Raw genomic sequence first — 72,089 nt, 5'->3', positions numbered from 1 at the left:
AGGCTGAGAGTGCGGTCTGTACGATATATAGGAGGCTGAGAGTGCGGTCTGTACGATATATGGGAGGCTGAGAGTGCGGTCTGTACGATATATGGGAGGCTGAGAGTGTGATCTGTATGACATATAGGAGGCTGAGAGTGCGGTCTGTATGATATAAAGGAGGCTGAGAGTGCGGTCTGTAAGATATATAGGAGGCTGAGAGTGCAGTCTGTAAGATATATAGGAGGCTGAGAGTGCGGTCTGTATGATATATAGGAGGCTGAGAGTGTGGTCTGTACGATATATAGGAGGCCGAGAGTGCAGTCTGTACGATATATAGGAGGCTGAGAGAGCGGTCTGTACGATATGTATGATATATAGGAGGCTGAGAGTGCGGTCTGTATGATATATAGGAGGCTGAGAGTGCGGTCTGTATGATATATAGGAGGCTGAGAGTGTGGTCTGTACGATATATAGGTGGCTGAGAGTGCAGTCTGTACGATATATAGGAGGCTGAGAGAGCGGTCTGTACGATATGTATGATATATAGGAGGCTGAGAGTGCGGTCTGTATGATATATAGGAGGCTGAGAGTGCGGTCTGTACGATATATAGGAGGCTGAGAGTGTGGTCTGTACGATATATAGGAGGCTGAGAGTGCAGTCTGTACGATATATAGGAGGCTGAGAGTGTGGTCTGTACGATATATAGGAGGCTGAGAGTGCGGTCTTTACGATATATAGGAGGCTGAGAGTGCGGTCTGTATGATATATAGGAGGCTGAGAGTGTGATCTGTACGATATATAGGAGGCTGATAGTGCCGTCTGTACGATATATAGGAGGCTGAGAGTGCGGTCTGTACACTATATAGGAGGCTGAGAGTGCGGTCTGTATGATATATAGGAGGCTGAGAGTGCGGTCTGTACGATATATAGGAGGCTGAGAGTGCGGTCTGTATGATATATAGGAGGCTGAGAGTGTGATCTGTACGATATATAGGAGGCTGATAGTGCCGTCTGTACGATATTGTTAAATATTAATAATCCGTTAATTTCTTATAAGACCCAGTTCTGTAGAATGCTTTAGCTTACATGACATAGGCTATTTTTAAGCTTGGCTCATGGTAGAAAGACAGCTCCATATATGTAGAGACCACGTGCTTTAGGAGACGTATATAATTCATGGCTAACTGTAGAGGTCGCTCCTCTTCTTCCCTCACCATCATGAGAGACAGACGCAAGATGACATGACATAACAGCTGGTATATTACTTGACGGCGATGTGAGAAGCCGAACTGAGACACAGCAGCCATTTGCTATTCAGGATCTCGGAGAGAAGAAGAATACATGTTGCTTTTGCCATGTGGGATCTCAGAGCATGATCTAATGGACAATATCTCTTTCACTTATTTTTATTCACCTGTTTTTCTGTAATAACCTTTCTTTGATGGAAGAAACCAAATAAACCACTATATTTTTATCTGGTAACTAGTCCTGAGTATTTTACAGGATATGCATTATTTTACATTGGAGAGCCAGCCAGATCTGAATTTTTGTACTTTTTTGCGGATTTCCCTCAACTTGCCCACACGGGGGATTGGACTTTGCTAACGTCAAATCATATGTGCAAGTTATCGGGAATTCCACTACTTACAAGAATCACATAGAACCTAGAAGTAAGAAGTACCAGATAGATTGAGAAGTACTACAAGTGCCAAAAGTACCAGACCTAAGCCAGACGTGTGAAGACAGGAACCCAGCGTTGTCCATCAAAGGAGCTGAGACATTTCAAGGTAAGATAAAATGTATGTCATTAATTGTCTTGCTAAGCAGAGTAAATTGAAATTTAAGTCTGTAGACAATTCTAATTCAGAAGTTTTATGGTTAAGTTTATATGCCGAGTGTGAACTCGAGAATCAGAGGTTAGATTCTAAGTTTTTCAATAGAGAAAGAGAGAGATTAAAAAATATTCTACAGATGGTAGATATATTTCATAGATCTGTGTCAGAGAAATCCAAAAATGATTGTTGTGATGTTCTCGAGATTGGCTGTAAAGTTAGGGAGATTGACTGTAATCAAGTGTCTGTAGCAGCCATTGAAGGTGACCTTGCAGACGTGGAACAAGATGGAGAAGTAGGAGGAGACTTCAGAACTGACGTAGAGGACGTACAAAGGAAAGACGTACCACTAAAAATAGAAGACTCACAGGCCCAAATCCGAAGTAGCGTGAGGAAGGATTTGATAAAGATATGCCAAATAATTCCTGCTTATGACAACAAAATAGATGTTTGTAGGAACTCTGAGATCTTTGAAAGTTGTTCTGATAACTTTGATTTATCTAACGAGGAGAAGAATCAGTTGTTCAAAATGTGGATCCCTGTAAATTTTGCTAGGAGATTGTCTTTAAAGTTATCTGGTGAAACACATGAGAATTTAACTGATAAAGACAGATTAAAAATTCTCATTTTTTGTTCATCAAATGAAAATCATCCAGATATTGATATTCTTCAAAAATTAAGGATTGGTCGGAAGGAATGTATTTTTACGTTCATGTCCATATATGAACGTTTGTATAAAATGCTGAGTGAGAATGTCAAAACACCGTCCCTCATAAGGAGTTTTGTAAGCAAATTTTGGTTTCTAAATCCTGCATCTCGTGTTATTGCGTCACAAAAAGATTCATTGTTTGAATGTGCGCAATCCCTTGATTTTGCCAGAAAACACGAGAATCGTGAGAGGAAAGTAAATTGTGCTAATTTTGTAAAGACAGGCAGAGTAAAATCTTATCAGAAGCCGGTATTAGCAAAACCTTCTAAAATGAGATTTCCCCAAAATCAAATCTACGAAGAAAGAAAAAGAAAATCACATGTTTGTTATAAGCCATATGGAATGATGCAAAGGAACACCGAAAAGACACAAATGGAATTAAGAAAAATGATGAGTTCTGATTTTCTTTCTGTAACAAAGATGGCCGAATTTAACAGACAGAAACAGGTGGTGAGTGACATCATGGCCTGTAAACTGAATACTCTGCTCCAAGAATCTATCAGCTTTAAAATGGCAAGAACCTTTCAGGATATTTTTTGCAGAGAAATAAGTATGGGTGTAGGAATTGGCTAGGAAAAAAGTAATATATATTGTGTAACAGTGTTATACAATTAGTGAGTTATAGAGTATAATCCTGTAGTTTTATGGTTTGTGGGTATATACATAGTCATACAGTATATATATAGAGTGTTTGTAGAAGTAGAAATAGTAGAACTGTATTTTTTAATGAAAATTAAAATCTACATCAGTAATAATATTTAGAATATGAATATGATATTAACCTTATTTTTTTATGTTTCCTTAGAATTTTCATTTCAAAGCAGGACTTAATCGAGAAAAATTCTCTTCCAAGGATTTATGCCTTTATTTACACAGGAAGTTGCAATATTGCATGATTTTATATATCTAACCCTTAAAAGGAAATAACTAATTGCTTTTTAAAATGTTCTGGGTGTGTGCTTTACTGCATGGTTTGAATGACAACCACAGCAGGGGAATTTGAACCTTGTTCTAATAATACAAGTATACCAGTATGCTATGTCCCTGTTCCTTAGGGAAAGAATTTTAAAGGGGGTCTCAACTTTTGCAAAGCAATGGAATTTTTTTTTCCAGGCCTAAATGTCAAGTATAGCTATACATATATTTATGTCATGTGTATTTGGGGAATATTCAAAGAAATATTAAGAGACTAAATTGAAATAGTTTACAATGCATTGATAATTAGGATAATTTGGGTTAAAATACGTGTATTCATCACACCTTCATATGTGAGGTATTTGGTTTAAAGTTAATATGTGACACAGTCTGAGTGACAGTGACTGAGTGTATGAGCAGCTGCTGAGCGAGTAATGTGATATGTTTGTGAGACCTCAGGATTCTATAAGAGAGAAAAAAAAAAAAACCCCAAAAGCTTTTATCTTTAGGAGGAAATATGCAGATCAGTTAAATTTTTAGAATATTAGGATATATAATGAAATATTATCTATACAACATATATTTCTGTATTTCTATAGTAATTATTTCTTGATTTAGTTAATTGTGGATAAGTGCAATCGCACAACAAAATAGAAAATAGTTTAGGAAGAAAATCTATTCTTTCCTTATCAGCTTTAGCTCTTTTAAACAGGCACCAGCACAGAGCCTGGTATTCACCAGCTGCATCTGGGAATAGTGGACCTTCCTTCTCTGTCCAAGTGTGTTAATCTTAAACTACATTTAAATTAATTTTTCCAAAGGATAATTTTATGATATTCAAATTAATTTTGATGGTTACACATCTTCAGACAAATAATGGTATAAGCAAGTATAAATTCACATAATTTATACATTAATTATTTTTAATTTTGGTTTTGATAAATGAATTATTTCATGAAACAATATTTTTTGGTATTAAGGGGGAAATATGTTTTTTATCCTGACTACATAATCACATTTGATTAATACCTCTTCTTCACACATTTTAATAGGAAAAAATATTAATAAGGTACAATGGTATAAGTATTGGGTATAATAACAAGTATTATAAAGAGTCATTTCTTTACACTAAGAGGAATTACATGCAAAGTTGCATAATTTGAATATTTTGGTAACACAAGTTTATGACAATTATGAAATAATCCAGATCATGGAAATATTAAGGGTATATGTTACTGAAGACATAACTACTCTGCATCAACATAAAGGCCTTATTCTTATTTTTATTTTTATTCTTATTTTTCATTATTTTTAATTCTTTCACCAATATTTAGTAAAGTAATATCTACTGAGAATATTGCTTCATTAAATATAGCAATTATATGGTTCTATTACTAAGAAAATGTTTCACTTCTGAGTTATATGCAACAATTCTTTTATTCATTCATTCGCTCACTCATATATTCTTATTTTGGTTCATGGCTATACATTCCTACATATTATTAGTATAATAAATATATTCCTTATTAATAAAGATGAAAACACTGGTTACATAAAACACAGTGACACCTATGGGTTGAAAAAGGTAATTACACCTATGACATAAAAATGTTCTATCACATGAAAAAAATGGATAATAATGTATTATCACTTATTATTGGTTTATTATTTCAAATATTGAAATCCATATACAGTACAAATTCTGATAATAATTATATGGATATTACTGATTGCTATGGTACGCTGTGATATTATGGGATAGGGAAATTACCAGATTTGGTATAGAATAGGGAATGAAGACTTCAAGCAAGATACTGAAATTATGTTAATAAAGACTTTTCACATTTCTAAACTTCATTGATTTTTATCAGTTGCAAGAAGAAGAATGCCGCGATCCAGAAATCCCAGAAGGTAACAAAGCTATGATTACTGAGTAATAGACTGTGTTAATTACAAATGCAGTATCCACCACTGACAGTCACAAGTGCAGTATCCACCACTCCACCACTGACAGTCACAAGTGCAGTATCCACCACCGACAGTCACAATTAAAGTGTCTAACCTGACAACCAGAGGACGATGATCCTATGATGCTGAGAAGAACTGTGTTATCACGTTCTTATCAAGTTCCAGAGGTTTTCAATCACCTGAAAAGCTTGGATGAAAGCTGGTGAACAATGAAGGTAATTATCAGGAAGCTACAACCCTGACATATGTCCTGTGCATTAGGACAAGGACTGGTTATGGTGCTATGTTTAGCAAGGAAGAGTCATTTTAACCCTTGCTTTGCTGACCAAAGACGTCACACCTGTTCAAAGACCAGTACCGATGGAGGATTCCAGAATATCCAAGGCGAGCCAATGTAAGCCCAGGTTTTTAAAGATGACACTGCACAGATATTAAAGCTGCATTTCATCTATAGACTTTGTTTCTTATCAACATTTGAATTTATGGACTTTGATTTGATACACCACACAATTCCTACAACATCTATATGCTATAAGAAAACTGTATTTTTAAAAGAACCAAGAAGAAGACAGAAGACATCAAAATGAAGACCAGATGACATCAGATGATGATGACTGGACCTGAGATGCTTCAATTTAGACTTAGGGAAGTATAATTATACATATTTTATATGAATATTGTTCACGGCTTACCATAACATGAATTCACATCAATTATGTCATTGAGTACTTATAACGGTAATCTGATATTATTATTATTATTATTATTATTGATATTAAATTATTTTGTCAAAGAAGAAGAAAAGAAGAAAAAAGATCGTTATATTTGAGGGTTCCAATTAATGTCTGTCTCCCTCAAAAGGGGGAATTGTTAAATATTAATAATCCGTTAATTTCTTATAAGACCCAGTTCTGTAGAATGCTTTAGCTTACATGACATAGGCTATTTTTAAGCTTGGCTCATGGTAGAAAGACAGCTCCATATATGTAGAGACCACGTGCTTTAGGAGACGTATATAATTCATGGCTAACTGTAGAGGTCGCTCCTCTTCTTCCCTCACCATCATGAGAGACAGACGCAAGATGACATGACATAACAGCTGGTATATTACTTGACGGCGATGTGAGAAGCCGAACTGAGACACAGCAGCCATTTGCTATTCAGGATCTCGGAGAGAAGAAGAATACATGTTGCTTTTGCCATGTGGGATCTCAGAGCATGATCTAATGGACAATATCTCTTTCACTTATTTTTATTCACCTGTTTTTCTGTAATAACCTTTCTTTGATGGAAGAAACCAAATAAACCACTATATTTTTATCTGGTAACTAGTCCTGAGTATTTTACAGGATATGCATTATTTTACAGATATATAGGAGGCTGAGAGTGCGGTCTGTACACTATATAGGAGGCTGAGCGTGCGGTCTGTATGATATATAGGAGGCTGAGAGTGCGGTCAGTGCGATATATAGGAGGCTGAGAGTGTGGTCTGTAGGATATATAGGAGGCTGAGAGTGCGGTCTGTACGATATATAGGAGGCTGAGAGTGCGGTCTGTATGATATATAGGAGGCCGAGAGTGTGATCTGTACGATATATAGGAGGCTGATAGTGCCGTCTGTACGATATATAGGAGGCTGAGAGTGCGGTCTGTACGATATATAGGAGGCTGAGAGTGCGGTCTGTACGATATATAGGAGGCTGAGAGTGTGATCTGTATGACATAGAGGAGGCTGAGAATGCGGTCTGTATGACATATAGGAGGCTGAGAGTGCGGTCTGTATGATATATAGGAGGCTGAGAGTGCGGTCTGTAAGATATATAGGAGGCTGAGAGTGCGGTCTGTACGATATATAGGAGGCTGAGAGTGCGGTCTGTACGATATATAGGAGGCTGAGAGTGCGGTCTGTACGATATATAGGAGGCTGAGAGTGCGGTCTGTACGATATATAGGAGGCTGAGAGTGCAGTCTGTAAGATATATAGGAGGCTGAGAGTGCGGTCTGTACGATATATAGGAGGCTGAGCGTGCGGTCTGTACGATATATAGGAGGCTGAGAGTGTGGTCTGTACGATATATAGGAGGCTGAGAGTGCAGTCTGTAAGATATATAGGAGGCTGAGAATGCGGTCTGTACGATATATAGGAGGCTGAGAGTGTGGTCTGTACGATATATAGGAGGCTGAGAGTGCGGTCTGTATGATATATAGTAGGCTGGGAGTGCGGTCTGTACGATATATAGGAGGCTGAGAGTGTGGTCTGTACGATATATAGGAGGCTGAGAGTGTGATCTGTACGATATATAGGAGGCTGAGTGTGCGGTCTGTACGATATATAGGAGGCTGAGAGTGCAGTCTGTACGATATATAGGAGGCTGAGAGTGCGACTTGTACGGTCTGTACGATATATAGGAGGCTGAGAGTGCGGTCTGTACGGTCTGTACGATATATAGGAGGCTGAGAGTGCGGTGAGTATGATATATAGGAGGCTGAGAGTGCCGTCTGTATGATATATAGGAGGCTGAGAGTGTGATCTGTACGATATATAGGAGGCTGATAGTGCGGCTTGTACGGTCTGTACGATATATAGGAGGCTGAGAGTGCGGTCAGTATGATATATAGGAGGCTGAGAGTGTGATCTGTACGATATATGGGAGGCTGAGAGTGCGGTCTGTACGATATATAGGAGGCTGAGAGTGCGGTCTGTTCGATATATAGGAGGCTGAGAGTGCGGTCTGTATGATATATAGGAGGCTGAGAGTGCAGTCTGTACAATATATAGGAGGCTGAGAGTGCGGTCTGTATGATATATATGAGGCTGAGAGTGCGGTCTGTACGATATATAGGAGGCTGAGAGTGTGATCTGTACGATATATAGGAGGCTGAGAGTGTGGTCTGTATGATATATAGGAGGCTGAGAGTGCGGTCTGTACGATATATAGGAGGCTGAGAGTGCGGTCTGTACGATATATAGGAGGCTGAGAGTGCGATCTGTACGATATATAGGAGGCTGAGAGTGCGGTCTGTAAGATATATAGGAGGCTGAGAGTGCGATCTGTATGATATATAGGAGGCTGAGAGTGTAGTTTGTATGATATATAGGAGGCTGAGAGTGCGGTCTGTACGATATATAGGAGGCTGAGAGTGCGGTCTGTACGATATATAGGAGGCTGAGAGTGCGGTCTGTACGATATATAGGAGGCTGAGAGTGCGATCTGTATGATATATAGGAGGCTGAGAGTGCCGTCTGTACGATATATAGGAGGCTGAGAGTGCGGTCTGTACAATATATAGGAGGCTGAGAGTGCGGTCTGTATGATATATAGGAGGCTGAGAGTGCGGTCTGTACAATATATAGGAGGCTGAGAGTGCGGTCTGTACGATATATAGGAGGCTGAGAGTGCGGTCTGTACGTTATATAGGAGGCTGAGAGTGCGGTCTGTACGATATATAGGAGGCTGAGAGTGCGGTCTGTACGATATATAGGAGGCTGAGAGTGCGATCTGTATGATATATAGGAGGCTGAGAGTGAGGTCTGTAAGATATATAGGAGGCTGAGAGTGCGATCTGTATGATATATAGGAGGCTGAGAGTGCGGTCTGTACGATATATAGGAGGCTGAGAGTGCGGTCTGTACGATATATAGGAGGCTGAGAGTGCGGTCTGTACGATATATAGGAGGCTGAGAGTGCGACTTGTACGGTCTGTACGATATATAGGAGGCTGAGAGTGCGGTCTGTACGATATAGGAGGCTGAGAGTGCGGTCTGTACGATATATAGGAGGCTGAGAGTGCGGTCTGTAAGATATATAGGAGGCTGAGAGTGTGGTCTGTATGATATATAGGAGGCTGAGAGTGTGGTCTGTATGATATATAGGAGGCTGAGAGTGCGGTCTGTATGATATATAGGAGGCTGAGAGTGAGATCTGTACGATATATAGGAGGCTGAGAGTGCGGTCTGTATGATATATAGGAGGCTGAGAGTGCGGTCTGTACGATATATAGGAGGCTGTGAGTGCGGTCTGTATGATATATAGGAGGCTGAGAGTGAGATCTGTACGATATATAGGAGGTTGAGAGTGCGGTCTGTACGATATATAGGAGGCTGAGAGTGTGGTCTGTATGATATATAGGAGGCTGAGAGTGTGGTCTGTATGATATATAGGAGGCTGAGAGTGCGGTCTGTATGATATATAGGAGGCTGAGAGTGAGATCTGTACGATATATAGGAGGCTGAGAGTGCGGTCTGTATGATATATAGGAGGCTGAGAGTGCGGTCTGTACGATATATAGGAGGCTGTGAGTGCGGTCTGTATGATATATAGGAGGCTGAGAGTGAGATCTGTACGATATATAGGAGGCTGAGAGTGCGGTCTGTACGATATATAGGAGGCTGTGAGTGCGGTCTGTATGATATATAGGAGGCTGAGAGTGCGGTCTGTACGATATATAGGAGGCTGAGAGTGCGGTCTGTAAGATATATAGGAGGCTGAGAGTGCGGTCTGTACGATATATAGGAGGCTGAGAGTGCGGTCTGTACGATATATAGGAGGCTGAGAGTGCGGTCTGTACGATATATAGGAGGCTGAGAGTGCGACTTGTACGGTCTGTACGATATATAGGAGGCTGAGAGTGCGGTCTGTACGATATAGGAGGCTGAGAGTGCGGTCTGTACGATATATAGGAGGCTGAGAGTGCCGTCTGTAAGATATATAGGAGGCTGAGAGTGTGGTCTGTATGATATATAGGAGGCTGAGAGTGTGGTCTGTATGATATATAGGAGGCTGAGAGTGCGGTCTGTATGATATATAGGAGGCTGAGAGTGCGGTCTGTAAGATATATAGGAGGCTGAGCGTGCGGTCTGTACGATATATAGGAGGCTGAGAGTGCGGTCTGTACGATATATAGGAGGCTGAGAGTGCGGTCTGTACGATATATAGGAGGCTGAGAGTGCGGTCTGTACGATATATAGGAGGCTGAGAGTGCGGTCTGTACGATATATAGGAGGCTGAGAGTGCGGTCTGTATGATATATAGGAGGCTGAGAGTGAGATCTGTACGATATATAGGAGGCTGAGAGTGCGGTCTGTACGATATATAGGAGGCTGAGAGTGTGGTCTGTACGATATATAGGAGGCTGAGAGTGTGGTCTGTATGATATATAGGAGGCTGAGAGTGTGGTCTGTATGATATATAGGAGGCTGAGAGTGCGGTCTGTATGATATATAGGAGGCTGAGAGTGCGGTCTGTAAGATATATAGGAGGCTGAGAGTGTGGTCTGCACGATATATAGGAGGCTGAGAGTGTGGTCTGTACGATATATAGGAGGCTGAGAGTGCGGTCTGTAAGATATATAGGAGGCTGAGAGTGCGGTCTGTACGATATATAGGAGGCTGAGAGTGCGGTCTGTACGATATATAGGAGGCTGAGAGTGCGGTCTGTACGATATATAGGAGGCTGAGAGTGCGGTCTGTATGATATATAGGAGGCTGAGAGTGCGGTCTGTATGATATATAGGAGGCTGAGAGTGTGCTGTCTGTACGATATATAGGAGGCTGTGAGTGCGGTCTGTATGATATATAGGAGGCTGAGAGTGCGGTCTGTAAGATATATAGGAGGCTGAGAGTGCGGTCTGTACGATATATAGGAGGCTGAGAGTGCGGTCTGTACGATATATAGGAGGCTGAGAGTGCGGTCTGTACGATATATAGGAGGCTGAGAGTGCGACTTGTACGGTCTGTACGATATATAGGAGGCTGAGAGTGCGGTCTGTACGATATAGGAGGCTGAGAGTGCGGTCTGTACGATATATAGGAGGCTGATAGTGCCGTCTGTACGATATATAGGAGGCTGAGAGTGCGGTCTGTATGATATATAGGAGGCTGAGAGTGTGATCTGTATGACATATAGGAGGCTGAGAGTGCGGTCTGTATGACATATAGGAGGCTGAGAGAGCGCAGTCTGTATGATATATAGGAGGCTGAGAATGCGGTCTGTAAGATATATAGGAGGCTGAGAGTGTGATCTGTATGACATATAGGAGGCTGAGAGTGTGATCTGTATGACATATAGGAGGCTGAGAGTGCGGTCTGTATGATATATAGGAGGCTGAGAGTGCGGTCTGTATGATATATAGGAGGCTGAGAGTGCGGTCTGTATGATATATAGGAGGCTGAGAGTGCGGTCTGTACGATATATAGGAGGCTGAGAGTGCGGTCTGTATGATATATAGGAGGCTGAGAGTGCGGTCTGTATGACATATAGGAGGCTGAGAGAGCGCAGTCTGTATGATATATAGGAGGCTGAGAATGCGGTCTGTAAGATATATAGGAGGCTGAGAGTGTGATCTGTATGACATATAGGAGGCTGAGAGTGTGATCTGTATGACATATAGGAGGCTGAGAGTGCGGTCTGTATGATATATAGGAGGCTGAGAGTGCGGTCTGTATGATATATAGGAGGCTGAGAGTGCGGTCTGTATGATATATAGGAGGCTGAGAGTGCGGTCTGTACGATATATAGGAGGCTGAGAGTGCGGTCTGTATGATATATAGGAGGCTGAGAGTGCGGTCTGTATGATATATAGGAGGCTGAGAGTGCGGTCTGTATGATATATAGGAGGCTGAGAGTGCGGTCTGTACGATATATAGGAGGCTGAGAGTGCGGTCTGTACGATATATAGGAGGCTTAGAGTGCGGTCTGTATGATATATAGGAGGCTGAGAGTGTGGTCTGTACGATATATAGGAGGCTGAGAGTGCGGTCTGTATGATATATAGGAGGCTGAGAGTGTGGTCTGTATGATATATAGGAGGCTGAGAGTGCGGTCTGTATGATATATAGGAGGCTGAGAGTGCGGTCTGTACGATATATAGGAGGCTGAGAGTGCGGTCTGTACGATATATAGGAGGCTGAGAGTGCGGTCTGTATGATATATAGGAGGCTGAGAGTGCGGTCTGTACGATATATAGGAGGCTGAGAGTGCGGTCTGTATGATATATAGGAGGCTGAGAGTGCGGTCTGTACGATATATAGGAGGCTGAGAGTGCGGTCTGTATGATATATAGGAGGCTGAGAGTGCGGTCTGTATGATATATAGGAGGCTGAGAGTGCGGTCTGTATGATATATAGGAGGCTGAGAGTGCGGTCTGTACGATATATAGGAGGCTGAGAGTGCGGTCTGTACGATATATAGGAGGCTGAGAGTGCGGTCTGTACGATATATAGGAGGCTGAGAGTGCGGTCTGTACAATATATAGGAGGCTGAGAGTGCGGTCTGTACGATATATAGGAGGCTGAGAGTGCGGTCTGTATGATATATAGGAGGCTGAGAGTGCGGTCTGTATGATATATAGGAGGCTGAGAGTGCGGTCTGTACGATATATAGGAGGCTGAGAGTGCGGTCTGTATGATATATAGGAGGCTGAGAGTGCGGTCTGTATGACATATAGGAGGCTGAGAGAGCGCAGTCTGTATGATATATAGGAGGCTGAGAGTGCGGTCTGTATGATATATAGGAGGCTGAGAGTGCGGTCTGTACGATATATAGGAGGCTGAGAGTGCGGTCTGTATGATATATAGGAGGCTGAGAGTGCGGTCTGTATGACATATAGGAGGCTGAGAGAGCGCAGTCTGTATGATATATAGGAGGCTGAGAATGCGGTCTGTAAGATATATAGGAGGCTGAGAGTGTGATCTGTATGACATATAGGAGGCTGAGAGTGTGATCTGTATGACATATAGGAGGCTGAGAGTGCGGTCTGTATGATATATAGGAGGCTGAGAGTGCGGTCTGTATGATATATAGGAGGCTGAGAGTGCGGTCTGTATGATATATAGGAGGCTGAGAGTGCGGTCTGTACGATATATAGGAGGCTGAGAGTGCGGTCTGTATGATATATAGGAGGCTGAGAGTGCGGTCTGTATGATATATAGGAGGCTGAGAGTGCGGTCTGTATGATATATAGGAGGCTGAGAGTGCGGTCTGTACGATATATAGGAGGCTGAGAGTGCGGTCTGTACGATATATAGGAGGCTGAGAGTGCGGTCTGTATGATATATAGGAGGCTGAGAGTGTGGTCTGTACGATATATAGGAGGCTGAGAGTGCGGTCTGTATGATATATAGGAGGCTGAGAGTGTGGTCTGTATGATATATAGGAGGCTGAGAGTGCGGTCTGTATGATATATAGGAGGCTGAGAGTGCGGTCTGTACGATATATAGGAGGCTGAGAGTGCGGTCTGTACGATATATAGGAGGCTGAGAGTGCGGTCTGTATGATATATAGGAGGCTGAGAGTGCGGTCTGTACGATATATAGGAGGCTGAGAGTGCGGTCTGTATGATATATAGGAGGCTGAGAGTGCGGTCTGTACGATATATAGGAGGCTGAGAGTGCGGTCTGTATGATATATAGGAGGCTGAGAGTGCGGTCTGTATGATATATAGGAGGCTGAGAGTGCGGTCTGTATGATATATAGGAGGCTGAGAGTGCGGTCTGTACGATATATAGGAGGCTGAGAGTGCGGTCTGTACGATATATAGGAGGCTGAGAGTGCGGTCTGTACGATATATAGGAGGCTGAGAGTGCGGTCTGTACAATATATAGGAGGCTGAGAGTGCGGTCTGTACGATATATAGGAGGCTGAGAGTGCGGTCTGTATGATATATAGGAGGCTGAGAGTGCGGTCTGTATGATATATAGGAGGCTGAGAGTGCGGTCTGTATGATATATAGGAGGCTGAGAGTGCGGTCTGTACGATATATAGGAGGCTGAGAGTGCGGTCTGTATGATATATAGGAGGCTGAGAGTGCGGTCTGTACGATATATAGGAGGCTGAGAGTGCGGTCTGTATGATATATAGGAGGCTGAGAGTGCGGTCTGTATGATATATAGGAGGCTGAGAGTGTGGTCTGTACGATATATAGGAGGCTGAGAGTGCGGTCTGTATGATATATAGGAGGCTGAGAGTGCGGTCTGTACGATATATAGGAGGCTGAGAGTGCGGTCTGTACAATATATAGGAGGCTGAGAGTGCGGTCTGTACGATATATAGGAGGCTGAGAGTGCGGTCTGTACAATATATAGGAGGCTGAGAGTGTTCTCCTTTGCTACTGTACAGCATGCTAAAAGACACACATTTTAGTGGGAGCGGCCAAAAAATGAACATGTAATAAAACCGTTTATGGTAGCCATAGGGTGGGCCCCTAGAGTCAATTTAGCTATAAGGCTGTGTTCACACACACAGCGTTTTTTTAGCGGTATTTTTAGCGGATTTTCCAATAAAACCGCTATAAAATCGCTAAAAATAAGCTTCCCATTCATTTCTATGCATTTTGCACTTTTTGTGCACACTGATGCATTTTTTACCGCGAAAAAAACGCTTCGCGGTAAAAAACGCAGCATGCACATAATTTAGCAGATTTTTCCGCGTTTTTTGCTATTTCTATGCATCTTGAAAATGCGCAGAAAAAAAACGTGCAGTTTCTGGGAAAGGAGTCAGGTTTTTCAGCAGAAATTTTCTGCTACGTGTGCACATAGCCTAATGTCGCAGCATTCAGTCAGCGCTTCCCCCAGAGCTGCGCTCCGACCCCTTCACAGCTGCCCACGCTCGGCCCCGCCTCCAGGGGGCGTGTCTGCACGGAAGTTCCTGCTCTGAGTCTGTGAGTGAGTGCGGCTGCTTCCCGGACAGTGGACACCGCTGGTACCGAGAACACGGTGTGTATGACTGTGCGCTTTCTTTCCCGCGTCCTGTCAGTGCTGTAGAGGAGGGCAGCCATTACCACCTACCTGTATGGAGTCCCCTGCAGCGCCCACCCCAGGATACCAGGAGCTGCAGGTGGAGGCGACTGTTGTGCAATGGAGCAGAAACGGCAGCACAGCTTTGTATTGGGTTCTGGGGGAAAGGGTCAGCTGTGTGCTGTACAGAGGCCAGGCAAGTGAGGGGGCCGATACATTACAGGGAGAAGATGGCTGTCTTCACTGACATTGCAAGGCAGTAGTGTCAGACTCCAAAGGAAACGTCTATTACTTCACACCCTTGTGTTTCTTCTGCTCCGTGGCTTGTGGGCGACTTCTGCTCCGTGGCGTCTGCTCTGTGGCTTGTGCGCGGCTTCTGCTCCGTGGTTTGTGGGCGACTTCTGCTCCGTGGCTTGTGCGTGGTGTCTGCTCCCTGGCTTGTGCGTGGCTTCTGCTCCGTGGCTTGTGCTCAGCGTTTGCTCCGTGGCTTGTGGGCGACTTCTGCTCCGTGGCTTGTGAGCGGCGTCTGCTCCGTGGCTTGTGCGCGGCTTCTGCTCCGTGGCTTGTGCGCGGCGTCTGCTCCGTGGCTTGTGCGCGGCGTCTGCTCCGTGGCTTGTGCGCGGCGTCTGCTCCGTGGCTTGTGCGCGGCGTCTGCTCCGTGGCTTGTGCGCGGCGTCTGCTCCGTGGCTTGTGCGCGGCGTCTGCTCCGTGGCTTGTGCGCGGCGTCTGCTCCGTGGCTTGTGCGCGGCTTCTGCTCCGTGGCTTGTGCGCGGCTTCTGCTCCGTGGCTTGTGCTCGGCGTCTGCTCCGTGGCTTGTGCGCGGCTTCTGCTCCGTGGCTTGTGCGCGGCTTCTGCTCCGTGGCTTGTGCGCGGCATCTGCTCCGTGGCTTGTGCGCGGCTTCTGCTCCGTGGCTTGTGCGCGGCGTCTGCTCCGTGGCTTGTGCTCGGCGTCTGCTCCGTGGCTTGTGCGCGGCGTCTGCTCCGTGGCTTGTGCTCGGCGTCTGCTCCGTGGCTTGTGCTCGGCTTCTGCTCCGTGGCTTGTGCTCGGCTTCTGCTCCGTGGCTTGTGCTCGGCGTCTGCTCCGTGGCTTGTGCGCGGCGTCTGCTCCGTGGCTTGTGCGCGGCGTCTGCTCCGTGGCTTGTGCGCGGCGTCTGCTCCGTGGCTTGTGCGCGGCGTCTGCTCCGTGGCTTGTGGGCGGCTTCTGCTCCGTGGCGTCTGCTCCGTGGCTTGTGCGCGGCTTCTGCTCCGTGGCTTGTGCTCAGCGTCTGCTCCGTGGCTTGTGGGCGACTTCTGCTCCGTGGCTTGTGCTCGGCGTCTGCTCCGTGGCTTGTGCTCGGCGTCTGCTCCGTGGCTTGTGGGCGACTTCTGCTCCGTGGCTTGTGGGCGGCGTCTGCTCCGTGGCTTGTGGGCGGCGTCTGCTCCGTGGCTTGTGGGCGGCGTCTGCTCCGTGGCTTGTGGGCGGCGTCTGCTCCGTGGCTTGTGGGCGGCGTCTGCTCCGTGGCTTGTGGGCGGCGTCTGCTCCGTGGCTTGTGGGCGGCGTCTGCTCCGTGGCTTGTGGGCGGCGTCTGCTCCGTGGCTTGTGGGCGGCGTCTGCTCCGTGGCTTGTGGGCGGCGTCTTCTCCGTGGCTTGTGCGCGGCGTCTGCTCCGTGGCTTGTGCGCGGCGTCTGCTCCGTGGCTTGTGCGCGGCGTCTGCTCCGTGGCTTGTGCGCGGCGTCTGCTCCGTGGCTTGTGGGCGGCGTCTGCTCCGTGGCTTGTGGGCGGCGTCTGCTCCGTGGCTTGTGCGCGGCTTCTGCTCCGTGGCTTGTGCGCGGCTTCTGCTCCGTGGCTTGTGCTCGGCGTCTGCTCCGTGGCTTGTGGGCGGCGTCTGCTCCGTGGCTTGTGCGCGGACGGGGCGTCTGCTCCGTGGCCGTAGTATTATGAAAACCCGTACATACACTATGTCCGCACACTGAGATGCTATTCATTATGGGCTATAGTAACTACACTATTGCTACACATAAAAAAATGACATGAGGCTCATGATTAAAGCTGTTGTCCGGCCTTAAACTACAAGTTTGCACTCCGTGACTGTAGACTTCTGAATCCTCACATTCCGCACTGTGCCGGTCGTCGGTGCCAGAAGCGGGCCATCGTACTACTGCAGGCGATTGCGTACTACCCGGCCACATGCCGACTGGACTGTTTCTGGCCTTGCTCAGTACATTTGCATTTAGTGAGGCTGCGCACGTCTAGTTGTAATTTGACCGCCTGCTCCCGTCACCAGAGAACTCTCAGGCTACGTTCTCATGATGAACTTTTAAGGGCCTGTCACACTAAGCGATATCGCTGTAACATCACTGGTTTTTGTGACGCAGCAGCGCTATCTGTCTGATACTTACCTCCGACCACTCCCCCGCTGATTATAGCTGATCGCGCGAGAACGTCCTGGGCCGTTTCTCGTCGTCGGCTTCCTGCTGTGACGACGAGCGACGCGTGGACGCGGGCAGGAGGACGTCTTCATCGCCTTGTCTGACAGGTAAGTAGCGACCCCTGCGATGTCGCTGGCGAGATCTGCCTGTGTGGCAGCTCACTAGCGACCACTTAGCGATGTACCAGCGATCCTGACCGCGTCATATCACTGGTCGGGATCGCTGGTACATCGCTAAGTGTGACAGTAGCTTTAGTGCGTTTTTGACACTGCTGGAATTGTAAGAAAAAATGCACAAAGTGGATGGAATTTATAGAAATCTTGTGCCCACTGTTTTTTTCTTTTGTTGTTTTACACTCACTGTAAACTGACCTGTGGTGCAAATTTCAAATCCACAACATGTAATTTTCTCTTGCAGTACACAGAGTTTTATGTGTAGCTTTTCCCCTTAGACTTGCATTAGATGCGGAAAATCAGCATGTTCAAAACACGCATATAGTGCGTTCCCACAGTGGAAACACATCAAAAAATAGTTGTCAAAGCCAAATACCATTAAGTAACACAAACACAGCAGCTTTATTTACAGCATAAAATAGCACCAAGAATAGACAAAAAACCGCATGTTAAAGAAATGCTCACAAAATTGAAAGTAACCCAAGTATTCAAAAGCTCATCGTGGGAACTCAACCTTACAATTCACAGCTCACAGTGACTGCAGACTGATAAAGGGGTTGTCCGGTCCAAAACTAACTTTTTAATTTATCAAAAAGTATTAACTCCGTCGCCATCCAACCTGGATCTTGGTTTTGAATCTGTAATTTCCATTGTACTCTATTTAAAAAAAAAAAAAAATCGGGCAGCACTTGGATGTGTCAGAGATATGAGTGCAGTCTTAAGGGCATGTCACACTAAGAGATATCGCTAGCAATATCGCTATAACTAGTGATGTTATAGCGATATTGCTAGCGATATCGCTGTGTCTGATACTTACCAACGACCCGCTCCCCCGCTGGTTATCGCTGATCGCGCGAGAACAGGCTGGACTGTTTCTCGTCGTCAGCTTCCTGCGGCGCTTCCTGCTGTGAGGACGAGCGACGCGTGGAGCCGGGCGGGAGGACGCAGGATCGCCTAGTGTGACAGGTAAGTAGCGACCCCCGACCCCAGCGATGTCGCTGGTGAGATCTGCCTGTGTGGCAGCTCACTAGCGACCACTTAGCGATGCACCAGCGATCCTGACCGCGTCATATCGCTGGTCGGGATCGCTGGTACATCGCTAAGTGTGACAGTAACTTTATAATCATGAGGCTGTGGCCGGACATCCCTCAGGCTGTGAATGTCAGAGGTGCAATTCACATGTCCATGTTTTTTTCACAGACCGGGTGTCCAGGCAAAACTCAAGAGATTTGTCAATTTTTTTATGTATCACGGATGAAAAGTTCCAATAAAGGTCTGTGACGTACACGTACAGCACACGGAAGGCATCAGTGTACAATCTGTGGTGTACTTGCTTAATATCGCAAAGTATAGGAGAAGCTTTGTTCCTTATTTCTCCATATCGTGAAACCACACACTTTGTTTAATTCCAGATGTGTGTCTGTGGCCTAATAGTAAGGAAATCCAGACACCTAAGCAGGTAGTATTGGAGTAGAGGTCAGGCACTGTGATGGGGCTCCACAGCAGCACTGCCCCTGGATTACAGTAAGATGCCAGCACTACTACACCTTGCCCATAGGCAACAAAAATCCCAGCAAGGTTGCAGGTGTGAGGCAATGCTGTGATTTTACCATGACGCATGCTTTTCCCTGTGGAGCTCTAGCTTTTGTGGCCGCCAAGCAACAATTAAAAATGTTGCTTTTGTCCAAGATTTCTTATCACTCATCTTGCTATTTTGTGGCTTCTCTTCTTGGACTCTGAGCTGTCATGTGCAGTCCTGTGACACACGAACGTTTGCATGTCCCTGTATAGACCCTGTAGATCTAAAATCTCTGCTTTGCAGACCAACTGTGTATTTCTTCATTCTTCTCTGGGGACATATGTTTTCTCCCTTCCCTCCCGGACATTGCCAACCACAGCTCAGCAGCGTCTTAAGGCGTCCTTCACCCGTCCGTGTAACACGTACAAGTGTCATCAGTGGTTTTCATCAGTATATCGTCCATGTGTCCGTTTTTGTCATCAGTGTTTTTCCTGGATGGATAAAGAAATAAATTACAAAGCTTCTCCTAAACTTTGCAGTGTTAACCCCTTCATGACGGAGCCCGTTTTTGTTTTTTCGTTTGTTTTATCGCTCCCCTTCTTCCCGGAGCCATAACTTTTTTTTTTTTCCATCAATTTGGCCATGTGAGGGCTTTTGCGGGACTAGTTGTACTTTTGAATGACACCATTGAGTTTATAATATCGTGTACTCAAAAACAGGAAAAAAAATTCCAAGTGAAGTGAAATTGCAAAAAAGTACAATTCCTTAACTTTTTGGGGGATTTTCTTTTCTTTACCATGTTCACTAAATGATAAAACTGACCTGCCATTATTATTCTCCAGGTCATTACGAGTAAAAAGGTTCTTTCTTATCTAAGTGGTGAAAAAAAAAAAATAAAAAAAAGTTTGCATCGCTTTCTCGGGTTGGGTGAGGGCTTATTTTTTGCATGCCGAGCTGACGTTTTTAACAATTCCATTTTGGTACGGACACAGTGTTTTGATGGCCCGTTATTGCATTTTAATGCACTAATGGGGCGACCAAAAAAACGTAATTCTGGTGGTTTAACTTTTTTCTCGTTACACCGTTTAGCGATGGGGTTAATACTTGGCGATACCAAATACCGTATGTTTGTTTGATTTTTTTTTTTTTTACGGTTTTATTTTGAATGGGATGAAAGGGGGGTGATGATCTCAATTCCAGCCAGTTTTGCGTTGAAAGTCAAACGGCGCTCCTTCCCTTTTGAGTTCTGTAATGCGCAGAAGCAGTGGTTTCCCCCCACATATCACGTATCAGCGTACTCAGGAGAAATTGCACAATAACTTTTGCAGTCCAATTTCTCTTGTTACCCTTGGTAAAATAAAAAAAAAATGGACCTGAAGTAGTTTTTTTGTGAAAAAAAGTTAAATGTTCATTTTTTTTTTATTAAAAAAAGTTCAAAAAATTTGAGGGGTGCAGTTTTTAGAATGGTGTCACTTTTGGGTATTTTCTCATATATATAGACCCCTCAAAGTGACTTCAAATGTGAGGTGGTCCCTAAAAAAAAAAAAAGAAATTGCTGGTCAACTTTTAACCCTTATAACTTCCTAACAAAAATTTTTGGTTCTGAAATTGTGCTGATGTAAATTAAACATGTGGGAAATGTTACTTATTAAGTTTTTTGCGTGCCATGTGATTTAAGGGCATAAAAATTCAAAGTTGGAAAATTGCAAAATTTTCGCCAAATTTCCGTTTTGTTTTTTTTATAAATAAACGCAAGTTATATGAATGAAGTTTTACCACTAACATGAAGTACAATATGTCACGAGAAAACAATGTCAGAATCACCGGGATCCATGGAAGCGTTCCAGAGTTATTACCTCATAAAGGGACAGTGGTCAGAATTGTAAAAATTGGTCCGGACGTTAACGTGCAAACCACCCTTGGGAGAAAACAGCTGATATGTGCCGAAAAGATGTGGGCTCACCACCTGTGCCCATATCTAAAGGGGAGACATGTCATGCATACTACTAGTACGGAGCATGTCGTGAAGTGGGTTAAACATAGACAACATATGGACTGCACACTGATGCCATCCGTGTGCTGTACGTGGTTTCACCGACCCATAGTCTTGTGTTGGCTCTTGTCATCTGGGAAAAAAAATGGATATGTCTGTGTGAAATTTTTTTTTTAACTTTTTTTGCACGGATACACGGTCCGTGTAAAAACACATGTGCGTAGCACCACCGGTTATAACGGGTAGGTGTGCTATCCGTGACATAAACTAATACCACACATACTGGAAACACGGACGTGTGGATGCGGGGAAGGGTATGTGTCCACGGTCCGGATATGCAGCGCTTTGGACGCAGCGGAAACCCGACTCCGCCCAAATCGCTGCCCCCTTTTGTACACACGGTGACTCAGCATGTGTTCAATGAACACATGCAGAATCACTGCATCCTATTCACAGACTGGGTTATTTATCTTGCAGAGACGGAGTGTCTCTGCAAGATAAATAGACATGCTGCGGTCTATAAAGACACGCTGCATGTCCGGTTATGCAGGGCCACCGGATGCGGCCATGCACGCATAGTAGAGACGGGATTTCATGAAATCCCCTCCACTATGCTGTAACATCTGGACGCTGCGGCTGTACTCGGCGTTCAATCCGCAGCAAATCATCAAGGAATCCTGAACGTGGAATCGTACCCTTAGACTTTTAGGCCAGAGATACACTGGCATATGACATCCATTGCAAGAGCGTGGGGTGTGATATGATGACACTCAGGCCCCAGCTCTGCTGCGAGCGTGAGACGAGTGTCAGTGCTCTGTGGTCCGATGCTCCCACATCAGAGTTGGAGCACAGCTGCCAAGGAGACAGAGAAAGTAATTTTTCCATCTTCTACATTGCTGGCGTCCACTGAAATCGCACTGCACTTAGGTGATATTCGATTGCTATGTTTCACACGCACCCATAGACTTAGTCTCAGATGCTATAGCAGCATGTTGTAAATGTTTTTGCATGCTGATTCAGCATGAGAAAATAATCGCAGCTGTGAGCTGCACCATAGTTTAACATTGGGCCGAGTGCAATTCAGTTTTTTTTTTTTTTTTGGATTGCTCTCATCCGATTACATTGCAAATGGGAACGAGCCCTTAGGCCACATGCACACATTAAGTATTTGGTGAGTTTTTTTACCCCAGTATTTGAAAGCCAAAACCAGGAGTGGGTGAAAAAGGCAGAAGTGGTGACGTGTTTCTATTATGCTTTTCCTCTGACTGTTCCACTCCTGGTTTTGGCTTACAAATACTGAGGTAAAATACTGACCAAATACACAAATACCACTATGCATGTGGCCTTAGACTGCTAGATCCACTGCTAAGCTGTGATTGGCAACATCTGGGAAGGAGAGGTTCAGGCGCATGTGTGGCGTTCTCATGTGGAGTATGGCTGAGGGTTGTACTCCTGACAGGGTATGATGCATCTTAAGAGTTGTTCCTTCTCAAATTACACACACACAGGAAACTCCACAGTACAATGTTTGCACAGTAACTGTCTCTAGACAGAAGAAGAAGATGATGATGATGGTGGTAGTAGTTGGTGCATTTGAGCCCCAGTCATGAAGCAGCCGTGAGAATTTGAAACAGAAGTCTTTTTACTGAAGGTAATGGGGCAAATTATTTACAAACAGTCGTAAACTGAGGTACCGGATTACACTCACGGTTGATCATTGCTGTGTACCTGCAGACAGGCAGATCTTAGTAACCTCTGGTTCTATGAAGTCTGAATATCTCTTCAGCACTGTGCTCTGTTTCTACCCTGAGGTAATTCTTCCTACAAAATGGCTTCCTCCTCTTAAGATTTCTGACCCCCAACTGCCATGTCAAACTTAAAACTATTCCCCAGGACTTGGCTCCTCCCCCTTCTATGTGACTGTAGAGCTGCCGTCATTGGCTGACTGCCTGAGGCGTTTTTCCAGAACTTTCTGCATATTAACACAGAGCTGGGTCACCTGATCAAGTCTGGGAGGGGAAAATTAACCCTTTTTGTGCTGCCTGTCAGCAGGTCTCACAATATATTTAAAGTGCACAGTCCACATAAAAATTCACAGCATTTATATAAACACACTATATATCCGGTATCCAATAGAAATGGCGACTTTGTGGGATACCACATCTGTACCTAGAAAAGACTGAAAAAATGCCCAGTTGGTTGGTCTAGAAGCAGAGATTTCACATACTGCTCTCCAGAAAAAAACAAATATGAATATCTTTATAGTGAAGCAGCGCAAAACGGAAAAGCGCTCCAGAATCGGGGAGCTGAGAGATTTTTACATTGTATTTAATTCCGTTTTTTGAGAAAGTGACAGCTCCTCTTCTCGTGTTTCCTGAATAGCTGAGTATCTTGATGACTAAGTGTCATTATGTTCATGTTGTGTGTTGAACTTCGTGCACTTTTGCAAAGAGCTGACACTGCAGAAACCAGATTCCTTCCCTTTCCTCCTTTTGTTAATGGTTGTGCATTTATCAGCTGTGTATCAGTATGGAGACTCACACATGTCTGTTCATATGAGGAGATCTAATGGTGACAGTTGTTTTTAAATCTGCATAAATATGATCAATGACAGAATATATTATGGGTACAGTTGCTGCACATGCGGTGATTTGAAACCTTTGCTCGATCGATCTGTAGGTGAATAATCGGCATGTGTAAATGGCCCTCTGTGATTACTATTACCAAGCTGGAGGCATATAACATGATGATGGTTACAGCTCACCCCCTCCCTCTCACTGCACAGTGGCTTCCCATGTTGCAGACCATGACCACTTTACACTCTTCCATATAAATCAAAAGTTGACTGTCGCTCCCGCTGCACAGATTTTCACCACAAACCTAATATTCCCTAATGTTCAGCTGTGTATAGTCTTGGTAAGTGTCACACGCCTAATATTTGGCTATAGATCTTGTAAGACTGGTTAAGCTGCTTTTATACCTCACCCCAAAACAATCAATAATATTTGTATTCAGTGTTACCTAATATGCCCAACGATGATCTTTTCTGATTAGTGCAAAAACTTCCCTTGATGGCTCATTTTCTGTATGAAATATGACCCCAATCGCATAAGATGAATGCACTGTACATTTAAAGCATTTATCACTTGCAATAAATATTTTTTCTTAGCCAACTGTATGAGGTCCTCATAAGGCTATGTGCACACGCTGCAGATTCACCAGAGGATTTTTCCGTGCGGATCCGTAGGTAAAACTGCAAGTAAAATGACCTGCGGTTTACCTGCGGCTTGGCTTGCGGTTTTCCCCTTCGGTTTGACACCTGGACAATGGAATAGGTGGCAAACCGCAGCGGAATTCGCAGAAAGAATTGACATGTCAATTCTTTCTGCGGATTTAAAACCACAGCTTTTCCGCAGTGAAAAAACCGCAGCATGTGCACTGCGGATTGTAAATCCCATAGACTTACATGGTACTGTACACTGTCTGCAGAATTGCTGCGGATCCGCAGAGGCCAAATCCGCTGCGGATCTGCAGCAAAATCCGCAGCGTGTGCACATACCCCAAGACTCCCTTACGTGTTATGGATCACACCCACTTGGCTATCAAGGCTAGATTTATACCCAGGGAAGAGGGGGTCATATCTCCAGAACGGCACAGGAGAACAGAAGGATTTATGCCAGATACAAAATTACATACGGTAGTTATGGCAAATGACAGATCCTGATGTAGCTAGATGCCTGTGCCCCGGTACTGGGCTCTGACGACCAAGTGCATATAGATAGAGGTCTCGTGTCTAAACTGAATCTGTGACCCAGTGAAGGAGGGTCTAGGATAAGAAGTACTTGGTACAGTGCAGACCTGCTTTCTTTGATCATGTATTACTAGCTGCTTACCTACTAGCGTAATGTATATTTTCTGCCCATTCTGTGGCTATAGGTGGGGTAAAGTTTCAATGACATCATGCGGAAGGTGCTGACTGTTTTGAAGCCTTCACAAAGCAGAGAGACAGAACCCATGTTGGACGGCCAAGGGAGTACTCCACCTTACATCAGTATTAACAGCAATGATGCCTCCACGTCCTGCATTTCCATAGAAGAGTCGGCTACAGTCACCTGCCCCACCTGCAGAGGAACAGGCAGGATACCCAGAGGTACCTCAGGAGATACAATTCGGATATGTCATGGAATATGGAGACCTGCAATATAAACGAGACCTACTGTTAATAGTATAATATGTTATTTATTTTGTTTTTTACACTCCTCTGACTTCTCCCTTTAGGACAGGAAAAGGAGTTAGTGGCTCTTATCCCATACAGTGACCAGCGCTTAAAGCCAAGAAGAACGTAAATATATATATTTTTTATTATATGGGTAGTTCATCCATTGCCTCATTCCTCTCCTGTTAAAATATTTCACCTAACATAGTTTTCTAATATTGAACATGGGTAATAATTGTCTCATCGTTGGGTATCCCACTGTGAAGACTGCTGCAATTAATAGAATTGGGCTTCCTTGTACCACTTTTGAATGAAGCGATGGTCACAAATGAGCACTGCTTTTACATTCAAAGGGCCCGTTTCATCAAGACTAGCTTTGCTCTTGATGAGTGGGAGTGCTGGAGTTGGATACTCCTGATTTATGAAGTGGTGCACACCTCTTCATGAATCGAGAGTGCCAGACAAGTGATGTGCACTTCGCCACAAATCTTGCTTCAGCCCCTGCTGAAGTAAGATTTGTGGCAAAGTGAATGCCACTGTTCGCCATGAATTTGACAAGCGGCAGCCGCCGTACCCCTGACCTTCTCCAGCTCCATCCATTTCAGCAGACCTGGGAGAAAGTGTCGTGAAGACACCAGAAATCCCAAAATATAGGCGCAGCTCTCAGTTGGACCAAAATTTGGCAACTTTTCAAATCTTTTAGTCCAGAATTCTGATATGGAAGCTTTACTGAATCAGGCACAAAGTGTTAAGGGTATGTTTCCACGTTCAGTATTTGCTGCGGAATGGACGCTGCGTACAGCCGCAGCGGCCAGATGTTACAGCATAGTGGAGGGGATTTTATGAAATCCCATCTCCACTATGCGTTCAAAGACGCAGGTGGCAGACCTGCGTATATGTACATGCGGCGCGTCTTTCTAGACTGCAGCATGTCTATTTATCTTGCGTAGACGTTCAGTGTCCACAAGATAAGTATCAGTCTATGCGGAATCACCGCACGTACAAAAGCCGGCAGCGCTTTGGACTGAGCTGCGTCCAAAGCGCTGCCGTGACGGACCATGGAAACATACCTAAAGGATTGGAAAAGCTAGCCATGCACACTCCTCAGCCATCTACTTACAACGTGCATTAAACAGCAGAGTATATGCACAACACATTTTTCTTAATATGCAAATGAGCTGTTAAAGGGGTTGTACAGGCTTGGGGTTTAAGTCTGCAGTCACTTTATGTAACTGCAGACTTGTGAATCCTCTCAGTGGGTGGTCAATTTGCATACGTGTGGTCACAAGTTAACTAGACTTACATGGCGTCCCTCAGTGCAAGTGAATTGAATGAGGCCAGATATGTCTAGTCGGAATGTTCCCAGATGTATGCAAATTGCATTGCAGCAGTCACATGACCGCCAGCCCTGATGAATCCTGACAGCACACGCTGTGAAGATTCACAAGTCTTGAGGCCCAAGCCTAGACAACTACTTTAAGAACCGTTGGCTGTACAGAGATCTCCCTGAGAATCTGTCTCCAGAACTTATTTTGAATGAAAGGGGGGGAGTTAGCAGGGTGAGACATGTAATAACTGACAGTCTGCTCTCCTGATCTAAATGTCTCATATTGATAACTCCCTCTTACCTTTTAATATAAGCTGTGGCAGCCTAATCTCGGGGAGATCTTTGTCCGGCCCATAGATCTTAACAACTCATTTACTTTTTTTTTTTTTAAATGTGGATATCTGGATTAAAACATTTGATTGCAGATATCAAGGTATCATTTTATTCAACTTTCTATGACCTACATGTCAGTATGGATGGCTTAGGAGGGTTGATCCTGACAGATACCCTTTAACCCCTTCACGGCATTTGCAGTGTATATATACTTCATGGCCAGCAAGTACTTCCCGACCAATGCAGTATATATACATCATGGCGATCACCCACGCACAGGAGGCTGTGTGTGGGCGACCGCTGCCAGGTGTCAGCTGATTCTGTCAGCTGACATTTAGCACTCACTGCCAGGAGCAGTGCCGACACTGCTCCCTGCAGTTTAACTCGCTAAATATCAAAAATATCAATCAGCAATCAATATTGATCGCAGCATTTAGAAGGCAGAGGGAGGGAGCACCCTTTGCCCTCCGATTAGCGCCATGGAGACCTGATGTTGTCATGAAGACATCTTGGTCACCAGAGATGGCAAACGTCTTACACTATGCTCAGAGCATGGTGTATCAAGCTTGTGTGTCAGTGAAGCACTGACAGTTTATAAAGCCATCAGAAGCAGAGTTAAAAAAAGTGTAAGTACCATAGAGGGACTAAGTGAAAAAAAAGAGCTGTAAAAAATGTTTTTAAAAAAATAAAGTATACATATAATGTACATATAAATGAATACTTTTCTGATAAAAAAAACAAAACTTAAAAACCACCGAATAAAAGAGGCAAAAACATATTTTCCTCTTACCGCCAAACAAAAAGTGGAATAAAACGCAATCAAAAAGTCAAATGTAAATAAAAATGATATAGCTGAAAACGTCACCTTGTCGTTCAAAAAACAAGCTGCCATACAGCTCAGTCAGCGGAACAATAACTTGTATCTCTCAGAATAAAGCAATAGAAAATTTTTTTTTCTAAAATTGTGTAAAATCACCAAAAGACAAAAGCATGATATAAATGTGGTTTCTACCAAAGAATAAAGATGCCTTAGCAATTTTACCACACGTAAAATGACATTTAAAAAAAACTTCCTGAATTGCTGCTTTTTTGTTCATTTTGCCTCCCAAAAATCACATCACTTGGAAATTTTAGTTGGAAACCTCGAAGTAAGTACTCCGCGTACAATGTAGGATAAATGTTCCCAATAAAAGCTTCAATACTTTACAGCCACATATGGGGTATTCCCATGGCGTAAAGTAGACATGTGGGAAATGTTGTTTATGAACTATTTTGTGTGATAGAAAGCTCTGATTTCAGGCCATAAAAATTAAAAGTTTGAAAATTGCAAAATTTACGCCAAATTTCCAAATTTTTTTTTCACAAGAAAATGCAAGTCAAATCGAAGCAATGTTCCCTCTATCACGAAGTACTATAATAGGTCATGAAAAAACAGCCTCACAATCGCTGGGATCCATTAAGGCATTGCAAAATTTGGCCTGGTCATGAAGGTGAAAACGAGCTTGTTGGTGAAGGGGTTAAACAGGGCACAAAGGACCGTGCTCTTGTGGATCAGTCACTTGCTGCGTGCCAAGCATAGTTAGAGTTGTTTGAGACAACCCATTTAAAGTATGTTTGTTGTTAAATCTTTATATTGGTCATATATCTTGTTTTTCTGATAAAGCTCTCAAAATAACTAGTATAATTTTGGATTAAAGTTAGCATTTTGTCTATTTACATCCAGCACTAGCAGTTTTCCGGATACTGTGCTATGCAGCATTACTCAATAATAACTAATGGACATTTTTCTTTTATTTCCAGGAAGTTATATGTGGCTCTTGCCGTTTCCTGTTGCATTCTTGTTTTCTTCCTTGTCGTGTTCTTTCTGTATCCCCGCTCTGTAACGTTGTACCATGCTGGCGTGAATTCTTCTGTAGTTACCTATGACACCACCAGTTTAACTGTGACGCTACATACAACAGTAAGTGTTATAGGCAGACCTGTTTTGCTAATCTTTAATTGCATTGTTTAACAATGAAGTATACTCTCCTCCCATACTGTTTAGCGATGATGGTACAGGGTTCCCTTACGCTAGTGTAACAGCAAGTCACATGAGTACTGCAGGCGTTCCGGTGCCGCAAATGGGCTGCTTCACTCACACCTCCCTCACATGAAAATCTGAAGCCCGGGAGAGGTGGAAACGCTGCAGTCCATCAGTAGCCACTGATGTGCTGCAACACTCACAGAACAGTGTCACTGAAGCCCAACATCACTAGTACATCACTGTGGAAGGTGAATCAGTGTTTTTTTCTTTTTTTTTTATATTCCACTCATGGAACTACAGCATTTAAGTGTTTTGGCCCTGCATAATTGCTGACAGTGCTAGATAGAGTTGTAGTGTCATTCCATGGTAACTTACGTTACAACACAGTACCTTACGTTACAATAAGTTTTCTTCTCATATGAGGTGATGGTATTGTGACGCAAGTTACCATCAGCTTTGTAACGTAAGTTACTTCATTGTGTTGTAACGTAAGCTACCAAGTTATACTGTATTTTGTATTTAATTTGTATTCTTGAAAAATCAAACTGCTGAAATCTATTGAGAATAGTTTAATGTACAATATACATTCACTCATTTTGGTGCCTGCCTTCAAAGAACAGTCTGTAGCCATTATTAACTAAGTGTTTGACTTGTGAATGTAACATGGAATGACCCTGTAGGGATGTGCATGCATACATTTTTAAATTGGTTTAGTGACATCACTAAAGGGGTTGTCTGGTGAAAGTGATCACCTATACAAGGTGTAGAATATATCTTATTGATCAGTGGAGGTCCAATCACTAGAATCAGGACTGATCGTCAGAACAAAACACTTGTATCCCTGTTAGAATGAAGTGGCACTGCACATGGAGAACCTGCGATCCATTCATTCCCTATGAGGCTGTCAAACTTTTTCTGGCAGTCATATCTAAATGAAAGGTAGCAGCTGATGGTTATCCGACCTGTCGCTCCATTTTGTAAAGGGGATAAAAATGGAATAATAGCTTTTCCCAGCAGCAAGATGATACCTTGTTTTTACTAGACAACCACTTTAATGATAAACTGAAGCTTGATTCAGGTACATGCCTCCTCAGCAAGGTAATACCTGTATGCTGAAGTGCTCTGTCCCCTACAGTAAGTGCTTCACAACCACTCACTTCTGCCCTTTAGTGACAGATGTAGCATCCAAACAGGAGTCCATGACAGCCGTCACTTTAAGAAGAGTTGCTGTCGTTTAATTTCTCTGGTGCTTCATTGGGGAATACACAAACATGGGATAAGTCTGCTGCCCTCTTTGATTGTCACTAATACGCTTGTGCAAAAAAAAAAGTTGGCTCCTCCTCAACAGACTATACATGGTCTACTAGTAGACACATATCTGAGTTTCAGACCTGTCTTTGCCTTTGATTTGTTAGGTTACAAACGGTGGAGAGTGAACGTGCTCGGGGAAGGTGTTAGCCGAGCATGCTCGTGTGCTAACCGAGTGTCTTTGGCATGCTCGAAAAATATGTTCAAGTTCCAGTTGCTGCATGTCTCACGGTTGCTAGACAGCCGCAACACTTTCAGGAATTGCCTGTTTGTTAGGCAATCCTTTCATGTCTCGCTGCCTAGTGTTAGGGAGATTTGGTTTGGCTGGGTGAGAAGTGTCTGACTGGGATGCAAGGGGTAAAGTTTCTCCTTGAGGAAAGATGTATATCTTTGTACCGTGTTAACCAGTAGATAGAACAATATTCAGAATTGAGAGTTCTCAGTGGTTGATACCTTTTAATGGCTAACTGAAAAGATGGTAACACATTGCAAACTTTCGAGACTACTCAGGTCTCTTCATCAGGCATAGACTAATACAAAATCTGAAGTCACATATTTATGCACAACACAGCACAGAAAAAATGCAATAGATGAGACAAGTGACGTGAAGCAGAACTATCATTATGGGAGAGGGAGAAACATAAATATTGGACCAGTTCATAGATAAGGAGTCTGGATGTTTTATTGTCCTCTGATTCGGGTCTCCTAATGTGCTGTAATGCCCCCACACGGTCTTAGGAGCAAATTCCTTAATTGATGTAAAAAGACATAAATCCATGCGACACATTCATTCCAGCATTGAGTGTGACAAAGGTCGTCATAAATTTATACTCACAGACTCTTCTCTCTCTCTCTGAGATGTGAAGTTACCTTTCAATACCAGTAATTTCATATCCATGTTGCTGTGATCAGGCGTACAAAAATGTTTTGCCACAGGTAGATCCATTCTTTTTTCTCATTGTGTGACGATGAGCATTCATCCTTGTTCTAATCTTTTGCTCCCAAATCTGGAAGTGCTAAGGGGAGCTGCACAGAAATTATAACCTTTACTACCAAAAGATGCCCGATTACAATCCATTTTTCCAGACCCCCCACTACTGTGCTTTAGGCAGCCCCGAAATCTAAGAAGCATCATTGTCAGAAGCTCCCTGTCCTCTCCAACAGCTGGAGGAACCTTTCCTTGCAACCAGAAAAAATGTAGAACCTGTCCATCTATAATGACCACGGACAAGATAAAGATCCCCAATTCACATCAGGACTACAAGATCCCAGGTACTTTCAGCTGCATTACATCTAATGTGGTGTACTTAATTATCTGTACTAAATGTCCAACAGGGGGTCTGTATGTGGGGGAGACAGGGCAAAAGCTTAGAACAAGGATGAATGCTCATCGTCACACAATAAGAGAAAAAAGAATGGATCTACCTGTGGCAAAACATTTTTGTACGCCTGATCACAGCAACATGGATATGAAATTACTGGTATTGAAAGGTAACTTCACTTCTCAGAGAGAGAGAGGAGAGTCTGTGAGTATAAATGTGACAGTCTTTGACACTCTCAATGCTGGAATGAATGTGTCGCATGGATTTATGTCTTTTATGTAAATTAAGGAATTTGCTCCTAAGACCGTGTGGGGGCATTACAGCACATTAGGAGACCCCAATCAGAGGACAATAAAACATCCAGACTCCTTATCTATGAACTGGTCCAATATTTATGTTTCTCCCTCTCCCATAATGATAGTTCTGCTTCACGTCACTTGTCTCATCTATTGCATTTTTTCTGTGCTGTGTTGTGCATAAATATGTGATTCTTCAGATTTTGTATTAGTCTAGCCTGAAGAAGAGAGCTGAGTAGTCTCGAAAGCTTGCAATGTGTTACCATCTTTTCGGTTAGCCATTAAAAGGTATCAACCACTGAGGACTCTCAATTCTGAATATTTTCCTTGAGGAAAGTGACATGTGAAGCCTGACATGCCAAGAACAGAAGACTTTTAGGCCGCAATGCTCCTCTGGCAAATATGCAAATTGTCTCAATATTGACATTGATTTTGTGGACCCATTGTTCAGCCACCTGCCCATTGTTTTCGATATCTGTCCATACTACTATATATTAATGGAATAGATAACTTTTAAATGAATGGTGAGCTGCTGCTCATTTGTGTGTACATTTTGCATTTCGTGTACTGTTTATGTATGGGTTGCGGAGTCCACTGGAGGATTCAACTGTCTGATGTGGACCAGTCAGAGCATGGTGGTGGCTCTGCTCACAGCTAGGACAATAAATGAAAGTTTTTGTGGTAGAGAAAACCAGGTTCTCTGGTTTTATCGGACCTGTGCAAAATTGCCACGTTCTGTAATTCATTGTTTTTATTTTGCAGAATAAATTGAATATAAGTAATAACAACCTGTTCGGGATTGACATTTTGAGTCTCAACGTGGAGGTCCTTCACATGGCTGTTGTAGTTGGAACGCTTACCTTGAAGGAGGTTAAAAAGATTGGTCCATTAACCACTGAACAGGTAATTGCATATTCTCATTAGACAAGCACTACACTGTGACTGTAGTTGTGCGACCAGAAATGGATTTGGTCTGCGACTGTTCCATAGATTATTAGTTCATATGTTGAGGGGCCTTTGAGACTGAACTTTTCTTTAGCTAGGTGGAGGGAGGGCCCACTTTTTGAGGGAACTGCCTTTGGCCATACTTTTAGTTTAAGCCGTATATGTACTTGTATAAGTTAATCATATACCTCTTAGACGTTTCATCTTAAGACTAAATAAATGTACCATATATACTCGTGTATAAGCCGAGTTTGTCAGCACAGTTTTTTGTGCTGAAAACGCCCCCCCCCCCCCCCCCCCCCGGCTTATACACGAGTCAGATGTCCCAGAGGGGGAGCTGAGGAGCAGCGGGTCACAGGAGGCAGGAGCCGGCGGCTGTAACTGTGCCTGCTGCTAAAGAGAAATGAATGTTCATTTTCCCTTCACCCATGACAGCACCACCTGTGAGAGGGATCCGCCCTGCCAGGACAGGAACCTACTGAGACATAAGGGGCGGCACCTCTCCCCCGCTTCAGTTGGGTTCCTGTCCTGTCGGCGGTGCCTGTCATGGGCGAAGAAAATGGACCCAGCCCCGTCCCGGCGCAGGAAGAACAGGTGTCTCACCTGCAGCGCCGGACGTCGGGTGCTGGATGCGCAGTCCCAGGGCCCTCCGGGGTTCCGGGTTCGTGCGGGCGTCGGTGGGATCCCCGGGGTCTGCGGGAAGCCCCCACCGCGCCGCCCTCCCCTCGCGCACGCCGCATCTCGATCCCCATAGCAGGGGAGAGACGCTGGCTTCTTCCGGCCTGGGTGCGCCGGCTGACGTCAGAGAAGGGCGACGGTTTAATGGCGCCGGATGCGACGCCGGCTTTCTGAGCGGTCGGCCGGCGGTCGCAGGGGGGAGGGGAGAGACGCTCACCTGAGCGGAGGCGCGGTATTTAAAGAGAGAAGGCGGCAGCCGACGGCGGTGCAACATGGAGTCAGAGCAGGAACGTTCAGCGTCCCTGCCTCCCTCTCAGCCCTCTGGCAGAAAGCATGGAAGCCATTCCAGCAGCAGCCGCCCCAGCCGCAGGTCTGGGGACTCATCAAGATCCAAAGAACGCAGGTCACGTGCCCCAACGCAGCCTCCGAGTCCGGTACCCTTGATTTCGGGTGGTGAGTGATCTTCGTGAATGTTAGCATTATGTTAACAGGGCTTCTGTTGTATGCTTCACCCTGTAGGAAAGGCCTAGAAAAGCAGGAAGCAAGAAGAACAATAGGGATTGTGCTATATGTAAATCTCCCCTAGCAAGAGATTGGCAAAAAGATCTCTGTGCTGCGTGCATTCAGCGGACTATGGCGGAGGAAGCGCCTAGTTTCGCAGCCAATCTAATATCTGCCCTAAGGTCAGGAATGGAAGGCTCAATTAAGTCCCTATTGAAAAAAGGGAAAAAAACCAGGAAGGATCCCCCTAGTTCCCCCTCGGATTCCGCGTCAATGTCCTCTCAGGCGGAAAAATCATCCTCCTCAGACAGCGACATGGGGGGTAAACCATGTTTCCCTGTAGAAGACACAGACGCCCTCCTAAAGGCCATTAGAGCTACAATGGGCCTACAGGAAGAAAAGGCGGCTAAAACCCTAGAGGATGTTATGTTTGGGGGGCTTCAGGAGAGGAAAAAACGGACCTTTCCGGTAAACGAGAAGATCCAGGCACTTATTGAGAAAGAGTGGAAAAAGCCCGAAAAATCGGGGGCCCTTCTATCCACTTCCAAGAGACGATATGCCTTCGAGCATAAGGATGCAGAGATATGGGACAAAATCCCCAAAATAGATGCAGCAGTGTCCAGATCCTCCAAAAGGTCGGCCCTGCCCCTGGAAGACGCAGGGGTTCTTAGAGACCCACTAAACAAGAAGGCGGACTCATATTTGAGGCACGCATGGGAAGCGACAGCAGGACGACTAAAACCGGCAATAGCGGGTATTGTACGGCACGCTCCCTCATGATCTGGCTGCAGCAGTTAGAAGAAAAGCTGGCTTCAAGGGTCCCAAGAGAGAAAATCTTATCGGAGATGTATCTCTTGCACGGGCCAGCAGCTTTTTTGGCCGATACCTCGGCGGACTCTATGCGGATGACAGCCAGGGCAGCGTCACTATCAAATGCTGCTAGACGAGCAATATGGCTTAAGGGCTGTCCGGGTGACCTTCAGTCCAAGGCCAAATTATGCTCTCTCCCCTGCGACGGTCGATTCTTGTTCGGCAAGAACTTGGACGATATACTGGAGAAAGCAGGCGATAAGAAAAAAGGCTTCCCCAGATTCCCTATGGATCAGAGGAGACAGCCCTTTCGGAGGGGGAGATTCAATAGGGGGCGCCCTCCCGCTGACAGGAGAAGATGGGAGGATAAAAGAAAAAAAGAATCGGGATTTATGTTTGGTGGAGGCACCTCCACCTCAAAAAAGTCGCCACAGTGACGCCAGTATTCCAGTGGGGGGGGGGGGGGATTGGCACTCTTTTTCCAAACCTGGGAGAAGATCTCCTCCAACGCCTGGATCCTAACCATCCTAACAGAGGGCCTGAAAATTCCTTTGATTCGTCAGCCAAAATCCGTGGTCGTCATCACACCCATCAGGATGGTGACCGAAGAGCAGGTGGCCTTAGAAACAGAGATCCTGAGCCTGATAGACAAGCGGGTACTCTCCGAGGTACCATGCCTACAGGAAGGGAAGGGGTTTTATTCACCCCTTTTTCTGATAAAAAAAACCCGATCAAACTTTCAGGACAATCATAAATCTCAAACGGCTCAATCTATGGATAAGGAACTCGACCTTCAAGATGGAATCAGTAACTACGGCGGTGAAGCTGCTACACCAAGATTGCTTCATGGCCGTAGTCGATTTAAAGGATGCGTATTATCACATCCCTATCCACCCAGATTACCAGAAATACTTGAGGGTAGCACTTTATATTCAAGGCACGCTAAGGCACTTTCAGTTCAGGGCTCTTCCGTTTGGCATATCTATAGCCCCGAGAGTTTTCACCAAAGTCATAGCGGAAGTGACTGCCTTTCTCCGGATTCACGCATAATACCATACCTGGACGATTTTCTCATAGTAGGCAGCTCAGAGGACCACTGTACAGCGCAGTTGACCCGGGTGATCAACACCTTGCAGGAATTAGGGTGGATAGTCAATTTCAAAAAATCAAAATTGCAACCCCTAAAAGAACAGACCTTCCTAGGATTCGTACTAGACTCAGAAAAGCAAGAGTGTCTGCTCCCAGAGTCCAAAATAGAAAAGGTGCAGAATCTGGCCTTCACGGGCCAAAACTAACCACGTATGACTTTAAGAAGAGCAATGTCCCTGCTAGGTACCCTAACATCCTGTATTCCGGCGGTCAGGTGGGCTCAGTTTCACACCCGGCAACTCCAGTGGGAGATACTAACAGCACAAAGATCGCTAAGAGGCTGTTTAGAAGGAAAGCTGGAGCTTTCCTTAAAAACCAGAGACTCTCTCAATTGGTGGCTGGACAAGAAAAATCTGACCTTGGGAATACCGTGGGACAGACAGACGTCAGATATAATCTTAACAGATGCAAGCTCCTCGGGGTGGGGGGCACACCTAAGGGGCATCATAGGTCAGGGTTCCTGGACGCGTAAAGAAAGGGAAGCATCCTCCATCCTGAGAGAACTGTGCAGTGAGCAAGGCCCTAAGTCACTTCATTCCGCTACTCCAGTGTCGAAATGTATGCATCATGTCAGACATCAAGGTAGTAGTGGCATACATCAACCACCAAGGAGGGACAAGATCACACTCCTTAATGGAAGCGGCGACAGACATTCTGAGCAGAGCAGAAGAACACCTACACTCCTTGACAGCCTTACATATAAAAGGGGCAGAAAACATAGAGGCAGACTTCTTGAGTCGCAATACCCTGAAGCAGGGGGAATGGGCGCTAAACCGGTCCATTTTTCAAAAAATAACTCGGCTTTGGGGGAAACCGGTGATAGACCTCTTTGCCAACAAACACAACAGGCAAACAGGTTCTGCTCTCTAAACCCGAGAGAAAATCCATGGGCAGTGGACTCATTGCACATCCAGTGGAACTTCAGGCTAGCTTATGCGTTCCCCCCAGTGGCTCTGATCCCAACAGCTGTCAGAAAAATCAGAAACGATCAGGCCAGGGTGATTCTAATAGCTCCATTTTGGCCAAAATGGCCCTGGTTTGCTCTGCTACGAAGGATGTCCCTCTCCGATTCATGGGTTCTACCAGAAATCCCGGACCTACTAGCTCAAGGTCCAATATTCCACGCTCAGGTCAAAGGATTCCATCTGACGGCGTGGAATTTGAAAGGTCGCTTTTAACGGATAGAGGGTTCTCCCCCGGGTTGGTGGCCACCCTGCTAAAGAGTGGGAAACCAGTGACGACTAACATCTACGGCAGAACATGGAATAAGTTCCTGCAGTTCTTAGGTAGGCTGTTAGGGAAAGATCCCCCGATTAATGCCATCCTGGAGTTCTTACAATCGGGGTTGCAGATAGGGTTAGCAGTGAACACACTTAAAGTTCAGGTGTCTGCACTAGGGGCGCTCTACAACTGCAAATTGGCATAAAATAGATGGGTAGCCAGATTTATTAAATCCTGCCATAGAGCTAGGCCTATCCCAATACCCCGGATAGCCCCCTGGGATTTAAACCTAGTGCTAGAGGCCCTTACAAAAGATCCGTATGAGCCATTACATCAGCTACACCTAAAGTTTCTGACCCTAAAAACAATCCTGTTAGTGGCCCTCACGTCAGCCCGCAGGATAAGCGATTTACAGGCTCTCTCAGTAAACCCACCTTATACGCAAGTCTTTCAGGATAGGGTAGTGTTAAGAACAGACCCCGCTTATCTGCCCAAAGTAGCATCAGATTTCCATCGGGGCCAGGAAATTGTCCTTCCATCTTTCTGCGAGAACCCAAAAAATCTGGGGGAGGAAAAGTTCCATAATCTGGATGTTAAGAGAGCTCTCGTAGAATACATATCTATGACTAGCCAGTGGAGGAGGTCCCAGTCCCTATTCGTAGCTTTTCAGGGTGCCAGGAAAGGCTATGGGGTTTCAAAAGGGACTATTGCTAGATGGATTAGGGAGGCCATTAGTGTAGCCTACACAGCTAGTGGTATCCCGATTCCTGACGGCATCAAGGCTCATTCCACCAGAGCCGTGGCGACCTCCTGGGCCGAAAAAGCAGAGGTATCGATCGAACAGATTTGTAAGGCCGCTTCCTGGGCCTCACCTTCAACCTTCTTTAAGCACTATAGGTTGAATCTATCCTCCTCTGCTGACTTAACCTTTGGTAGAAGGGTGCTGCAAGCGGTGGTCCCTCCCTAAGGTGTTTCGAATCTCCAAAAATCTCTCAGGTGGTGCTGTCATGGGTGAAGGGAAAACCACCATGGTTACTTACAGTTAGCCGGTTTTTCCGGAACCCATGACAGCACCCGTATATTCCCCCCCTTTTCACCATATGGGTGTGCACAATTAGTAGGGTGTTTTTTGAGTGTTGTGGTGTTGGATTAAACATGTAACTAACCGGGAAGTCCTCTCAGTGCTCTGTAACCCAACTGAAGCGGGGGAGAGGTGCCGCCCCTTATGTCTCAGTAGGTTCCTGTCCTGGCGGGGCGGATCCCTCTCTCAGGTGGTGCTGTCATGGGTTCCGGAAAAACCGGCTACCGGTAAGTAACCATGGTGGTTTCTCTTATAGCGCGCACAGTGACACCCGCAGCCACCGGATTCCAGAAGACACCCTACTCGCCTTCCTGTCGCCCTCACTGCATCTCGTTGGTTCCGACGCCAGCAGCATTTCCGGCCGAGTGATCACCTGGCACTGCTCATTAAGGTAATAAATATACACGCCTCTCCACTCCCATAGGCGTGGAGTGAATATTCATTAACTTTATGAGCTGGGCCACTTGATCACTCGGCAGGAAGAGCTGCTGGCATCGGAATAAGATACATCGAGGGTACGCAGGCAAGGTGAGTAGGATATGTGTTTTTTAATAGGAATCGTGCATACAAGGATAAGGAGAAATGCATGCAAGGACTGCGATGGGGGAGCCATGCATACAAGGACAGCGATGGGGGAGCCATGCATACAAGGACAGCGATGGGGGAGCCATGCATACCTGGCTTATACTCGAGTCAAGAAGCTTGCCCAGTTTTTCGTGGCAAAATTAGATGCCTCAGCTTATACTGGGTCGACTTATACTCGCGTATATACAGTGATTATTTGTCTTTCCTCATGACTAAAATCCTCCATGACCCGTATCAATTCTGTGGCTCTTCTTTGTACTATTTCTAGCTCCAGGTAATCCTTTCTATGAACTGCTTATTCCAGATAAGGCAGCTCTAATATATTGGGAATTGGTAGTATTAGGTCCCTATTCTGTGAGTTTATACCTTTGTAATACATGACCATTTCATGCTGGCTTTAGGATCAGCTGATTGACATTGCATGCTGTGATTTAGTTTGATACGATGAAAGAAATGGATGCACAACCTAATATAACATCATCTAGGGTGCACACTGCAAAGAACCAATAATGATCAGAAAGGAGAAAACCGTACAGAAAAGGTGCACACCAAGATACACATCAACATTTTTATTAAACACAATGTGACTTGATTATTAACCCCTTAATTCCATATGACGTACTATCCCGTCCATGTGCCCTGGGACTTAATACCCATGGACGGGATAGTACGTCATAGCGATCAGCGGCGCCCACGTGGTGAGCGCCGCTGATCGCGGCCGGTTGTCAGCTGATTATCACAGCTGACACCCGGCACAATGTCAGGGGCGGTCACGGGCCGCCCCCGACACGTTAACCCCTTGCACACCGCGACAAACACGATCGCGGTGTACCGGGGGTTAAAGGGAAGCATCGGCAGGGAGGGGGCTCCCTCCGTGCTTCCCTGAGCCCCCCACGGCAGCGCAATGTGCAGCGCTGCTGCGTGGGGCTCCTTCCCTGCAGGTCCCCGAATCCAAGATGGCAACGGGGGCCTGCAGGGAGCCGGCTTCCTCAGTGCCTGCAAAGCGCAGGCACGAGGAAGCCTGCTGCACTGCCTGTGACAGATCGCTGATCTGTGATGTGACAGATCAGCGATCTGTCACAGGACAGTGATGTCCCACCTGGGACAATGTAATAAAGGTAAAAAAAAAAGTGTTAAAATAATTTTAAAAAAAATCGCCAAAAGAAAAAAAAAAAAATATTCCCCCAATAAATTCATTAAACAATAAAAGTACACATGTTTGGTATCGCCGCGTCTGTAACGACCTGCCCTATAAAACTGTCCCATTAGCGAACCCCTTAAAAAATAAAAATAAAAAACGAAGCAAAAAATGATTTATCATACCGCCGAACAAAAAGTGCAATAACGCGTGATCAAAAAGACGCATATAAATATCCATGGTACCGCTGAAAACGTCATCTTGTCCCGCAAAAAACGAGCTGCCATACAGCATCATCAGCGAAAAAATAAAAAAGTTATAGCTCGCAGAATTAAGCGATGCAAAAATAATTATTTTTTATATAAAATAGTTTTCATTGCATAAAACCGACAAAACAAAAAAAACCTAAATGAGGTATCGCTGTAACCGTACTGACCCGAAGAATAAAAGGGCTTTATCAATTTTATCGCACGCGGAACGGTGTAAATGCACCCCCCCCCCCCCCAAAAGAAATTCATGAAACGCTGGTTTTTGTTCATTCTGTGTCCCAAAAATCGGAATAAAAAGCGATCAAAAAATGTCACGTGCCCGAAAATGGTACCAATAAAAACGTCAACTCGTCCCGCAAAAAATAAGACCCCACATGACTCGGTGGGTCAAAATACAGAAAAATTATAGCTCTCAATATGTGGTGATGCAAAAACTATTTTTACAATAAAAAGCGTCTTTTAGCGTGTGACAGCGGCCAAACATAAAAACCCGCCATAAATAATAAAATTAAAAGAAAATGTATTTATTTCCATTTTCCCGTTAGGGTTAGGGCTAGGGTTAGGGGTGTGTTGGGGTTAGGGATGGAGTTAGAATTGGGGGTTTCCACTGTTTGGGCACATCAGGGGCTCTCCAAATGCAACATGGCGTCTGATCTCAATTCCAGCCAATTCTGAGTTGAAAAAGTCAAATGGTGGTCCTTCCCTTCCAAGCTCTGCCTTGCGCCCAAACAGTGTTTTACCCCCACATATGGGGTATCAGCCTACTCAGGACATTGCAAAACAACTTTTGGGGTCTAATTTCTCCTGTTACCCTTAGGAAAATAAAAAATTGGGAGCAAAAATATCATTTTTGTCGAAAAAAATGATTTTTTTTATTTTCACGCCCGGGCGTTATTAACTTCTGTGAAGCACTTGGGGGTTCAAAGTGCTCACCACACATCTAGAGAAGTTCCTTGGGGGGGTCTAGTTTCCAAAATGGGGTCATTTGTGGGGAGTTTCCACTGTTTAGGTACATCAGGGGCTCTCCAAAAGCAACATGACACCCGCAGACCATTCCATCAAAGTCTGCATTCCAAAACGTCACTACTTCCCTTCCGAGACCCGACGTGTGCCCATACAGTAGTTTTCTCCCACATATGGGGTATCAGCGTACTCAGGACAAATTGGACAACACCTTTTGGGGTCCAATTTCTCCTGGGACCCTTGGGAAAATAAAAAAAATTGGTGACTAAAAGATCATGTTTGTGGAAAAAATACGATTTTTTTATTTTCACGCCCGGGCGTTATAAACTTCTGTGAAGCACTGGAGGGGTCAAAGTGCTCACCACACATCTAGATAAGTTCCTTGGGGGGTCTAGTTTCCAAAATGGGGTCATTTGTGGGGAGTTTCCACTGTTTAGGTACATCAGGGGTTTTCCAATCGCGACATGGTGTCCGATCTCAATTCCAGCCAAAAACGTCAAATGGCGCTGCTTCCCTTCCGAGCTCTGCCATGCGTCCAAATAGTGGTTTACCCTCACATGTGGGATATCGGCGTACTCAGGACAAATTGCACAATAACTTTTAGGGTCCTGTTACCCTTGGGAAAATAAAAATTGTGGGTGAAAAGATCATTTTTGTGGAAAAAATGATTTTTTAATTGTACCGCTGTACGTTATAAACTTCTGTGAAGCCCTTGTGGGTTCAAAGTTCTCACCACATATCTAGATAAGTTCCTTGGGGGGTCTAGTTTCCAAAATGGGGTCACTTGTGGGGGGTTTCCACTGTTTAGGTACATCAGGGGCTCTCCAAACGTGACATGGCGTCCGATCTGAATTCCAGCCAATTTTGCATTGAAAAAGTCAAATGGCGCTCCTTCCCTTCTGAGCTCAGCCATGCGCCGAAACAGTGGTTGCCCCCCACATATCAGGTATCAGCGTACTCAGGACAAATTGCACAATAAATTTTGCAGTCCAATTTCTCCTGTTACCCTTGGTAAAATAAAAAAAATTGTACCTGAAGTATTTTTTTGTGAAAAAAAGTTAAATGTTCATTATTTTTTTTTTTTTTTTTTTTTTAAATATTCAAAAAATTCCTGTGACGCACCTAAAGGGTTAATAAACTTCTTGAATGTGGTTTTGAGCACCTTAAGGGGTGTAGTTTTTAGAATGGTGTCACTTTTGGGTATTTTCTATCATATAGACCCCTCAAAGTGGCTTCAAATGTGATGTGGTCCGTAAAAATAAAATGGTGTTGCAAAAATGAGAAATCGCTGGTCAATTTTTAACCCTTATAACTTCCTAACAAAAAAAATTTTTGGTTCCAAAATTGTGCTGATGTAAAGTAAACATGTGAGAAATGTTACTTATCAAGTTTTTTGTGTGCCGTATCTCTGTGATTTAAGGGCATAAAAATTCAAAGTTGGAAAATTGTGAAATTTTCAAAATTTTCGCCAAATTTCCGTTTTTTTCTCACAAACACAAGTTATTTAAATGAAATTTTACCACTAACATGAAGTACAATATGTCACGAGAAAACAATGTCAGAATCACCGGGATCCATGGAAGCGTTTCAGAGTTATTACCTCATAAAGGGACAGTGGTCAGAATTGTAAAAATTGGCCCGGTCATGAACGTGCAAACCACCCTTGGGGCTTAAGGGGTTAAAAACATGAGCACCCCATTATGGGGTGGTCATGTTTTTTATCATGGCGTAACATGATATTTAATAAGAAATTATGGGTGTGATTTAGTTTCTGATCTACAAGTACACACAGATCCTTCTGTAAAAGGGACTTGCCTAGTTTTTCTCTTCTAGAACTCATGATTCCTGAATATTAATGCCATGTGCATGACTTTACATTTCTGCATATTGAACCTCATTTGCCAAGTACATCCCTAACATGACAGGTCTAGTCATTTGGCGTGAGTGAGTTCTTTTAACGATCTAGTTGAAATCTTGGCTATCATATTCAGAAAAGCAAAGAATATGGTCCAAGGTTGATTGCCATCAGTTTTGGAAAAGCTGATGAGGGTTGTCCTGTTTCCTTGTTTTGCTTTCTAAAGTGGCAGTTCAGTAGAGTGAAGTTGCTCTGATCCATTGTTGGGGTTAGGCCTGGTGACTCCTCCTGCTTGTTACCTTGGAGCACAATGGTGGTGGGTCTGTAGTCTCATCTCCATACAGGAAACTGCGCTCCTCTGCTTTGCACTTTATAGCTCATTCCTTGGAATCTCTGTCAGACTGTAGACTTCTCCAAAAGACTGCCAACCAAGTAAAAATGTAGGGTGGTTGTACTGATTTTCCTTCAACAGGGCGGTGTTTTGGAGGCACGGCACCATGTGACTTGACAATGTTACTTCAGCAGAGCACTTCACAGCATGCGCTGGCAGTCTTGCAACCAATAGACATAGCTCAGGATCCGGAGGCCAGGACTAATTAATGCAAATTTTACTGATCAGTCGCTTGGGACACTAAAACAAGACAATCCCTATAACCTTTTATCGCCATTGGATGCAGTGATATGTCCAATGCTGTCTCCATAATATTGATGCATGCGCCTCTTCTTTGCCAGCAGATGATGGCTATTATTCAACCATCATCCGCCTCTAACAGCCGCACCTGGTATCTGTGGCAGTTGCATTTACAGTGTAAATCCTGAGAGGTGCGCTGTTCTACCCCCATGTCATTGCCCCTCTCTCCTGCATGACAGCCGGGAGTCTGCTGCTGTCATGCTGTCACTTCTATGAAAGCCAGCGTGTGTCTTGCGTTCATAGGAGGCCATGATTTTCACTATTCGGTATACTGCAATATTTCTGTATGCAGCACACATGATCAGATGATCGCAGGTTCAAGCCCCTTAAGGGAACTACAAAATATAATGAAAATTGGAAGGAGGAAATGTGACTTTTTAAAAAAGAAAAAAACGAATGTTGGATGCCAGAATTCTGTTTTTTGTTTTTTTTTGTTTGTTTTGTTTTTAGCTGCTGCAAAAGCTCATGCAATGCAATAATCACCCCAAAATGGTGGTGATTGATAAAAAAAAAATAATAATAATAAAAAAAGCTCTCATAATACTGTCGGCTCAAAAATAAAAATGTTTGGCTTTTGGAATTAAGGGAGGGTAAGAACTATAAAATGAAAAGAGATCCATGCCCGAGTGAAGAGCGTACAATATGTTCTCAGCTTTCTCTGGTCTTCCCAAAGGTTCCTGGAATAAGTTGAGGATTGTTACGTGGACTGAAACTTTCTATGGCTAATTCCAGTTATTTTTTTCTAACAGATCTTTTATACTGTAGAGAGTCACGTCCAGGATGTCAGCACATTGTAAGTCAAAGAATGAGATAAGCTGGTTGTTGCTAACAGTCCAATATGACTGAAAAAGATTTTTCTTTAAGCCTCACACATTTTCACATTCATTCATTGATCACTTGAATATTTTGTTTACATTTTTTTTTCTTTTGCTGTCTTTGTACTAAACACCATTCCTTTAATTTTAGTGATGTTTGCACTTGGGAACGAATACACGTTCACAACATTCTGCTACATGTGCAGTAAGTACACAGTGCTAATCATAAAACTAAATAAAACACTCCTCCAACTGAAATCGTTTGATCTGAAAAAATAATTATACATAATTGGTATCAACGTCCATGACTACTGATGCAATAAAAAATGCATTATTTATTCTGTATGGTGAACATGGGGGTGAGAACCTGCTGAATTGCTGATATCCACAAAAATGGAATGAAAGGGGATCATAAATTCACATATACATCAAATAATCAAAATTACAGCTCACCCAGCAGTCACAGAAAAATAAGGACTATCAGGACTGTGGATTTTCTGTTTGTTTCTTCGATTTTTTTTTATTTATTTTTTTTAAATGTTTATTGCTTCTGTCACTAGGTTAAAAGTAGGCAGATTTGCGCTTCATTTATTCCTGCTGCTCCGAAATTTTATTTATTTTTTTTTGTACCAAGAAAGCGCCATACAGTTTCAGAAATGTGGCCTATGTAGTGCTAATTATTTTTGTATTTACAAATAGGGGGTGTTCTTTCATCAGCCCCCTTTGTCACTTAAATTCCTTAAAGGGCACCTGTCAGCAGGATTGTGCACAGTAATCTACAGACATTGTCAGGTCGGTGCCGTTATACTGATTACAATGATACCTTGGGTGATGAAATCTGTCTTGTGGTTGTTTAATCTTTTTCAGTTTTGAGTTAAGGCCCTTTTACATTTAGCGATGCACCAGCGATCCGACCGGCGATCCGACCCGGTCAGGATCGCTGGTGCATCGCTAAATGATCGCTAGTGAGCTTTCATACAGAAAGATCTCACAGCGATGCAGCAGCGACGCAGCGCACAATACTCACCTTTCACACACAGCGATCCTTATGTCCTCCCGCCCACCTCCACGCGTCGCTCGTCTCACACAGCAGGAAGCCCAGCAGGAAGCAGACGACGAGAAATGGAGCCGCCCAATCTCGCGCGATCAGCGATGGACAGCGGGGGAGCCGGTCGGAGGTAAGTATCACACATAGTGATATCGCTAGCAATATCGCTGTAACGTCACAAAACCAGTGACGTTTTAGCGATATTGCTAGCGATATCGCTATGTGTAAAACCCCCTTTAATGATATGCCCGTGCTCTGGGCGGCCTGTGGGGTCTTCATGTGGTGCTCTGCTTAAGTATTCATCTGTATGGCTTCTCACAGATCATCGATCCCTCAGTGACCTGCCCCCTAGTTTACATAATAAATATTATATAGATCTTGGTGGAGGGGGGACTTTCTGCAGGCAGGTGCTGGCAGTGGCGCCGGCGTGCAGTCTGATCGCATATGTAATTAATTATGTACATATTTGTTTGAGGAAATACTGAATTTCCTTAAAAAAAAACAAAAAAAACCAATCCATTTGAAAATGGCGCCTGCGCAGTAACAGCTATCGTGTCATCGAGGGCTGCTACTGCACAGGCCCAGCCATCTCCATTTTTAACCCCTTTCTGACATCAGACATCCTATTCCGTCCATGTGCCCTGGGCCAATTTGGCCATGGACGGAATAGTACATCTCAGCGATCGGCCGCGCAAACGGGTCATGTGCGTCCGGGTGTCAGCTGATTCTCACAGCTGACACCCGGCACTAAGTCCCAGGAGTGCTCACAGACCGTTCCCGGCAGTTTAACCCCCCGAGATTCTGCTATCAAACACGATCGCAGCATTGTGGGAGCAGGCAGAGGGCTGAAAGCCCGCTGCCTTTGGATCAGAGACCCCACGGCATGACACAGGGTCCCGATCGCTGCCATGGTAACCCAATGTCGTCATGATGACATCCGGGTTACCAGAGCTAAGAAACTTCCTGGTCATGCGCAGTGCATGTCAGGAAGTCTGTGTCAGTGCACGTTGTTCAGTGCTGACAGGTTTCTATAGCATGCAGGTGCTGCTTCATCTGCATGCTATAGAAGCGATCAGCCTGAAAAAAGATTGTCCCATAGTGGGGGACAAAGTGTTAAAGTTAGAATAAAGTGAAGAAAAAAAAATTGAATACAGTACTAAAAATCAATATTCTATCATTAAATAAATATTTGAATGAAAAAACAATCTAAATAATAAAAGTACACTTATTTGGCATCGCTGCCTTTTAATGACTCGACCTATAAAACTGTCACACTCTTTAACCCCTTTATAAAAAGGCAAAAAACAATGCTTTATCATCATACCACTGAACAAAAAGTGGAATAACGCGATCAAAAAGGCGGATATAAATAAACATGGCACCACTGAAAGTCATCTTGTCCCGCAAAAAACAAGCCCCCTTAGCGCTCCCTTCACCGGAAAAATAAAGTTATAGGTCTCAGAATAAAGCGATGCAAAATAATTATTTTTTATATAAAATAGTGTTTATTGTATAAAAGCGCCAAAACATAAAAAAAAAATAAATGAGGTATCGCTGTAATCGTACTAAGCCGAAAAAATTCATGAATTGCTGGTTTTTGTTCTGCCTCCCCAAAATCGGAATAAAAAGCAATCAAAAAATGTCATGTGCCTGAAAATGGCACCAATAAAAATGTCAACTCGTCCCGCAAAAAACAAGACCTCACATGACACTGGGGGCCAAAATATGGAAAAATTATAGCTCTCAAAATATGGTGATGCAAAAACTATTTTTTGCAATAAAAAGTGTCTTTTAGTGTGTGACAGCAGCCAAACAGAAAAACCCACTATAATGCCTCTTTCACACATCCTGATATTTCCGATACCAGAGATGTCAGTGCATGTAGTACATGCGGCATACATGTGCCGCATCGGTACCTCAAGGACAGGCGCCAGGGAAGAAGCGTTACAGTAAGCGCTGCTCCCCGTCGTCGGGTGCTGAACACTGCTCTCATCATTCTCCCATGCTCTGCCGGCGATCGGCACAAGCGGGGGAGAATGATGAGATCCATGTTCAGCACCTGGCGCCGGGGAACAGCGCTTACTGTAACACTTCTTCCCCGGCGCCGATGCGTGTCACATGGATGACATCCATGTGTGTTATGCGTATGCACGTGTGCTGGTTGTTTTGTGGCCAGTGCTGACATCAAAAACGGACGTGTCAGCATGTTTTGCCCACGGTCCGTGGAAACGCACTGACATGTGCACAGACCCATTCACTTGAATAGGCAAATAGTGCTCTGTTCCTCCCGAGTCTCTCTGCATAGCTAGGTAGCACTGTACAGCCACATATGGGGTATTACCACGTTCAGTAGAAATTGTGGGACAAATTTTGTTGCCATTTTTACCCAGTTCTTGTGTGAAAATGTAAAACCTTTGACTAAAACAAAATTTTGGTGGTAAAAAGGTTTTGTCCTGACTTCCCAATGGTATAAAATTCTGTGACATACCCATGGTGTCAATATGATCAAGCACCCCTAGATGAATTAAGAGGTGTAGTTCGTCAAATGGGGTGACTTATGGGGGGGTTCTGCTGTTTTAGCACCTCATGGGCTCTCTCAGTGGGTCATGGCACCTGCAAACCATAACATTAAGGCTGTGTGCCCACGTTGCATTTTTAATGCGTTTCTGCTGCGTTTTTGCCGCAGCGGAAGCGCTTAAACGCTAATAAAATGCATCCCCATGTAATCCTATGAGATTCCGCAGTTGTGCCCATGCTGCAGATTTTTCTGCTACGGAATCGCATAGCGGTAAAATACGCAGTATGTCCATTATTTCTGCGGAATCGCGGCGATTCTACTGCCATAGCATTGCATTGAAACGCTCACTTTACGCATGTGGCTATGCCCACCATGCCTAAAGTGAGCACTTCATGTGCGGCTGGTACCCAGGGTCTGGAGGAGAGGAGACTCTCCTCCATGCCCTGGGTGCCATATTCCTGTAAAAAATAGAATTAAAATAAATAGGGATATGCTTACCCTCTGTCTGTCCCCAGAGTCCTCCCGACTCTCAGCCACGCTGCCAGCATCTTCTGTTCCCAGGGATGCATTGCGCGAATGACCTCTGATGACGTAGCGGTCTCGTGTGATGCTACGTCATCAGAGATGATTGTCGCAAGACATCCCTGGGAACGGAAGTTGCCGGCAGCGCCATGAAGGCCGGGACAACTCCTGGGGCCGACAGAGGGTAAGTATATCTCTATTTTTTTTTTTTTTTTTTTTTTTATAATATTTTTAACATTCTATCTTTTACTATAGGCGCTGCATAGGCAGCATCAATAGTGAAAAGTTGGTTACACTTGTCAAGCACTGTCAATCACTTTTCCAAGCGATGCTTCAATTCGCTTGGAAAAGCGCTAGCATTCTGCAAGCTAAAAACGCTTGCAAAATGCTTGTGTTTTGCGGGAAAATGCATGCGAATTCCGCATGCATTTTACCCATGGCAGGGAGTTACGGAAATGCTGTGGACATTTAGCCTAAAATCTGGTGCTCCTTCCCTTCTGAGCTCTGCCATGTGCCCAAACAGTGATTTTACCCCCACATATGGGGTATCAGCGTACTCAGCACAAATCGTACAAAAACTATTTGGGGTCCAATTTCTTTTGTTACCCTTGGGGGCCAAAAAGATCATCTTTTTTCCTCAAAAAATGATTTTTTTTTTTTCCAGGACGTCCTTCCTGACAGCACCATGGAGGATGTCCTTCCATGCTTATAGGGACAGGAAACAGACGAGAGGTTAAAAGACGTGTAAGGACCGACACGAGAGAGGTCGTGGAAGAGCAGAGTGAGCTTGGGCACTTCCATGATTACCTTGTGCGTGCTCAGGGGGATTGGGGGTCCATCTTCTCCTTCCCCCTGTCTAGAGGTCCAGGGCCGACAACCCCGAAGGGGGGTTCCTCAGCCAATTTCCTGTTGAGCGGAGGCTCCTGGAGCTGCTTCACTCCCAGTGGGGGCTCTCTGCTTCCACTCCTGGCTGAAGACCGCCCGTGTCACTTCCGGACGCCGCCTATGACGACTTCCGGGTGCGTTCCACGCTGGAACACAAGGGACTCCGGAAGTGAGAAGGGCACTTCCTGTGACGTCAAACGGCAGAGCCGGCATACCGCTGAGGGAATTCAGAGGATACGGGTGACGCACATAAAAAGGAAAAGGTAGTACTTCTGAGACTACCTTGGTCGGGGCAGGCTGCGATAGAGAGCCGCATGGAGGAGTCCTGGAGGACCAATATTCACACTGAATCACTAATGATTGTCAGTGGACTAAGGGGCACGGCTTATTTAAGACTATTAAAGCAGGGATTGGTGAATCTTTCCTCTGCTTTACATTAGGAGAATACAGGATCTGTCACTCTGGCTCTTAAGAAACTGGTAATTCCTCGGGAAGTCCAGAAAGTGTCTCATCTGCTCAGATTGCCAGAGGCATGGGCTAAGCAACTATGTTAAGGATGCACCCTTAAGGTTATCAAGGGCGAACAGGTTTCCTTCTTATCAGAAATGTGCAGTATGGTTAGAGAGGAGATCCAGGCATCCATCTCAGGCTGCTACCGGCCCAGTCACCCCAGCAGGGGCCCTGTCCCAAAATATCAAGATGGGAGATGGAACAGTCCTTAGATGAAGAGGTCCAGTCGATTAGCTCGGACCTTGAAGAAGAGGGAGAAATTATCTCTGAACCTCCAGAAGAGGGAAAGAGCTACTTTCTTCAGAGGACACAAACTACTGCGAGCTGTTAGAAAAATGCAGATTGAGGGAACCCAGAAGCCTCAGTCGGTTCAGGACGAGATGTTCGGGGGCCTGAGGGCACAGATTTGCCAAGCTTTCCCTGTGGATGACCACATCTGGGCGATGATTCTAGAAGAGTGGGAGGATGCAGAAAAGCGGCTAGGGTATCGAAGACTTCAATTCCCTTTGAAGACTCTTCTGGCCTCAGAGAGCCCATGGACAGAAAGGCGGCCGGTCTCCTTAAGAGGGCTTGGGAGGCATCGGCAGCAGTTATGCAAGACAATATAGCTGCCACATCAGTTACTAGATCCATGCACTTGTGGATCAATCAACTGGAGGATCAGATTAAAGGGAAGACTCCTAGGGGGGGTAACATGCTAGAAGGCCTTCCCCTTTTGAGACTCGCAACGGGGTTCTTGGCAGACGTTTCTGTGAAATCTGTGCGATTTGCAGCCCGAAATAACTTTATGTAATGCGGCTCATAGAACCATAAGGATGAAGACCTGGTCGGGCGATTATCAATCTAAGAATATGTTGCGTGCCATACCTTTTTCAGGGTTAAGGGTGCTTGGGCCGATTCTAGATAATCTAGAAAATGCCACTGATAAGAGGAAAGGGTTTCCTGAGGAAAGATCAAAAAGATACTATCCCTTTCAGAGACCTCGCCCTTCCCAGAGACAGGAGTATCGGGGGGGACCCTAAAGGGGTAAAAGTAGTGCCGCACCCATGCACTTCGAGTCCGGGTCAAGGATCAGGAAGTAATGACACCATACCAGTAGGAGGTCGCCTCAGGCAGTTTTCCAATTCTTGGGGACTCATATCTCAGAATCCGTGGGTCTTAAACACCATATCTCAGGGGTATTCCCTAGAGTTTTAGGAACCTTCGACTCCCCAATATGGGTAGATGGAATGGATCTGCTAAGGTTAAACGTAGTGATTCCAGTTCCCCAGGCAGAATGGGGTCAAGGTCACTATTCGACTCTATTCACAATAAAAAAGCAGTCAGGCAAAAATCGCTCCATAATAAACCTGAAGCCCCTAAACCAGTGGGTGAGATACAAGAGGTTCAGAATAAAGTCTCTAAAGACTACCATTCCCCTAGTAGACAGGAATGCAGTAATGTGTACAATAGACCTAAAAAACTGTACTACCATGTCCCAATCAAACCTCTGAAAGGTTTCTTCAGTTTGCGATAAAAATAAGACAGGTGCTACCACTTCCAGTTTCGTGCTCTTCCTTTTGATCTTGTTTCGGCACCTCAGGTTTTTACAAAGCAGGTTGCCGAGATCATAGCCTGAGGCAGAAGGACTACAAATTTCTGAAGGGTTTTTTTCCCCCAAGATATATACGGTATATAATACTCACTGTGTAAACCCACACACACACACACACACACAGGCCTGCCCCAGAACACGAGCATATCATTAACTCAAAACTGAAAATAAAGTTTGCACAACAACCACAAGACGGATTTCATCAACCAAGGTGTCATTGTAATCAGTAGAACGGCGCCGAACTGACACTGTCTATAGGCTACTGTGCACAATCCTGCTGACAGGTTCACTTTAATAGGATACCTTTTTAGAGTAGGTTTTTGAGCAGCCAACTTACTAGCTGCCTTTCAAAAGTGTATTCATGTGTTTACTATATGGTCTATTAGTTTCAAAGAATTTGATTTCTCTTTTCGGATTGTTGTGCTATCAGTGTGTTTTATGGGACTTTTTGTTTTACCTGTGTCCTTCAGTCTTTGGATACCTGACTTATTCATTTATATATTGGTATCTTTTAATATACATTTTTTACTGGTGTATTATATTAAATAAACTTCTCTTTTTAAATGATATCTTTGACTTCAATCGTTCTAATTTGTTGTAGGTTTTTGATACAGACAGCAATTTTGCATAAATATGGGTAGAAATATTTTTAAAGTGTTCCTCGTTATTAATTTTCTATTTCAGATGTTTTAAATGTTCCTGTGAAGCTTAGAGGAGGATCCTTTGCTAAAAACAATTTAAACAGGCTACCACCAATTGCTGCTGTTATACTGATTCTGGAACAGTGTTTTTTTTTTATTTTATTTTTTTTTCCGGTCACCCTTAATTCTAAAGTTATGGTCCCCAGTATTTATTTTGCAAATTTTCCTTTCAAACAACTTTTTATCACAGAACTAGTCTGTGAGCATTTTGTTTTTCCTCTCCATCACAGAAGTTCTGTGGCATACGCCCAGTTTGTTTCTTTACTGCCAAGGGGCACAATGTGACGAGAGCAAGACCGAAAAAAACCCTTTTCCAGGATCAGTGTGAGTGGTTGCAGAGCTCGTATTCACTGAAGTCATGACTTCCCCACAGCAACATATAGTCAGCAGGAACAGTTTTGCAGAGGCTTCACTAGAGCTGGAGAGGGCATGAGCATTGCTGTACTTAGCATTTCAAATTTTTTCAGCCTGTAGGCTTGTAGATGTTGCAAAGTGGGAAAACGCCTTTAGTTCTTGTTTGGGATCCCCATGACTAAACGCACAATTGTTGTAATCATAGACAATTATCTTCCGAGCACGCACCCTGATAAAGTCAGTAGTAATATAGTATCTGGAAACTTCAGAAGCTGGTTTCTAAGTAACTTTAGGTGGCCATGTGTGAGCATGCAGTGTTTCGAATTGACTTGATGGCTGCAAAATTTCCTAGCACTTCCTTTATCTTGTTAAACATTTTCATTTCTGCTTTGTTTGAACCAGAACACTGGTTTTTCCTATAAACAGATGTAAGATCACAAGTTAAAAATTCACTACCCACCTTACTTGTAGATTAACTAACTACATAATAAAATCTGTATTAATGTGTCTTGGGGCTTTTACCCAAATGTATATTAAGCAAGCGATGTTTAGGACCTGAACCGCACCAAACAAATGTCTGAATATGACATAAATAATTGGATTTAAAGTAAAAACATGCATATACAGTCCTTTACTTACACTATGCATTGGCACACTGCAATTTAATGAATACATGAACTCCACTATTCTTGCACACATTCAAAACGTAAGGTACGGTACTTGGTGTGTTTTGATCAAAAAGCCATCCAAACACATCAAGGTGTAGCTGAATATGGATGGTCCCTATTGGGAATGGGCGGACCTGTGGATGTTTTGGTCAGTCAGGTTCGGCTGAATTTTCTAAAAAAAAAAAAAAAAAAGTTTGGGTATCTGAACCCCATTGAAGTGAATGGGGGCCCCGAACATTTAGCGGTTCCCACGCTGTCCCAGACTCTGCATCTGGATATAGTAGAGTCTGGGATCTACGTGGAATGGATTTGTGGCAGACCCCTTTTTAGGTTTTTATTTTTCTCCCCCGCCCCCCATGGTGGCACCACGGAGAGAGAGAATCCGCCCTTCAAGGACATCAAACCTACAGATAAAAAGGGCAGTACCTCTCTCCCGTTAGCAGGTCGGCATTGCTTTTTACAATTACAGGAGGAGTTGTGTGTGTTGCTTTTAGCTACAGGGTTAGAAATGGGGATGTCTTTTAGACTCTCCATTACTAACCCCTGGACTTGATGTGAGCAGACATTACACAGCTGACATCAACCGCAAAATATTACCCCGCTTGCCAAAGCACCAGGTAAGCAGGAAGAGCCAATAGATGTGCCATTTCTGGCGTGGCTGTGGTCTATTTTTAGGCTGGTGAAGGCCATGTATCCATGGACCTTCCCATCCTAAGGGCCTCCTCACACATAGCGACTCACCAGCGATCCCGACAGCGATATGATCTTGTCAGGATCGCTGGTGTGTCGCTACATTATCGCTGGTGAGCTGCCAAACAGGCAGCTTCACCAGCGATCAGCACCAGCGACGACGAGCGCTCGTGACGCTGTGTACCTTAGTTACCAGCGTGCTGGTGCAGGGAGTTGGTAACCAAGGTAAACAGCGTGTTTCTAAGAACCGCGCAGCACTTAGAAACCCACTGTTTACCTTGGTTACCAGCTCCCTGCATCAGCGTGCTTAGAAACCCTCTGTTTACCTTGGTTACCAGCTCCCTGCATCAGCGTGCTTAGAAACCCTCTGTTTACCTTGGTTACCTGCTCCCTGCATCAGCGTGCTTAGAAACCCACTGTTTACCTTGGTTACCAGCTCCCTGCATCAGCATGCTTAGAAACCCTCTGTTTACCTTGGATACCATCTCACTGATCGCTGGTCTCCCGCCTGCCACACGTTGCGATGCGTGCTGGCCAGCGGGAGACCAACGATCCCAAGAAAGTCCGGGCCATTCCAGCATGATCAGCGTTACCCGGCAGGGGGCCGGTTGCTGATACCTGTCACACACCGCGATCTCACTGGTGAGATCACTGGTGAGATCGCTGTTGCGTCACAAAATTTGTGACTCGAGATCGCTGTGTGTGATGGGGGCTTAAGAATACCAGCCACAACTGTCTTCTTGACCTTGAATGGGACTCAATGCTGGTTTTTTTTTTTTTTTTTTTTTTTAATTTTGTCAATAATTAAAAAAAAAAAACTGTGTGGGGGTCCCCTCTATTTTTGATAACCACCCTAGATGAGGCAGACAGCTGAGGGCTGCACATTTTTTATTTTATTTATTTATTTTTTTTTAAATGCTGCGCTCGGTCGGAAGTGCCCACTCCAGAAGTGCTTGTTGTTTGGCTGTGCTACAGCCTTTCAACAAGCTTTATTCGGGCTACCAAACCCAAACGGTAACACAGACATCCGGGAGAAGTCGGTGTACGGTGGCCGGTACTGACCCTGAACTTCACCACTCGGGTTCGCCCATCACTAGTCCCTATCAATCCTACTTCTCCATGTGCCAAACCAGGCCTCATCTTCTGTACATATCCTTCCCATACAAGGTTTTAATTGTGAGCTACACCTGCTTGTCTATCACTTCGCCAATCAGATGAAGTCTTGTTTGGCAAATGGAGAGGTAGGACCTAAGTGATGGGGACAATCCTGATTTAGGTACAACTTGAGCGCTTTTGTACTCTTTGATCAAAAAGCGCTACTTAAGTACCTTATATTTTTAAGGTTTGCAGCAACAGTGATATAGGCATATTGGCCACATAGCGTATTTATGAACCTGTACAGTAAATTAATGCTAAAGTTGTGCGGGCCCCTTTTTTTTTTTGCATATACATTGTCACATGGCATAAACAGATTTATAATATAAGTAGTTCAGTGGTTAATCTCTACATCCATGAGGGTCGAAGTCAATGAAAATGTTAGTTTCTACAGCCGTGATAATCTAGGTCTGAGACAAATGTTAGTTTCTATATCCCTGGTGGTCTAAGTGGCAATACTTAAAGTCCAGGTAATCTAATGTAGTGTAGTGATCTAAATCGATGAAGGCTTCGTTACTACATACCTCCTAGTCTAGGTAAGAAAAAATGGACAGAGTTCTCTTGTGTATTAGAGAGCTGGACAAGATAGCTGTCAGCCGAATAATCAAAGTATTTGGCCAACGGACATATATTGTGTATGGGGACCTTAAAGGGAATCCGTCAGCAGGTTTTTGCTATTTAAAATGAGTAGCATAATAGAGGAGGGCATAAAGCCTTGATTCCAGCAATATATCACTTATACTGTGTGCTGTAGTTTTAATGCAATCCGAATTTTATCAGCAGGAGAGTAAAGCCCCCGTTACACATAGCGATATCGCTAGCAATATCGATGTAACGTCACTGATTTTGTGACGTAGCAGCGATATTGCTAGCGATATCGCTATGTCTGATACTTACCTCCAACCGGCTCCCCCACTGTTCATCGCTGGTCGCGTGAGAACGTCCTGGACCATTTCTCATCGGGCGCTTCCTGCTGGGCGGCGCCGACGAGCGACGCGTGGACGCGGGCGGGAGGACGTCAGGATCATCTCGTCTGACAGGTAAGTAGCGACCCCCGACCGCTGCTATGTCGCTGGTGTGATCTGCCTGTGGCAGCTCACTAGTGACCACTTAGCGATGCACCAGCGATCCATATCGTTGTCGGGATCGCTGGTGCATCGCTAAGTGTAACGGTACCCTAACACTGCCAGGACTACTTATCATGTGCAGAGCAGTCAGGCTAATGTGTAACCCCGCACAGACCCCTGATTGGCAGCTTCCTGTGTACACTGTCTATTGTGTGCAAGCTGTGAATCGGGTGTGGGCAGGCTTATATACAGAGTAGATGACTTGGCTCTGCTCCATCTACATCAGACAATACAGGTATTCTGAGAACTAGACCAAGTAGCCCAGTAAGTGCCACATCCCTGGAATCAGGCTTTTTTGACCTATATTATGCTGGTCTGATTATATAGCAAAAACCTTCTCACAGATTCAGTTTAAGGAATAGGAAGGTTGTATTATTTTTGGATGAACTTTTGTAGAGGAAGACAAAAGATCTGTTGGGGTCAGTGGATAAAGACTAAAGGCCCCTTTACACTTAGCGATGCACCAGGATCCCGACCATGATACGACCCGGTCAGGATCGCTGGTGCATCGCTAAATGGTCGCTACTGAGCTGCCACTCAGGCAGATCACACAGTGATGCAGCAGCGATACAGCGGTTGTTACTTACCTTTCACATGCAGCGATCCAGACGTCCTCCCGTCCGCGTCCACGCGACCCTCGTCGGCGCCAGCAGGAAGCCCAGCAGGAAGCGCCCGACGAGAAATGGAGCTGCGCGATCAGCGATGGACAGCGGGGGAGCCGGTCGGAGGTAAGTATCACACATAGCGATATCGGTGCTGCGTCACCAAATCGGTGATGCTTTAGCGATATTGTTAGCGATATCGCTATGTGTAAAACCCCTTTAAGTTTATACCCTGTAAGATCGGTCTATTTGGGCAGAATTGTGTGTAAATGCAGCTTTAAGGGAGAACTCTGAAGATGCGTGGGAGAAGACCTACCCTGAGCCTGGAAATTGTGGCTCTGATAGGTCCTCTTGGCACAGTATTTTAATAAGGAATTTGGCTGCATCAGCTTTTACCATTCGTCTTGGGATATGATTTCATTACATGACCACATTACATCCTGTTGTGGACAAATTGACCCTTGTACATTCACATAACAGCTAGGAGCAATTATGAGTAAAGAATACATTGAAATAGTCAATGCCAAATCTAATTACTGTTCTCCTTCTCAGGGGTTCCTTGAATTGTTCCTACCTTGGACATTTGGAGCAGATACCATTCGACGGTTATGAGTACCTGGATTGTCACAGCAACTCTTCAGTCCCTCACTGAATTCTTTATAATGCTTCAGGCTTCTATAGAATTGTATAAGATTAGTGATAAACACATGTTCTGACACAGTAGAGGTAAAGAATTCCAGCAAAATGGACGGTGTCAAAACTTTTCAAGCATAAGATCATTCTATTTGCTACTGACTTAATACTTCTCCTGATTTGTGTATAGTTGATATGCTGTGCGGAGACACAGATCATTTGTGCAGAGCATCAATAATGGCACCAAAGTATAGGAGGCCTCATAGCACATCAGATTGATCTACTGACTTTTATCTAATATGTATCAAAGGAACCCTCCAAAAAATGTATATACTATGCTGTACAGAGGCCATGCACCTCAAACCCTGCATTTGGTGCACGATAGGGTTTGTTTGTTTTTTTAGCCTCCACACCTATTTATGAATAGCTGACCAAATTGGACAAAGTGAGTCAACGATTTAATGGGTATGGAGACCTCCGAATTCTCTCCTGACAGATGTTTGGGACAGAAGGATTGGAGAGCTTGAATTGAAATGTCTGAGCCCTCAGGTGAGGAGCTTTCCCCTGAGGGGTCTGTCAACAGCTACCTCGCCACTATCCTAATGATGACCTGTCATGTAAATTTGTGGGGGGTGAGGAATGGCTGTAAGCCAAAAGCACAATCAACTGACAGCTATTGAAGGTGTATTTCACAATCTGTGGGACTTATTTATCTTGGAGTTACACCGTCGCAACTATTTTTGCTATTCCATTTTAAATGTACAGAAATCACAGCTGACCCTCTAATACCTTTTATGATTTACTAATTGCGAGTGCTAGCTGCAGATGGACATGTTTTTATTGAATTTCAGCATTTTCATGATTTGTGGTTTTTCAAGTTTATGAAGGAATTCTTATTGTCATACCAAGGACTGCAGTCTGTGTATTCTTACAGTATTGGAGCTGGCGCTCTCCAAATTCATCATTCCGGCCCTACCACCTGTACAGTTTGTTCCAACAGTATTTCCTTGGGATACAGTATTGGTTAGTCGTAGTGCTAATGGTTGGTGGAAGGGTCCCATTCGAGCACTCAGGCCATCTACGTTGGTGACATTTCTTCCTTTTCGATAAATGATTGCTACATCTGTAAGAAAATGTTAATTACTACTTAAATGTAATTTTATTTAATTTGATTCCAAATAAAGTTGCATTTTATTTCTACCTAAAGTGATCCTCGTTCATGTGACAGATTTTCACAAATGTACAAAATTATGCCTTTTTGCTTTGTTGGCTAGCCATCAATCATTTCCAGAGCCAACCCTCCACAATGCAATATATCCCCAGGGCGGTCGTTATAGAGGGGGCAAAGATACCAAAGTCGGTGTAAAAGCCAATATTTTGGAGGTTCTGTACATGATCAAAAACTTGGTTTTCAATATTTTCTTTATTTTCCATATTTAGTCATTTAAGTTACTTCAGAGTAACTTTCAACTAACTTCTCTCATATAAATGATGGCACATTGCTTTGATGGCTCATTATGATTGGGGTCTGACTTTTAAGATCCAATTCTGAGATAAAATGGTAAGCTTCAGAGTACAGCACAGGCATGGAGTGTTTATATTCCAGTAAAATAAAAAAATATTTACAGGATCCATGGAAGTCCCAGTGGTCAGACCCACATGATTAAGTGATGTCAATGTAAGGGGAAGGAACTAGTTAGGCAGGTCTCCTCCGTGATGGGTCCGGAACCGTCGGGGCTGTCACCTAAGTCGCAGGGGGGAAAACTTAAAGTGCAAGACCGCTCCCTGTACTCAAGCGAAAGGGGCGTGGCCAAGCTAAGAGCAGGTTCGCGTGCAAGGATTCAAACAGTTTGGACGGGAACGTTGAGCACACAAGAGACCGTGAGGTAAAATCAGCTGAGAGGTAACTGGGCAGAGTAGAGCAGAGGCTGAGAAGGCAGAGTGCTTTGACAGGAGACTACCGACTGAGTACCGCTGTCTCCGCTGACAAATCTGCCACAGCTGCCCCCGCCGACAGCAGTGACCATGAGAGACAAGGTTTGTGAACTGGAATTGGGCGTGTGTCGAGTCGACACAGCGAACCGGGCTGCCCGTAGTAAACTGTGTTTGGGCAATGCTGCAAGTCTCCATAGTGTTGGGATACTCACTGCTGAGGAAAAAGATGTTTCCCTCTTCATCTCTTCATCTTGTGGACCCAAGACCTGCATCAGGATCCAGAGAAGTCGCCACCATCGTCAGGATATATATATATTATACCAGCTTCCTCAGGACTATCAGACCTCCACTGCGATGCTTCCTAAGAGGCTTCAGTCACGGTCAGGAGTTTAACTGTGACTGACACCTGAGGGATAAGGAATATTCAATTGTACTGTCTGCCTTAATTCTTGTGCCTTAAGTTATCCCCAATAGTAATTTTCTGTATTAGAGAATAATATCCCTCCATTTTCTCCCTGCGTGGAGTTTTGTATTGTAAAATAAACCCCTTTCACCTTTGGTCTGTGTACGGTCCATTACTGGATCCTACGTACCTGTAGTCTCCTCACATCATATCCTAGCAGAGGCGTAGCTAGGGTTTTGGTTCGGGGAGGGGGGGGGGGGGGTGAAACTTCTGAGTGGGCCCCTAACTAGGTAACTTTGATTATAACTCGGTGACGCACCCTAATAGTGGATGTAGGAGATGACCATGCGGTTACTGAAAACAATCCCTACATAAAGACCAATATTGATATTACCGCCATATGGTCAGTGGTAAATACCAGTCCTACAAAACATATGTGATTACTGCACAGTTATAGTTGGTGTCTTACCGCTGACGTTCTTTCTGATGGAATCGGTCACTCTTCACGTCTTTTCCATCTGTCCCAGACCAACATGACAACTCCTCCAGCCAGGACTCTGCTACAGAGAATACGACACGTTTCACTTCTCATATTCCAGCCCCATCACCATCTATCGCCAACCTTCACAAACCCCTCATCCTGCTGATACCCCAATGGTGAGCTGCTGCTGCCGTATGTGTCCCTATTACTGCACCTGATACCCCAATGCTGAGCCGCTGCTGCCGTATGTGTCCCTATTACTGCACCTGATACCCCAATGCTGAGCCACTGCCATATGTGTCCCTATTACTGCACTTCATACCCCAATGCTGAGCTGCTGCTGCTCTGTGTCCCTATTACTGCACTTGATACCCCAATGCTGAGCTGCTGCTGCTCTGTGTCCCTATTATTGCACCTGATACCCCAATGCTGAGCCAATGCCGTATGTGTCCCTATTACTGCACTTGAAATCCCAATGCTGAGCTGCTGCTGCCGTATGTGTCCCTATTACTGCACCTGATACCCCAATCCTGAGCCGCTGCTGCCGTATGTGTCCCTATTACTGCACCTGATACCCCAATACTGAGCCACTGCGTATGTGTCCCTATTACTGCACCTGATACCCCAATGCTGAGCTGCTGCTGCCATATGTGTCCCTATTACTGCACTTGATACCCCAATGCTGAGCCGCTACTGACGTATGTGTCCCTATTACTGCACCTGATACCCCCTATACACACACACGGCTCCGCACCCCCTATACACACACACGGCTCCGCACCCCCTATACACACGCAGCTCTGCTCCGTACGCCCCGTACCAACGCAGCTCTGCTCCGTACGCCCCATACACACGCGGCTCTGCTCCGTACGCCCCGTACACACGCGGCTCTGCTCCTCACGCCCCGTACACACGCGGCTCTGCTCCTCACGCCCCGTACACACGCGACTCTGCTCATCACGCCCCGTACACACGCGGCTCTACTCCGTACACCTACACACAGCTCTGCTACATCCACCCTGTAAACCCCTCCTGACCCCACACAGAAACTTCACCTCATCCAGCACCATGACAACCAGCACAGCAGTCCTGAAGCCCCTGATCATGTGACCCCTGACTCCGCCCCTCCTGTGACCTCATCACTGGTCCTGTGCGCACAGGATAGCCGAGGACGACATTGCTGGCTGTGAGGTGGGGGGCCCACTGCTGGCACTGGGGCCACCCACCACCTTCTCAGGGGCCGATAGTGGCCGGGCAGTAGAGTAGGGAGATCGATTCTCCCTGCTCTGCTGCAGAATGTAACTGTATGGGCCCGCTGTGCATGCCGATACAGTTACAGTAGTGTAGCTCCGGTGGGCCCCCTCAGCGCGGGGCCACCGCCTCCTCTGCCCCCCTGGTAGCTACGCTACTGTATCCTAGTAATCTGTCATCTCTGTTAGGGTATGTGCACACAATGGGTAAACGTTGTGGGTTGGACGCTGCGCACTTGTGCACATCCTACCCGCAGCAGCCAGATGTTACAGCATAGTGGATGGGATTTCTACAAATCGCATGTCTACTATGCGTCCACAGACGACCGCAGCTCACTGACTGAGACTATGATGCAGCACTTTTCATCAGACCGCAGCATGTCAGTTTCTCCGCAAGAGAAGTAGAATGTATTGGACGCGGTGAACTCGCACAGTTCAGTGAACACATGTGCGGATTCATCTGCGTTCAATAGACTGCAGCGGTTTAGACACAGCAAATATGTGCTGCCTCTTCCAGATAGTCTGCACATACCCTCAGCGGGGAATTCCTCTATAAAACATGTTTTTTACTGATATTAACCACCAGAGGGCAGCACAGTACTTCCTTTCGATCAAATGCACAACCATTTTTATCACAGGCCACATTGTTTGATGTAGCAATGCCAAATGCTGCAATAACTCCTAAAGCAGTTTTTTTTTTTTATTTTGCTGCTCTTATTTGAAAAATGAGGGTCCCCACTTCTCCTATTTAACACGAGATAAAAAGGATTAAGATGATCATGTATAAGTGCAGCTTTCCAAATTGTAGACTCAGAAAATTACAGAAACACGCAAGCTTTTCATATCTCTGGTAATTAAGGATGGAGAGGGTCACATTCATGCAACGCGTCTTCTCTCCAGAAAAGTAAATAGAGCGGTTGTAATCACAGGCTGCATCTGGCCCATGTGGAAGGCAATGCACCCCTGGTTTTACGCCATGGCCTCCCACTTAGGGCTGCAGTTGCAATAAAACTATTTAACCCTTACTGCAATTTAGGTTTGTTAGAAAAATGTACAAACTTTCTTCTGATTGCAGTAAACCAATGAAAGCAGAACAATATACATATACACACTTCAACACAACTAATAGAACAATTGATTTCTTCAAATTCACCACAAAATGCCAAGTTTAGTAACTACTGCAGAATTATTCAGCAGCTCCATGACTAGCATCTCCAGTACTTAGTAGAGCACCTGTAGCTGTTATGAGCTGCTGCAAACATAATACACAGACACCCAGGGTCGGACTGTGGTGTCTGGGGCCCACTCTACAGCTATATTCAAATATCTTAGCCATTATCCCTGTTATAGTTGTGCGTAGACTGTAAAACACAGGCGGCTCATGCACATCTACTGTGCGCACACCATAACTGGGATGTACAATTACAGTAGTTTGCATTAAAGGGTTCTTTGGTGAAAGCAAGTTATCACCGATCCAACAGATTAGGTAGGCATTAACTTATTGATCGGTGAAATCTAACCATTGGAAACCACAACAATCAGAAGAATGGGGAACTTTTATTCCTCATAGGACACTTTATCCCCATTTTAAAATGGAACGACAGGTGGGATGTCTGACGGCATCTCCATTCATCCTCTTTGGGGGGCTTCCGGAAAAATCCAAGTGCAGCCCTTAATGAAATTAATGGATCAGTGGTCGCACATGTCGCCCCATACTAATGGGGATAAAAGTCCACATTCTGCATATTGGTGCAGGTCCCAGATTTCGGACTTCCACCAATCAATAACTTAAGTCACTTATCTTTTGGCCACGTTCACACGTTCAGTATTACCACCACATAGTGACCGACTACTACAATACTGATCATTAAAGGGAATCTGTCACCTATTTTTTTGCATATAAGATGTGGCCACCGCCATCAGGGGCTTATCTACAGCATTCTGTAATGCTGTAGATAAGCCCCCGATGTAACCTAAAAGATAAGAAAAACTAGTTTAGATTAGATTCACTCAGGGGCAGTCCGGGTCCTCGCCTCCCATCTTCTAGCGATGACGACCTCTTCTTTGTTTCCCGTCTTGGCTCCGGCGCAGGCGTACTGCTCTGCCCTATTGAGGGCAGGGCAGAGTACTGCAGTGCGCAGGTGCCGGACCAGGTTAGAGAGGTCTGGCGCCTGCTCACTGCAGTACTCTGCCCTCAACATGGCAGAGCAGTACACCTGTGCCGGAGTCGCAATGGGAAGCAAAGAGGACGTCATCGATAGAAGATGGGAGGCGCCGGACCACCCTGGGTGAGTATAATCAAACTTGTTTTTCTTATCTTTCAGAAGTTACATCTGGGGCTTATCTACAGAATTACAGAATGCTGTAGATAAGCCCCTGATGGCGGTGGCCTCATCTTATATGCGAAAAAATAGGTGACAGATTCCCTTTAATAAAAAATCACAATACCAACAACACTAATATTACCACTGGTGACATTATACACAGGAGCTCTGTATATAGTGTACAGTGTCAGTATACACATAATGCAGTGATTACCAGTGGCATTATACACAGGTGTTCTGTATATAGTGTCAGTGTGCAGATAATACAGTGATCACCAATGACATTAGACAGAGGAGCTCTGTACCCAGTGTATAGAGTAAGTGTACAAGTAACCAGTGACATCTGTAGTTGAAGTTTTTCATCCAGCACAGATCGCCATCACTTCTTCCAGCCAGGTCTCATCTCTGCAGACAATAAGTTATCTATAGCTGATTGCTACCAGTGCACATGGGATAGCAGGCTCCAAAACTCCACCGCCTCTAACCACCTTCCCCACTTACCAAATAAATGACACAAAACACATGGTGTAAAGATAAAAGGCCACGGTATTAATGGTTACTCAAAATTAAATATATTCAACCAATAAATAATGGTTAGCCAAATCCTAAATATACTAAACCAATAAATAACAATAAAATTCAATACTCCATAGACAATAAAACCATCCAGTCTCCACCCAGAAAGCTGGGTGAGCACGCACACACCAAGCATGCCTCAAGCAAGCTTGGCCCACCAAACCATCGCAGCTTCCTCAATCAAACTGGCCAAACATGTATTAAATATATCCAACCCAAATTCTGAGAGAAGCACACCATCCTTCATATATAGGCCTACCTCGAAACCTTCCAAATCCTTATGTCTATATGAGACTCCACCGAGCAAAAACAAAAACTTTGCCATACTTCGATTAAGACGTTTGTGAATTTTATCCATAAAATGCCATTCATTGCTGGATCAAGTGAGGCGAGGAACTATGTCCCAAGAAGCACAAAGTGCAACGGGGAAGTAAACTTCTGCAAATCAAAAAACTCCTTTGCATAGATCCCAACAAAGAAAGCAGTGGTACACTGGTGACATCATTACCACCCAAATGTAGAATCAAAAGATCTGGAGCCTCCCAGCTATGCATCCGCTCCTGAAGCACTTACCCAAAACGAAACACGCATAAACCCCTTATACCGCACCAATATAGCTGATATGAATCTGTGTTCAGATTAAGATTAGAACCATAACAACAATATGCTGCTCGTCTTTGGGCCCCGAAAAATAAATGAATGGCCAATAATCCAGACCACCAATCGCTTGGAACCTGAAAAAAACAAAAGGATAAGTTAGGTCTGACATAAGCACGATAACACTTAGAATCCCATCTACCAATGCCCTTAAGCATGTCTTCACTCAAGCCCAAATTGGCTGCCTCCGTCGCTGCACCAATCCTAAAGGAATGGTATGTAATTTTTAACCGATCTAAACCTAATAATATAATAATTAAGGTTGAAGGGAGACTTTAAGTCCATCTAGTTCAACCCATATCCTATCCTAACCTTCCCTAACATGTTGATCCGGAGGAAGGCAAAAAAAACCCCATGTGGCAATCAGTAAGCTTCACATTGGGGAAAAAAATTCCTTCCCGACTCCACATACAGCAATCAGACTAGCTCCCTGGATCAACGCAATATCAAGGAAACTAGTGTATATACCCTGTAATATTATACTTTTCAAGAAAGGCATCCAGTCCCTTCTTAAATTTTAGTAGTGAATCACTCATTTCAACATCATGCGGCAGAGAGTTCCATAGTCTCACTGCTCTTACAGTAAAGAATCCACGTCTGTGATTATGCTTAAACCTTCTTTCCTGCAGACGTAGAGGATGCCCCCTTGTCCCCGTCACAGGTCTAAGAGTAAAAAGATCGTTAGAAAGGTCTTTGTACTGTCCCCTCATATATTTTTACATTGTAATAAGATCACCCCTAAGCCTTAGTTTTTCCAAACTAAATAACCCCAAGTGTAATAACCTGTCTTGGTATTGCAGACTCCCCAGTTCTCTATTAACCTTGGTCGCTCTTCTCTGTACCCGCTCCAGTTCAGCTATGTCTTTCTTACTCACCAGAGACCAGAACTGTACACAGTATTCTAAGTGTGGTCGCACTAGTGACATATAGGGGTAAAATTATGTTCTCCTCATGAGCATCTATGCCTCTTTTAATGCATCCCATTATTTTATTTGCCTTTGCAGCAGCTGCCTGACACTGGCCACTAAATGTGAGTTTGTCATCCACCCATACACCCAGGTCTTTTTCAGTGACAGTTTTGCCCAGTGTTTTACAATTAAGCACATAATTATACATTTTGTTTGTTCTACCCAATTGGATAACCTTACATTTATCCCCATTAAAGCTCATTTTCCATTTATCAGCCCAAGATTCTAGTTTACATAAATCCTCCTGTAATATAAAATTGTCCTCCTCTGTATTGATTACCCTGCAGAGTTTAGTGTCATCTGCAAATATTGAAATTCTACTCTCTATGCCCCCTACAAGGTCATTAATAAATATGTTAAAAAGAAGCGGGCCCAATACTGACCCCTGTGGTACCCCACTGCTAACCGTGACCCAGTCCGAGTGTGCTCCATTAATAACCACCCTTTGTTTCCTATCCCTGAGCCAGCTCTTATCCCACTTACACATATTTTCCCCTATCCCCATTGCTCTCATTTTATGTATCAACCTTTTGTGTGGCACCGTATCAAAAGCTTTTGAAAAGTTCATGTACACCACGTCCACTGCATTTCCTTGGTCCAGTCCGGAACTTACCTCTTCATAAAAGCTTATCAGATTAGTCTGACAGGAACGGTCCCTTGTAAACCCATGTTGATATTGGGTCATGAGGTTATTCTCCAGATACTCCAGTATAGTATCTCTTAGAAAACCTCCAGGATTTTACCCACAGTTGAGGTTAAGCTCACTGGCCTATAATTTCCAAGTTCAGTTTTTGTCCCCTTTTTGAATATTGGCGCCACATTTGCTATACGCCAGTCCTGTGGTACAGACCCTGTTATTATGGAATCTTTAACGATTAAAAATAATGGTCTATCTTTGACTGTACTTAATTCCTACAGTACTCGGGGTGTATCCCATCCGGGCCCGGAGATTTCTCAATTTTAGTGATTTTTAGTCGCCGCCATACTTCCTGCTGGGTTAAGCAGGTGATATTTAATGGAGAAATTTTGTTATCACTGATCATTAGAGTTGAGCGAAACAGGTCGGCCAGATTCATAAGTCGCCAACTTATGGCAACGTCGGGTTTCGCCGACGGAAACCCGACCACAGCGTGAAGTCGGCCATGCGGTCGGAAAAATGAGCGCCAAAGTTGGATTTCCCAGAATGCTTGCACGTGACTTTTTTCAGCCACTGAGCAAGGACGTATACTGTGGGCAACAAGATGACATGTGCAGCGTCCGGAGAGAGATTTCGCGCACTTTAAAAAAGCGGTCCGGCATGTAGATGTGTTTACTGTCCTCCCTGACGACTTTGCTTCCCCATTGACTTGCATTGGATTTCGTGTTTCAGTCGGGCCTTCGACTTTTCACGATAGTCAGCCGATTTCGTTCGACTCGACTTTTGAGAAAGTCGGATTTCATGAAACCCCTACTCGACCCTAAAAAAGGCAAAGTCGCTCATCTCTACTGATCATGTTATCTGTCATGGGATTTTCTTGTGTAAATACTGTTGAAAAAAAGTCACTTCGCATATTGGCTTTTTCCTCATCTTCATCCACCATTTCACACAGACTATTTTTAAGGGGACCAACACTATCATTTTTTAGTTTCTTACTATTTATGTAGTTAAAGAATATTTTGGGATTATTTTTACTTTCTCTGGCAATGAGTCTCTCTGTCTCAACCTTTGTTATCTTGATTTGCTTTTTACAGAATTTATTTAATCTTCTGTATTTATTTAATGCCTCATCACTACCTACTTGCTTTAATTCTCTAAATGCTTTATTTTTGTCACTTATTGCACCCTTTACAGCTCTATTTAGCCATAGCAGTTTCCTCATATTTCTAGCATGTTTAGTCCCATACGGTATATATTGTGCACAGGTCCTATTCAGGATGCTAATTAACATCTCCCATTTTCTTTGTGTATTTTTATGTCTCAAGATATCGTCCCAGTTAATTGCACCAAGATCATCTCTCATCAATGACAAACAATCCTTAAGAATCTTATTAAATTGATAAATAGTCAGGGGTGAACAGTCCAAATGAATAAAAAAGGACCCACAAGAAACCGGTCTGATAACCAGATAATGTTTAATACAACAAACTGGACAAAACGTAGGATGAACCAAACAGCGCAAATGAACCGAAGCACCCTTGAATAACTGATCGATCTTAGAATGCCTAACCCGAAACACTACCACAGATTCCTCCACTTGAACGTCATGAAACAAAAGGTTGGACAGTAATCGCTTATTATGTGCTACCAACTCACTAATCCTAAATGCTACAAAAAAGGCAATGCTAAACACAGTACTGAGCAACTGATCCTCGTAAGGAGAAGAACATACTGACTTGCACGAATGCACTAACTGCTGAACCAAAGAATAGGATATGGGACGCCGGTTGTCCACAACACAATTAACCCTTCAGTACCCTTTCACCATTTGCTTGACCTGGAATAAGCAGTTCAAAGGAACACAATTATACCATTTCTGAAAAAATGAAACACCATCTAAAACCTTAACTATATGACTATAAGACAAACCTTGCCTAAATAAATTGACCACAAATTCAACTGCAATCTCAACTTGATAAACAGTCATGCTGAAATTATTGCCAATACAGAATTAATAATAATAAGCCTTCCAAGCCTTCGCCGCTACTTACGTCTTCAAAAAAACCTTCAGCTAGTCCCAGACCAAATTCCACAAATGGGCTGGACACTTTAGACTGTTGGAACCAACGAATGGAATCTGTCTATCTGTTGATGGGAGAGAGAATCAGCAATCTGATTAGACTTACTACGCACGTGTTTCACTTTAATCAAAATATTAAAATGCAAACAAACTAGGACTATTCGTCGCAAAAATTTCACTACCATCTCGGATTTGGAAGTCAAGCAATTAATAGAGAAAACTACTCCCATGTTATCAGAATAGAAAATAATTTTCTTGTTCCTGATATACTGGTCCCATAAAACCAAAGCTACTAATATCGGAAATAATTCCATCAGGGTTAAGTTGCTAGTTAAGCCATTGACCTCTCAAGATTCTGTCCACTATTCAGCGCACCAATGCAAATTCCAAAAAATACCGAAACCTATATTCCCAGCAGTATCCAAATACAATCCAAGAGAGTCAGCATCCATAAATTGTTCTTGAAACATTGAACGGCCATTGAACAACAACAAAAATTTCAGCCAAATAGATAAATCCTTCTTTAACGGCTTTAACATACGAATATATGACCCGGGTGACTTCAACCCCTTCATAGCTAAGTACAGTCTCTAAGAAAATATTTTACCCATAGGAACAACGTGACGCAAAAACAAAAAGACCAAGCAACGATTGCAAATTCTTCAGCCTGGTTTTGCTCTGTGGCAACAATCTAACAATAGAGATCATTTTTGTCAACTTCTCCTCTGGCAATCTAAATTCAAAATGCTCAGTCTATCAGAATTCCCAGGAACATCAACGATGTGCAGGGAAAAAGTCTTCTCTTTTGCCAAAGGGATTCCAAAGTGATCCATCAGGGCAACAAACTTATTCAACAAAGCAAAGCAATCATAAGAAACGGCTTTACCTACAAATAAAAAATCATCTAAATAATGAATAGATCCGCCAACCTTGCAATCATAAGATACTGCCCAATTAAGAAAAGGATTGAAAATAAAAACAAAATAAAGAAAAACCATTGGAAGTGCTTTATCAAAATGAAATTTTACGTCAAATTGGAAACCCAGCGAATTAAAGCCACCCGGCGAAACTGGTAACAACCAAAAAGTTGATTTAATATCAGTCTTGGCCATTAGTACGCCCCTACCAAAATGAATTAAATCAACCGCATCATCAAAGGAAGCATACGATACCGGGGCCATGGTTTTATCCACTGTTTTATTAAGCAAATAATCTGTTGAGTATGACAAATGATGAATGAGGCGAAAGCTACCAGGTTCTTTTTTGGGTACCAGACCCAAAGGGGATAGCCTGAAATCTTTGAAAGGGGGGCAACAAAAGGACCTTCTACCCTCCCTTCAGCAACTTCTTTTGCAATTTTATCTCAAATTACTTCTAAATCTAGATTAACTGACTGCAAGTTATCAACCCATAAATAACCAGAACCAGTAAACTTGGGAACAAAAAATCCATCTTCAGAGCCTTTACAAATGAGGTCCGCTGTCACCTTGTCGGGATAAATTTCTAACCAGTAATGCATGTTTTGTAGACTCACTGGAGTCAGCGCTTTTTGGAAGCATATTTTTCGTACCAGGCTGCTGTCCCAACTGATTCACCTTTCTGAAACACTTAACCACTGGGTGTGTGTGGAGTGGCCCGCAGGGCCTTAGGGTACTCAGTACCAGGCCCGTTAACTTCAATGGGGGATGTCACGGTGGCAGTGACCCGGTCTGTGGCCTTGGGCTTCCAGTAATAAATTGAGGAAAGATGTGTGATGTTGAAGTGTGACGCCATCCGTGGTGTTCGGCAATGAGTGGCCGATGCTGTGGTTTCGGTCCTCTGGGGCTGACGGTGACGCAGCAAAGAATGGTTCAGCTCCCCACGGGTAGAGTGGGGGCCCCAGGGCAAAGATATTTGATTAATTGTTCCAATGGCGGTGAACGTTGGGGTGCAGAGAAATAAGAGAAGTACACAGAAAGGTGCAGGTTTCTTTACCTTTTACTTGCAAGTTGTTGTAATCCGGGGTATCACATACAGGTGATGGATTGGGTCTGGCTCGCCTGGAGGCATTCAGGGGATCCACCCTGCCAGGTGGGGATGGGGACCTTCCTTCTGCGCTCTGTTTTCGGGTCCCTGCTGCTTGTAACTAAGCTGCGACCCTCTCCTTCGTGATGGTTTCTAACCTGTATGGCTGACAACGTGAGCCTATATCATGGGTACTGTCCTTTTCACCGTCAGACCAGGGCTCTTGATCTGCTGCCATGCCGTCAGGTGTTCAATGTCGCTCAGGAAATTGCAGTCCCCTGTACTTACAGATTCGGCGGTCAGGGCATACAGCTCCTGTTCAGCCTAGGACTCTAGGTAATACAGATGGTTAGCACTCGGCCAGAGGGTTCGAGTTCGCGGTGCCAGTGAGAAGGAACGGATAATCCCAGAATCGCATAAACAATGTATAGTCACTGCACACGCTGATTGTACTTAATGTGAAGTAAATTTATTGCTTGACAGTGAGGAAGCGACATCAAACGACGTTTCGGCCACATCGGCCTTTATCACAAAGTCGCTGTAATAAAATACATACATAAAAATATCAAAAAATTGTAAACTTTATACAAAATATATACACATAGTATCCAGAGAGCATGGAATATAAGCACTAGAATTATTTAGAAAGATGTGGAGACATCAAACACGTGAAACTGAGAGATAACGCGGTAGATAAGAAACATGAAGGAGCGTGGTCATACCCTTTTCAATTGAATGTAGGGTCTGTTTTCACCAAATCAATAGTGTCACTGCTAGGCATAAATGAGTTGATAGCATATTCTGTAAGTAGGGATAGATGAACATATCGTTAGGGTGACATAAATAAAGAAAAAAAATAAAAAAATAAAAAATAAAGAGTAAAAAATCAAGTACTGAACTGGGTGTCTGGAGGACAGATGGATAAAACAGATTAACCAGCATAAGTGGCATAGCTAGTTGTATACAAAAAAGACAGTGAGGGACTGTAAAAATATGCCCAGGTATCT

At 44.3% G+C, this 72,089-nt stretch overlaps 1 protein-coding gene across 4 annotated transcripts; it reads left to right on the top strand.

Annotated features, from left to right (window-relative positions):
• The first annotated feature begins 14,971 nt into the window (after positions 1–14,971).
• On the top strand, positions 14,972–58,967 carry TMEM106A (transmembrane protein 106A). 4 transcript variants are annotated; one of them, XM_073562624.1, is made up of 8 exons: positions 14,972–15,119; positions 25,171–25,384; positions 25,513–25,576; positions 28,911–29,070; positions 32,822–32,962; positions 44,695–44,738; positions 44,912–44,965; positions 57,687–58,967. In XM_073562624.1, exons 2-8 carry the CDS (start codon positions 25,195–25,197, stop codon positions 57,784–57,786), a joined length of 753 nt encoding a protein of 250 aa, XP_073418725.1. In that variant the 5' UTR covers positions 14,972–15,119; positions 25,171–25,194; the 3' UTR covers positions 57,787–58,967. The 4 variants fall into 4 exon arrangements, with proteins under 4 accessions (XP_073418725.1, XP_073418728.1, XP_073418726.1 ...); XM_073562625.1 differs by lacking the exon at positions 14,972–15,119 and adding an exon at positions 15,134–15,240; XM_073562626.1 differs by lacking the exon at positions 14,972–15,119 and adding an exon at positions 15,316–15,336.
• The last annotated feature ends 13,122 nt before the right edge of the window (positions 58,968–72,089 follow it).

Source organism: Dendrobates tinctorius, unplaced genomic scaffold, assembly GCF_039654945.1.
Source record: "Dendrobates tinctorius isolate UK_male_01 unplaced genomic scaffold, ASM3965494v1 ptg000360l, whole genome shotgun sequence".
Taxonomy (NCBI): Eukaryota; Metazoa; Chordata; class Amphibia; order Anura; family Dendrobatidae; genus Dendrobates; species Dendrobates tinctorius.
The sequence above is the reverse complement of the archived record's forward strand: the minus strand, read 5'-3'. Positions and strand labels throughout refer to the sequence as shown.

Coding starts and splice junctions, on each gene's coding strand:
- TMEM106A (XM_073562624.1), top strand. CDS start 25,195: ATGCGGAAGGTGCTGACTGTTTTGAAGCCTTCACAAAGCAGAGAGACA. Junction 25,385..25,512: donor AACAGGCAGGATACCCAGAG/GTACCTCAGGAG, acceptor TTCTCCCTTTAG/GACAGGAAAAGGAGTTAGTG. Junction 29,071..32,821: donor CTGTGACGCTACATACAACA/GTAAGTGTTATA, acceptor TTTATTTTGCAG/AATAAATTGAATATAAGTAA.